The sequence below is a fragment of the Vigna umbellata genome, chromosome 1, assembly GCF_029865625.1.
Source record: "Vigna umbellata cultivar VRB3 chromosome 1, Vumbellata_1.0, whole genome shotgun sequence".
NCBI lineage: Eukaryota > Viridiplantae > Streptophyta > Magnoliopsida > Fabales > Fabaceae > Vigna > Vigna umbellata.
This window is the reverse complement of record NC_142165.1, coordinates 16,599,646-16,670,096: the sequence shown is the minus strand read 5'-3', so window position 1 is coordinate 16,670,096 and position 70,451 is coordinate 16,599,646. Positions and strand designations below refer to the sequence as shown.

General features: G+C 32.2%; 9 protein-coding genes across 13 annotated transcripts; 5 read left to right on the top strand and 4 right to left on the bottom strand.

Moving 5' to 3' along the window:
- Positions 1-4,525: 4,525 nt before the first annotated feature.
- On the bottom strand, positions 4,526-5,972 carry LOC124844262 (F-box protein PP2-B10-like). Its single transcript, XM_047321183.2, has 3 exons — positions 5,526-5,972; positions 5,224-5,342; positions 4,526-5,061 (listed from the first exon to the last, which is right to left on the bottom strand). Exons 1-3 carry the CDS (start codon positions 5,775-5,777, stop codon positions 4,653-4,655), a joined length of 780 nt encoding a protein of 259 aa, XP_047177139.1. The 5' UTR covers positions 5,778-5,972; the 3' UTR covers positions 4,526-4,652.
- Positions 5,973-10,590: 4,618 nt separating this feature from the next.
- On the top strand, positions 10,591-11,939 carry LOC124844223 (uncharacterized). The gene is made up of 5 exons (XM_088105857.1): positions 10,591-10,753; positions 10,924-11,042; positions 11,192-11,334; positions 11,458-11,610; positions 11,707-11,939. Exons 1-4 carry the CDS (start codon positions 10,702-10,704, stop codon positions 11,591-11,593), a joined length of 450 nt encoding a protein of 149 aa, XP_087961983.1. The 5' UTR covers positions 10,591-10,701; the 3' UTR covers positions 11,594-11,610; positions 11,707-11,939.
- A 14,720-nt stretch (positions 11,940-26,659) lies between these two features.
- On the bottom strand, positions 26,660-29,592 carry LOC124844242 (proteasome subunit alpha type-1-A-like). The gene is made up of 2 exons (XM_047321139.2): positions 29,138-29,592; positions 26,660-27,328 (listed from the first exon to the last, which is right to left on the bottom strand). Exons 1-2 carry the CDS (start codon positions 29,486-29,488, stop codon positions 26,840-26,842), a joined length of 840 nt encoding a protein of 279 aa, XP_047177095.1. The 5' UTR covers positions 29,489-29,592; the 3' UTR covers positions 26,660-26,839.
- Positions 29,593-33,991: 4,399 nt separating this feature from the next.
- Positions 33,992-40,707, top strand: LOC148204820 (auxilin-like protein 1). Its single transcript, XM_088097998.1, has 7 exons — positions 33,992-34,776; positions 35,622-38,821; positions 38,952-39,049; positions 39,131-39,196; positions 39,278-39,367; positions 39,594-39,770; positions 40,339-40,707. Exons 1-7 carry the CDS (start codon positions 34,418-34,420, stop codon positions 40,372-40,374), a joined length of 4,026 nt encoding a protein of 1,341 aa, XP_087954124.1. The 5' UTR covers positions 33,992-34,417; the 3' UTR covers positions 40,375-40,707.
- A 769-nt stretch (positions 40,708-41,476) lies between these two features.
- On the bottom strand, positions 41,477-42,716 carry LOC148204819 (bifunctional dihydroflavonol 4-reductase/flavanone 4-reductase-like). Its single transcript, XM_088098017.1, has 4 exons — positions 42,504-42,716; positions 42,256-42,415; positions 41,873-42,065; positions 41,477-41,748 (listed from the first exon to the last, which is right to left on the bottom strand). The coding sequence occupies exons 1-4, from the start codon at positions 42,702-42,704 to the stop codon at positions 41,565-41,567; spliced, it is 738 nt and encodes a 245-aa protein (XP_087954143.1). The 5' UTR covers positions 42,705-42,716; the 3' UTR covers positions 41,477-41,564.
- Positions 42,717-43,239: 523 nt separating this feature from the next.
- On the top strand, positions 43,240-45,296 carry LOC124843778 (protein RADIALIS-like 4). The gene is made up of 2 exons (XM_047320597.2): positions 43,240-44,608; positions 45,098-45,296. Exons 1-2 carry the CDS (start codon positions 44,337-44,339, stop codon positions 45,120-45,122), a joined length of 297 nt encoding a protein of 98 aa, XP_047176553.1. The 5' UTR covers positions 43,240-44,336; the 3' UTR covers positions 45,123-45,296.
- A 6,122-nt stretch (positions 45,297-51,418) lies between these two features.
- Positions 51,419-56,180, top strand: LOC148204818 (uncharacterized). 5 transcript variants are annotated; one of them, XM_088098030.1, is made up of 11 exons: positions 51,419-51,603; positions 51,717-51,788; positions 51,856-51,930; positions 52,197-52,280; positions 52,984-53,064; positions 53,530-53,599; positions 53,726-53,817; positions 54,776-54,817; positions 54,945-55,025; positions 55,707-55,803; positions 55,902-56,180. In XM_088098030.1, the coding sequence occupies exons 1-10, from the start codon at positions 51,577-51,579 to the stop codon at positions 55,776-55,778; spliced, it is 696 nt and encodes a 231-aa protein (XP_087954156.1). In that variant the 5' UTR covers positions 51,419-51,576; the 3' UTR covers positions 55,779-55,803; positions 55,902-56,180. The 5 variants fall into 5 exon arrangements, with proteins under 5 accessions (XP_087954156.1, XP_087954151.1, XP_087954165.1 ...); XM_088098025.1 differs by having other exon boundaries at positions 55,707-56,180; XM_088098039.1 differs by lacking the exon at positions 52,197-52,280 and having other exon boundaries at positions 55,707-56,180.
- A 4,824-nt stretch (positions 56,181-61,004) lies between these two features.
- Positions 61,005-63,102, top strand: LOC148204817 (3-ketoacyl-CoA synthase 4-like). The gene has a single exon (XM_088098005.1). It carries the CDS (start codon positions 61,351-61,353, stop codon positions 62,896-62,898), a length of 1,548 nt encoding a protein of 515 aa, XP_087954131.1. The 5' UTR covers positions 61,005-61,350; the 3' UTR covers positions 62,899-63,102.
- Positions 63,103-64,900: 1,798 nt separating this feature from the next.
- On the bottom strand, positions 64,901-69,960 carry LOC124843863 (sugar transporter ERD6-like 6). The gene is made up of 18 exons (XM_047320705.2): positions 69,671-69,960; positions 69,525-69,587; positions 69,334-69,423; positions 69,190-69,249; positions 68,976-69,041; positions 68,823-68,888; positions 68,671-68,746; positions 67,853-67,917; positions 67,243-67,335; positions 67,049-67,129; positions 66,881-66,965; positions 66,495-66,541; positions 66,346-66,408; positions 66,194-66,253; positions 66,013-66,078; positions 65,859-65,918; positions 65,530-65,644; positions 64,901-65,454 (listed from the first exon to the last, which is right to left on the bottom strand). Exons 1-18 carry the CDS (start codon positions 69,860-69,862, stop codon positions 65,342-65,344), a joined length of 1,461 nt encoding a protein of 486 aa, XP_047176661.1. The 5' UTR covers positions 69,863-69,960; the 3' UTR covers positions 64,901-65,341.
- Positions 69,961-70,451: the final 491 nt, after the last annotated feature.

Below are 70,451 nucleotides of genomic sequence, written 5' to 3'. Positions count from 1 at the left end.
TGTAAGGAAAATGAAGAAGAAAGAATCGTATGAGGAGAAGTGAAACGGAGAAGACAAATGGAGTTGTAAAGTAAAACAGAAGACAAATTGTTAAACGAAATTGAGAGATGGAAAGATTGAGTGCAGGGAGTAAAGTAGGAGAACTAGGTTTGGAATAAATTAAAATAATAAAAATAAAAAATTTTAATTTGAGGATATAATTGGAATTAAAAAAAATTGGGGAGGTGAAGGGAGAAAGGTGTGGTGGTGGAGGGAGCAACACCCAAGTTTTGATATTATTGAAAAGGAAGTTCACATAACATCAATTAAATTTTACTCCAATCATATAAAAGATTTATATAACATTTTATCTAAAACTTTAACACAACAGGTAAATAAATCTTAACTTTATTTGATACTCTATTTTTTTTTTAATTTTGTTTAAGTTTTGTTCACTTGAATAAATTTAGAAGAATAAATGAATTTAAGAAGATTTGAAAATAAATTTTTTGTTGTTTATTTGAGTGGATTTGGAAGTAAGTGAGCGTGAATTTGAAAGTAAAATTTGTGAAAATTAGTGTAGGATTTGATTGATATGACAAATTAAAAAAATTTATTTCTAAATTTATTCTTATTTGTCTCCAAATCCACTCAAATAAACAACAAAAAATTTATCTTCAAATCTTATCAAATTCATTCAATCATTTTTTTCCAAATCCATTTAACAAACAAAGTGTTAATATAAAACTTAGACTCGTACTTAATATTTTAATAAAAAAGATGCTAATTTCTGATGAAGGTAAGCTTTAAGAATGTTTTGGGGATGAAATGTTCCTTTCTGGAAATAGAAAATGAAAGAGGAAGAACACTTTACATCTTTTTCCGGTTCTCCGTATATATAGTGTCTGTTCCATCGTTTTTTCTTTCAAAAGAAATACATGTTTTTACTCTCGTTTAATTATTAACTCATAAACGGTTGAATTTTTTTTTATGTAATGTAAAAGTTAAACTTAGGTTTATTATTCTTAACAAGTTTAATATATTCAATCAATATATTATATATCAATGTACCTATCTAAAATATTAGAAATCGTGACTAGATTTTTTTAAATTGAAAAAATACACTTTTAATTATCACATACTTTAGTACTGGTTTTGGAACTTTCCAGCCCTTGGAAGGAGACTTTTAAAGAAGACAAAATAAGAAGTTTCAGTAAGATACAAAAGATCATTGAAGGAAGAAATTTCAAAACGTTCTCATATAGTTTGTGTCATATTGTTGTTATGTCATTATATGTAGTTAAACTCTTTTTTGTTAGATTAAATGAAATCATTCAACATTAAGTATTATTATTTTTGCTATATTTGCTAATATAAGTATATCTTATCTTTTTTATTTTTGTTAGGGATTTTATTTTTACGTTTTATGTTTTTTGTGGCTGGTACATTCGGTGTGGAACAGTGATTCCATTTTCTTTTGTAACAAATAGGATTGTATTAATTATTTTATGTTTTTCCATACGATAACTCTAATGAAATACTCGATATATTTCTTAAAAACTTCTTCAAGTTCTTACAATAATGTCATTCTTTTCTCCAAAAAAAAAAAATCAAGAATAAACCTTTCTAGAGTGGATTCTTGCTTTAAGAATAATATCCTTCTAGGATGGATGTCTTCATTTTCTGCCGGCAGAAATGATATTTTTAACACACACAATTTTTTTTATATTTATTTAATATTTTTATTTTTTGAAAGTATAAAATTTTACTTCTTTTTATTATTATTTCATTCTTATAGGTATGTGACATTCAATTTTGAAGTTAGAAAAAAGTACTGAAATTCATTGTGTGAAGGAGAGTGGTGACAGTGCAGGACAGAGTAAATTCATTCATGGCTTGAGTAGGAGAGTCATCCATCAACCACACAGTTAACAATAGAATAACGATATTTGAAAATATTTTTTAGCGATATTTTAAAATCATTGTATTATTATATAATTAGTCTAAAATTATTTCACGACCAATAATAATAATTATAAATATTAACATTAATTAATATAATGATAATATATTAAAATATTATAAAAAAATATTATCAAATTATATTGTCCTCGGTAATAATAATAATGTTAAATTGCGCTTTTATATTAAAATGTACTATTTGTTTACTTTTCCTTTTTTTTTCATTAAGGTGTGCTTTTATAAATAAAAAAAAAGTTATTAAAATAGGAAGATTTAGATAAAAACGTTATAATGATAGATATTTATTTTCTTATAATAAAATATAGATATTTAATAAAGTATAATAATAACTAAGTATATAAACTAATAATCAATTGTACAGGTTTGACGAAATCGATTATACATTTTTGTAATCAATTAGATTTTGTTATAATCAATTATATACAAATTTATTTAAAGATAATGAAGGAAATAAAAGATAAAAAAGTTTAATTTTCTTTTAATATATTTGTTTCTATCAACAATATTTATAAATATTTATTAAATTATGACGAAACGAATATTTTAAAGAGGTTGAAATAAAGGATAATTGATTTGAATAATATCATTTACGAAATTTAAGATCGAAACATTAATGTTATTAGTAGGTTTAATAAAATGTTTTAAAACAAATTATAGGTTTTTTTAAGCTTTTCATTAGAATTTATATTAATATTTATTTTTAAAATTTCAAGTTAAAAAATATTAGAATTTGAAACACAACCTAATTCTATAAACATATTTTATCTTTATTTTTTAATAGGATAAATATGTTTTTAGTTTTTAATATTTAACATAAAATTTGAATTTATTTGTCTTAAATTTTAATACAGTTTAGCCTTTAATTTAAAAATAAATAAATATAATTTTTTAATCAATTTGTGTTAGACATTTTTAATTTAATTTGTCAAAATATATTTCAGATTCATATTTAATTTATTTACATTTACTATTTAACATGTTTTAATCTAAATATTAACTTAAAATGTTATTTAATTATGAAAACTAAAAATAATTTAACATTATTATACTAAAATATGAAGTCTAAATTTAGAAACTACAAACATATTTAATTTTTTTATTCTTCATTATTTTTTCCGTTTTATAATATCACTTAAATCCTTTATTTAAACAAACATATGCTTCTTATACTTCCAAAATATTTTTCATAGTGATACTTTCATAATATTTTTTTAATAATATTTTAATATTATTCATGTATTATTCTATTATTGGTCTATATTGATATTTGTAGTTATTATTATTGATTATAAAATAATTTTAGATTAATTATATAATGACATGTAAATAATATTAAAATGTTAAAAAAAATATTTTCAAAATATATCATTATGCTTTTCATTAAGATGCCTTTTTCTTTACGTCCCATTCATACCTCCTTTCTTTATTTGTAGCTTTCTCATTCGTTGTATTCAGCATGCTAGTGTACCTGATATTGCCATTTTGCAAATTTTCAACAATAACATCAAGGAACTTGGCTCGAACTTACCTCTATTTCGAATTTAATGCTTTCTTAAAATTTTCAATTATTTATTTAATTACCTTTTATTTTTCTATTAATTATTTTAAATATTATTGTTGTCATAAAAAAACGTGTTAATTGATTATATATAGGGAAATAGTTGTCAAATCATTGTTTTTCAACTTTTTTTTATAAATAGACCTTTTGTATTTGTATATTTGGTTTTCTTGCTTGCTATGATGCTTCACTTTTCCAATTTAGAAAGATGAATTTTCTTTTTCAACAGTCAGATTCAGACTTTAGAAATTTTCTTTTTCTTATGTTGTCGCAATTGCTTGGTTGGAAAAACAAGAAACATTATTTTTTTTATCATCCCACCGACGTCGAAATCCAAACCAATCAATGATGCTAGGAATTTGGATTTTCTATTTTGTTCTTTAGTATCTTTATTGTAACTTTAAAATACATAATTTAATATTTAAAAATGTATTAAATTCTTTTAATGTGTAAGAATTAGAGTGTTCTAGAAAAGCACATTTACTATTTCGGATTTTGGTAAATAAGAGAACAAATTAAATATATACTTTTAGAATGTTTTTATTGGATTGTATATAGATTTTATTTTCTAGAATGTTCTTCCAACTTCCAGAAATACCAATCTGGAAGCATATTAATCTAAACTTTACCATTTTGAAACATTCTCATGAGCTCCAACACCCCTTGTCGGATAACTCTCTTCCAAGTTCCAGCCACCAGCACAACATAATGTCTTCAAATAAAAATTGAAATTCCAAATCTTGTTTGGTGCAGATAGAAATTGAAGGGGTGCAGAAAGTAACCTCCTTGATTCTATGCATTTGATCGTGCTGCTGTACGGCCCAATCAATGGCCCAATCATCGCAACACACCAAACCCATTTGATGGAAATAAACCATTTAATTGTGGCAAAGATTAACCACTTGGTGACTTCGCTAGTTTCGTTGAAACACATTAGTTTTTTCTTTAACAAACATCTACTTTACAACTACTTTTGAAACATTATATTAAGCTAATAACAATAAATATTAAATAAAATGTTACAATAAAATAAAACTTTGCATATTTGTACAATGCTTATGGGAAAAAAGATGTCAAAACAAAGAATAAACTGAGAATTCTGCATTCTTTTGAAGTTTTCATCCTTCACATATCAGACATGTTTAGGCCTAATTTCTATTCCTTCAAGAACAAAACCACACTTCCATATATGGCTTGTTGTCTCCATGACTTTCACATGCAATTGCTCTTCTTTTAGGCCTGAATTGAAGAACTCTCCCATCTCAATCTCCAACCAACCATCATTTCTCACTTTAGGACATGGTAGTTTTATTAAGCGATTATCTTTCAAGTTCAGATCCAAACAAACATATTTGGAGTTGGTACTGCCTCCAGAAACACCAACTGATATCACTGTCGGATGGTAGTGAAACCCACTTGCATTGATCATCTTGAACACCAGAAATACTGCATAATGAGTGTCTGATGACAGACCAACCGTGCTTATCTTCCCACTGATGTCAAACCAGCACACAGCACGAAGAACAGCAACCACTTCGAACCTGCTAACACAACAATTGCTCAATGTCCTGAATTCATATCAAAGTTGTGTTTTTTCATACCACAATCAAACATAGCTGAGCTAGTTACAACAAACACTTGTAAAACCTTAAAATTAAGGTGTCAAACAAAATGTTTCTCGAAACCTTAATCAATCAATTTACCTGGACTCCGGCAGGCTTGTCCACTCCCAATGGTGAACATCATCACCCCATTCAATGTCCAGATTTCTGGCAGAAAGCATGTAACACTTCTTCCCTGTCCTTTTGTCCAGCTGAACACTCTGCATTAATTTCGGAGACAACACATTTCATTCAGTTTGAAACCAGAAATGCTTGGTTTTGTTAAAACCACCAAAACCAAATTCATGAGAAATTATTACATGAGCCCAGATCACCAAATTATGTTTGATCAAAATCATGAACAAGGATTACTCAAAGAATATAATAAAGTGTTATGTACTGACCTTTTTGCCCTGATCAATGATGGTGGGGTGGTTGCAGAGATTGAAATAGAGACCCTTCTTAGAACTGGATGAGGGAATGGAAGAAGGAGGAATGATTGAGGTCAAGTTGAGGAGAAAAGCAGACCACACAAAATCAGATTCAGCTGCAGAACAAAAGGCTCTTGAAACCAAGGAGAGCTTGCATGCATCCATGGGAGACGTGTGTGACAGTATCTCTGCAATGCATCCCTCTGCTAAATCTTCAAACTCCATTGATAAAGCTTCTGCTTTTTCCTTCCAGTAATGGATATATGTATATATATCAACTAAGAATGATGATGGTGATGCTTGTACCTCTATTGCTTATATCAGTTGCCGTTTTCTTCTTTGTTTGAGTACTTCACTTGGTCAGCTATTCAATTGCTTGAACAAATCGGGTGTTGTACAGCTTTGACAATTATGTTAATGAGTTGAGCATTTATGTACTTGAATTTATAGATTAGGAAAAAGTTTCTTTCATCCATTTCACCAGCATTTTCAAAATCTTTATAAAGATAAAATGATTTTAATAAAATGTATTTTTTATATTAAAAAAAAGTAAAAAAAATGGTGAAAAATGATATCAAATAGATATAAAAAAGTATGATATTAAAGTGCCATATTCCTATATCCTATAGATAAATGGATAAATTCTTTGTAAAACTCTTCCCGGTGCATGTTTTGAGCTTTCTTTGTCAAAATTCAATTTGAGAATTAAAAAATAGTTATTCCAATTTTTAACTTGAAAGAAACTGTGGGTAGGTTAGCATCTTGGATAAGGCATTCCATATTACGTTATGGCAGAAATCGGTGGGCCCGGCCTGTTTTTAGGAAACATATGAGTAAAATAAGATAAACATGTAAAGTAATAAAAACATAAAATAATAGTCAATTTTGTACTTTTAAATTGCTCTCTCTCTTATTTATTTCTTTATTAAACATTTTCAAAGAGTTTCCCATTTATTTTTTTACTTTATTTCTTCTTCCCAAAGGAAGAAAGGTATCGTGAGCCTCCACTCAGAATCCATTTTTAAATGCTTTGAAGATTTAATGGCGATTTTTATTTTATTTATAGTCGGAAGACGAAAAAAAAATCATTAAGTAAGAATATGGATAAGGAGGAATTCCTCTAACAACTAAATTTTCAATTAAGAAATAATACTCATTAAATACAAAATTAAACGCATAAAACTATTTTAAAGTATCAAAAGTTTCACCTTAAATTGCAATTTAGTCTAAAGTATACATCAAAAGTCAATGAATTTGTTTGGTGAACTTTAATTTTGAGAATCACGGATCTTGGGAATTATTTAACTGTTTTGGTTGCATAAAATTCTTATATTTTGGAAAAATATATTTTTGAATCGAAAAGAATATTCTTAAGAGTTATTATTATTTTTAAAATCAATTATTTTTCATGTTTGATTTTAATAGAACGTTTTTGGATATAAGTTTTTTTAATGAATATTATTGTGCATAAATAAATTCGACAATAATTGTTAATGAATTTCATTATATATATACACCAATCTAATCACTTTTCTCTTAAAGTATTTTCTAATTCTAATTCTTAATTTTTCATCTCTAATGGTATTTTTTATATATATTATCTCTATACATATATTTTCATTTACTCACACCCATAAAATAATTATTATAAAATTAAAAAATAAACATAAACAAGACAAACGAAACAAAGAAGCTAAACTAGTTTACATAAAAGTATCATATATTAATAACACGTATTGTACCACAATTTCATGTACTTCAAAACAATTATATACATACAAATCATATAATCAAAGACTTTATTTCACATTCGGATACATGTATTTAATGTTAGAATAATTAGAGACATGTACTTATAGTGGTTTTTACTGCTCTACAGAATAATTGTTAATGAATTTCATTATATATATATATAAGTTATGAGGTTAATTCCTTTTTGCATATCAGATGATTATCCTGCCTTTAGATTAGTATTTCCTATGACTTTCACCATATAAATCATTATACTTTATATAAGCGTGAATAATTATTAAAATACTAGAATATCTCTTTACTTGAATCCTTACATCAATGATGCATACACTAAAGGAATGCTACCATAGAATCTCCTTACAAGATTTTGTGAATTACATCAAACTCAAACTTTCATCCGTAAACATGATTTCGCATCAAATTTCATATACCAAACAATCACCCATATTTGTATTCATCTATATTATGTAGTATCATGTCCATGATTAATTATAACCATCATATATTTTCATACATGCTCATATATGATGTGTTCAAAGTTATCCTCTTTCTTTTCAAAAACGGTTTACCTTAGTCCTTTTTGCTTACGGCGTTAAAAATGCTAACGACAGACTTGCTCTCCTCGCAAAAACTTGATGACCTGTTTAGTTATTATTGACGTGGCATTGTGAGGTCATTTAAGGTGTTCATTACGTTTAGGGTTAAAATGACGTGGAAAATCTAAAACACCTTTCAAGCCGTCGTGAGGACAGCATCAACATCTTCTTCTTCCTCGCGATTCAGACACAACAAAACTCAAAAAAATTCCCAATTTTTGAACTCCCAAATCGCATAGCAGAGCAACCGAATCGTGCCGCTGCCATGAACCCTAGCTCGCGAGTGTTGTAGCCATGAACCCTAGCGTTGCAACCATGCCAACCACACCGCAAGCTCCTCCACCAATCTCCACTACCTGCAAATCAAACACAAAAATTCAGAAACAGAAACCCTAGCATCTTCTTCCTCGCGAGTTCATCATTCTCGCGCAACCTGCAAATGCACGAAACCCATTCTCCTCGCAAGTGTCGCCAACAAACCTGCATCCAAAGTAGAAACTCATTTACATCTCGAGGACCAAATCGTAGTGTCATGACGTTCTCCTTTGCGTAGCAATCACACCGCCGTTGTGAATACTTGAATTGCGCTTCCATGGCAATTCGTTATAGAACCTCTAGTTTTCATGACGACGCAGAGAAAGCACTTGCCCATTCTGCAATTGTGAAACCCTAACTTTGGGTGAAAAGGGATCTGTCACGTGGCATCTTCTCATTGGTCAAATAGGGGCTAAACACCTCACAGTGCCACGTCAACAATAATTGTACAAGTCATCAAGTTTTTTACAATGGACAAGTCTGCCGTTAGCTTTTTTAAAGTCGTAAGCAAAAAGGACTAACGTGAACCGTTTTTTCAAAATATAAGACGTTAGTGAACTTTTGAAAAAAAGGAAGACAACTTTGAACACACCCTAGAAACCGAAGGACCAAAATAAGTATTAAATAAAATAATTAAATGAACTCATTTATAAGCTTTTTAATTTAATTAATAAAATATTTAGACTTTACTTCCTTTTAAACTACTTTTTTTTTATAAATTTAAATTTATTATTTTTTATAGTAACTTTTAAGTTTGATTAAAATAAAAGAGGGTTTAAGTGTGTGATTTGGTGACAATATGGTTTTACCAAAGATGAATGGAATCACCTAGTATTATTAAATTATCTTCATCTTCTCTTTTACATTAATTTGTAAAGAATTATATGAATGGTTTATGCAATTTAAAAAATATATATGCTATAATTCAAAATTTTCTATAAAATTATATATATATATATATATATATATATATATATATATATATATATATATATATATATATTAGTTAAATTAAAAAAAAATGCCCTTAATCCCATATGAGAAATTTCAAAATATTTAAATTAAAGCTTTTTTAGAATAAAATTAAAATTTATCTTTTATATTTTCAAAAGATATACAATCTAAGAAAATTTACATTCATCTTTCTCACAAATAAAAGCACAATTAAGCAAATTCCCCCTTTCCCAACTTAACTAATTGATAGTTTACTTTCCTCCTTTGACTATTTAATGATAATTACTTCCAATTAATACTTTGTATTTAAATGTTATGAAAAAATGAATAAATTCAGAACATTGAACTCATTTCTTTATAAAAAAAACAAAAAAGTTAATTTACAAAATTTTTCTCATATAATCATTTTATTTTTTATCTTTTAATCAATAAAAAATTAATCTAATTTTGTCTTCTTCTTTTTCTTTTGCAAATAATCTTAACTTTTTATTATTATTATTTCATAAATTCTATTATATGAATTTTTTTTGGTTCACTATATTTTGTTATCTGTTAAATTTTTAAGTGAATAATAACCTCTTACACAACTTTATTTCAAAATATATTTTAGATAATAGATCAAGTTGATAATTATACATTTAAAACTAAGTAAAAACGAAAATAAGAAAAAAAGAAAGGGAGGTGGGGACTGCCCCTAAGGATATTTTCTTGAAGATAAGATTTTTTATTCAAGTGGGTTCCATTTGCATATACCCTCAATTATCATAGGTCATATTGCACCAACATAGTTCCTTTTAATGAAACTTTAAACAATTACAATAATAATACATTTTGAAATATTTTAACCTATTCTTTATTTTTAATATATAGCTTATATTTATTAAGATACTTTGTGAATTAATTAAGGTGGGACCTAAATCTTTTTATAGATCTTAATTTATTGAAAAACATTAAAATGTTTTATTATCTTATCGATAAAGAAATGTTATTATTAATGTTTGTTTGTCGTATGTGCAGATTCAGATATCCAATGACAAAGCCTTATCAGATAATGTTATTATTTATATTTTTTTCTCAAAAGTATGACATTTATTTATCTATTTTATTGTGAAAATAAAATATAATCACAATATACACTTCAGATGTGTCTCCATGACCAGTTCCAAACGAGAAAAAAACAGTTAAAAAATAGAACATTCAGTTTAAGGTTGATCAAAACAAAAACATTAGCGTTAATATCGCCACCTTGTATTCTATTCTATGGGCGACATTAATTGAAGTCCAGAACATTCATTTACTCTATTCATCAAAATCATAGGATGAAAAGTATTATATAAGATGTGGGACCCACTTCATCTTTTCTCATCACGCTTGAAAAAATCAAGAAGAGATAAGAACAAAGGAAAAAGAAACATATCATCACTGTCATCAGGAACAATATAAAAATATTAGAAAGCCGTGATGACGAGCAAGTAGATTAATTATCCTTTTAGATATATTACTCACAGTTTCACTCACAGTTTCACAACACAATGGGTTCTCTCATGGCAGGATGGGACTCTACCCATGTGGATCCTAAGTCAGGTAATTAACTTATAAATCAATTTTTGATTTCGTGTCGTGTCGGATTAACTTAAACAAAGATCCATAATTTATATTAATATCTGATAAATTTGATGCTTTGTGTTTAAGCCTGTTTAATAATGGTAAAAGATGGTGATTTTTGATGAGGTTAACGTTGTTGAATGTTTCAGCCACACTTAAGAGGAACCGTTCACTGACCAAAGATGAAATTAACGCTTTCTGGAAATCGAAGAAGAAGATAGAGGAAGAACACCTCACTGCTATTTCAACTTCACCACACACTGTTCAGGTTTCAAACTTCTGCATAACTTTTTGTTAAATGCATTTATCAGTAAAGAAACTTTTTATGATTCTTCATCTCTGCATATAAACTTTAAGCTGCATGATCATATCAGTTTATGGTAGTATTTATACATATATGTGATTTTTCTGATGCAGAATGGACAGGGCAGGAAGAACAACACAGAGACTGAGAGGAAGTTTCAGAAATCAGTGAGCATGCCAGTGACACGTGTACGTGAAAACTTAAATAAGGAGATTTTTGATACAAGTTTGGAGCAGCTTATCGAGAAAAATGGCTGGTAATGATATGAACTTTTTCTCTTGCAATATTAATTGTAGAACTAATCCAGTTTTATACTGTTATTAGTTAATTAATTATGGTTTTAATATGTGGATGTATATATATGCATGCATGCATGCAGGTGGACCAGGAGTAGCTGGGCATTTCTGAATGAACCTCCAGTGAATGAAGCTGCATCATACAAGTACACATCACAGTTTCATGTTGCCAACATGGAATCATCAAAATTTAACCCTCAAAATGGAATTAGTGCTTGATATATATATATATATATATATATATATATATATATATATATATATATATATATATATATATATATATATATATATATATATATATATATATATATATATATATATATATATATTGTTATCATGACGTTGGTGTTGGTGTCTGCATAAAAAACTATATAATATATATAACATGATGTTATTAGTGGGTTTAGTTGGTGTTTTTCGTGTTGACTGAATTATATGTTAAGAGAGATTTGGTGTGTTTTTGGTTTGGAAGAATTGAAGGCACAAATGGAGAAAGAACTTCTGAAGTTGAAATGTTTGGTTTGTTTGAGATGGTAATGGAATGATCTGAACAATTAATGAATGACTTTGATCTGCTAACTATTTACTGCTATATATAACTTCTTTGTTATACTTCTGGAAATTTTATGTTACTTTCCTTTTCATTCTTTTGAGAAAAAAAATAAAAATTGTTGGCTTATTTATCATTTTCGAAGTTATATTTAATGTTTTAATAAATTTAAATATCATGTATGAATAAAATAATTATTTAGGATGAAAGAGTATTAATAAAATAATTTCTATTATAGCTTATTAATTAAGTTTGTTTTCATGATGACGCCTGTTCACTCGTTTAATTAAATGATTGGGCTTGGGCTTGGGCTGTCCGTGTATACGAAAGGTGGATGGTTCCCACATTTGATTCAAGTTGTTTATGGGCTAAGCCCATTTTAGATTGCTTTCTCATTTTCAAACACAGTGAATCACATTAAGATGTCGACTTGTTTTTCATTTCAAATAAATTAGTAAACACGTTAAAAACATTTTGCTATAGATATCAAGCACAACCCATATTAGTAAGTAATAATAAATCATAAATTCAAATATATTATTCAAATAAGAATTCACGTGATGTGCATTATATTCGTCAAGCTATGTGCCAAGCTTTAATTTTAAGAATAATAATAATAATAATAATACTGTAAAATGAATTAATATTTCATAACTAAATATTATAACTCAATAAATATTAATAGATACAATATTTAATTTATCGTGACATATTTTAATTTGAACTTTCAATGCACACGTTATGATTTGATTTATTTTAAAAGGTATTGCAATAATTATGCCAATAAAAATAAATGTTGTAATTTTTATTTAAAATGTTGTAATTATGCCAATAGAAATAAACTTACAATCGAAATATATCTACTGTATTGAATCGAAACACATTTAATGTATCGAATCGAAACAATAGGTAGGATTAGTTAATTCATTTATAATTTATGTAACGCTAATATTTGCATGAAACAGAAATTATTAATTTTATAATTAAATTATATATATTTCTAAATTTTATATTTGTTATTATTTTGATTTTCTTTTTTGTTATCATTTTTATAGTTAGTTTATATATATATATATATATATATATATGGGGTTTGCTAACGCGCGTACGCCTGTTTTTCAGTTGGTACATTTTAGCAATGTGTACCGGATTTTAGTAGACAAAAATACCCTTATATATCATGGATTCTAAGTTTTAAGGTTAAGGGTATTTTAATAATTTTCATTCTCAAAACTTAAAAAAAAAAAAAAGAAACCCCCAAACCCTTGCTCACCTCTCTCATTCCTCTCAATCCTTTCTCTTTCATCTCTCTCACTCCAACCTTTTCTCTGTCATCCCTACTGTAGTCCCAATTGAAAATATCATAAACACTTGACTTTAAACAATTTGCTTTTGTAAAGAGTTGAGTCATTGACATATTCACCTTCAGGCAAAGGTTCATTCAAGATCTCTTCAATTTCACCATCTTCACTAATTTCTCTAATTTCATCATCTGCATATGTTGAATCATCATCTCTAAAAAAAACCCTCCAGGCCAATTACCAATTCTTTCGGATGTCAATTATGCTTGTGAAAATTAGATAAAATTATATAGGACAAAAATTATAAAATGAAAACTCATTATAAAGTCATTTTTTGTAAGAAATTGTTTAACAACGAGCGTTTCTGATTTTTTCCAGGCCAATTACCAATTCTAGATAAAATTAGATAAGACAAAAATTATAAAATAAAAACTCATTATAAAATCATTTTTTGTAAGAAATTGTTTAACAAGTATTTCTGATTTTTTCTAGGTCAATTACCAATTCCTTCATGCTTGTGAAAATTGGATAAAATTAGATGAGACAAAAATTATAAGATCAAAACTCATTATAAAATCATTTTTTTGTAAGATTGTTTAACGGCAAGTGTTTCTGATTTTTTCAATTGGGGCTACAGCAGGGTGTTTCTGATTTTTTCAATTGAGACTCCAGTAGGGATGACAGAGACAGGAGGGTGTTTCTGATTTTTTCAATTGGCACTACAATAGGGATGACAGAGAAAAGGTTAGAGTGAGAGAGATGAAAGAGAAATGATTGAGAGGAATGAGAGAGGTCCCTTAACCTTAAAACTTAGAATCGATGATATATTAGGATATTTTTGTCTAATAAAACCCGGTACACATTGCTAAAATGTACCAACTGAAAAACAGGCGTACGCGCGTTAGCAAACCCCTATATATATATATATATATATATATATATATATATATATATATATATATATATATATATATATATATATATAAATATATATCCCAAAAGGCTTGTGATCCAAAATGTAACGAGAGGTTAGGTTATGATGCCATTTGTAACGTCCCCGTAACTTACAAGAAATATTGACTGTCTCCACACATCAACACGAGCCTTCCAATGTGTTTTGTTCCCACTCGCACATTTTCCGAAAAAACTTTCCATAAGGAAGGTCATTTTTGTGTAATGAGTAACCAAATCAATTCCTTTAAGTTATCCTTCAACTGTATAGTCCCATACCTATACAGTCTCTAGATCTCTCTCATTCCGGTGTATGTTCGATTCATCCATGTGCCCTTCCACTGGAAGCCTGCTAGGAGCGGTTCCTTGTTTGTGCTCCTTGCACTTCGTGCCTCTTGTACCGGCGATCACTCCCCGCCCTCGTCAGTGCCCGGGTGTCACATGCCCACCAGCTTCCGTTTGGTTCGTCCTCAAATCACATCGTACTGGGAGAGGCTAGGCTCTGATACTACTTGTAACGTCCCAACAACTTACAAAGAATATTAACTGCCCCCACACATCAACACGAGGCTTTCCAATGTGCTTTGTCTTCACTCGCACACTTTCCGAGAAAACTTCCCATAAGGTCATTTTGGTGATATGAGTAGCCAAATCAATTCCTTTAAGTTATCCTGTATAGTCTCATACCTATACAGTCTCTAGATCCCTTTCATTCTGGTGTATATTCGATTCATTCATGTGCCCCTTCCACTGGAAGCCTGCCAGGAGCAGCTCCTTGTTTGTGCCCCTTGCACTTCGTGCCTCTTGCACCGACCATTACTCTCCGTCCTCGTCAGTGTCCGGGTGTCACATAAAAGAATCAATTTTCCCAAACCCCCTTATATCATTTAGGTTTAATTGCCTAAGTGAAAATTTTCTTCATTAAGAATGGAAGTTAACTTTTTTTAATAAACAAGCATAATAATTATTAAATATCATACATTTCTTCAATTACTTTAACGAATTTAAAAAATTAAGAAAAAGTCAAATTTATATACTAAAATTAACAAAATATATGTATGGAAGTAGCTATTAATCGTAAAATAAAATAATAATTTGTTTTCGGCGCAGCAGTGGTACGTTTCTGTCTCAGTCTCTTATTTGTTTACTTTTTTGACTAAAGTACTGTGGAAGAATCCAAAAGGTAGGTTTAAGTGACGTGGCACGAATCTTAAGTAGAATCATTGAGATCCATTTCGGCCTATTAATCATTCATCGTGCTTCTCTCAAACACACCACTCACCACCCCATATCCATAAAGAGATTCCACTTTCAAATTCTTTCAATTTTTTCTACAGAAATTTTCATCACATTTTGTTTAGGTGAAAAAATCGACAAATATTCAGAGTTCATTTGTCATAAACAAATATTCCAACAAGCATCGAGCCAAATTCTCATAAACAAATATAAGGTAATTTGAATCTCAAATTTTTTTTTCAAAAACACTAATATAGTTTGGTGAAATTATTTCGTAGTCTCACTCGTAAATTATCCTATGATTGTGCGATCAATTACGAATCCAATAATTAATCATAGTTTGAATTATCTGATAAGTCAGGAGTGAATCTAGTTGATCATCACACTGAATTAAAATATAATATTGATCAACATAAAATATAATTATTCGTAATTGGATCGTGATTAGCTAATATTAATAAAAAATCAATCTCAAAATTTATGAGTAATTAAAGACTTAGAGATAAAAGAGATATATGATTTTGTATTTACTACATTATTAATTGTTATAATATATAAGTGAGATACAAACCTCACTTAATAGATCTATCCTAACAATATTTTTTATTTATTAAGCATTTCAATTTCACTCGCTATCGGATCACTCAATTTTTACTGTGTATATATATTTTTTCAATGTTCATTTGATTTTAAATGTGATTAATAGGAGTCATGTGCCAAATTCCTATAGTCAAATGCTAAAAGGAATTATTGATCACTTTCCAGAAAATGATAAAGCTTCATCATCATCGTCATGAAAGTGTATAATAATAATATCCAATAATAAAATACGCTCCTTAGTTAAAATTAAATAAAATTATCTAAATGTGTATACAAAATTATTGTGTTATTATAGGGCACAATTTGATGGGAATCTAAAAAGGTTGGACAAAAGCACAAAAAGTTGGTCCTTGATTTCTGCTGGTTTATTTTATTATATTACCACACAGAAAACAATGTTTTTTCAAATAATCACAATGGTATCAATGTTATTGTTTACTTGCGTTAAAGGGTGTAATCAAATATGATCACGTGTGACAAATTGATACTTTCTTATATTTCACCATAAATATTTTTTTTATACATAATACAATCACTTTTAAAAAGTAATGTAATACTTAAAAAACAAACTTTAAACTTAAATCTAATTCAATTCTTAAAAAAATCACCACTTGATTTGTATCTATTTATTTATTATAAATAAGTTTTGATATTTAATTATGGAACTTCCACACAACTTAATTAATAAATAAGAAAATTTACAAAATTATATTTTAACTTATGATTTTCCATATTAAAAAATAAATTTAAAGTCAAACTCAAATAGACTTAACTTATAATATAAAATTTACATTTACTTATATATTATAAATTAATATTATTTTTAATTAATGTGAATATTTTAATAATAATTATTAAAAAGTAAATTTTTATATTTATAAAAATAATTAATTAATATAAAGTATGTATACATTTTTTTTAGTATAAAAATAATAAAATCTTAAATATTAAGACCTCTAAAATATTTTTATCTAATGGAATTACATAACAAATATATTTATATTAAATTAGTGTAGAAACAACGTCACTTCACAATTGAAAAGAGAAAAAAAAATGTTTCTTTATAATATAAAATGATAAATACTTTCTTTAAAGACATTTCATTCTATCTGCTATATTCCTCCTCATATATCTATGTCAAATTTTCATAAAATGATTTATAGTGAATTATTAACAATATATTAACAATATCGTAAAGTGAATTATTAACAATATATTAACAATATCATAAAAAAGACATTATCTCAGATAAAATATGTAAAGTGAATTATTAACAATAATAGTTTTTAAAAAATAAAATAAAATAATCAAATAGCATATCGTATTTTGTATAAATACTTAAAACTTTTTATCTTTATTATGAAATATAAATATAATATTCAAATAGCATAAATTTAACATACATAAAATTCAAAACGACTAATTCCATGCCGATAATTTTTATCTTTATTCTTGTAAAGATTTGACATTTAACTATATTTTGAGGATTATTGTTTCTATAAATCCACTATCAATAGCAAAATCACTTTAGTTTCTCTAAGATGCCTTTATTGGAAATAAATTTTCTATAATAGATTTATTTTTAAATATACTTTGTTTTATTTTTATGTTTATTTTATTGTTCTTTAAAAAATTGAAATTCTTTTTGAGATTTATAATTTTTGAAAAAAAGTCAAAATTCTCTTTCGATTTTTCTTATACATATGAAAATTTTAGTTTAGTCTTAAAATTTAAATAAAAACCTGAAATTAATTTTCATTCTCACATTCATATTTTATTTCATGCAGACTGTGCTTAATAATATATTACCAAAATACAATCTACTATACATATAAGAAAATAATATATTATGAAAATTACTCCTGTACCCATTCTTATTTTGATGACAGCTGTCCTTTTTTATGCTCTTTTTGTCATTTCCGTTTTTCTCTTTTTTCGTAGTTCACTTTTTTAACTCTGTCCATGAAAAAACTGATTTAGCTGTAGAGAAATGATAACATGAGTTAATTTAACAACGGTGAAATGGTTTTAAAAATATAAAGTTTTGTATTTTTTTAAGAAAAAAAGAAAGTAAAAAGTAAAAAGTAAAAAGTAAAAAGTAAGTAAGAATATTATAAATATAAAAGATTTATGTGTGTTAAACGAATGATTTTTAACATTTTTTTATTTTTTTTCTCCCAAATTTTCAATCAAATATAGAAGAACTTGTGTGTTCTGCATCCTCGCTAAAATTCCTTGAAGAGGAAGAACCCTGGTTAAAGCATATAAGATACACTATTTTTTTTTACAATGTACACAAGTTCATGCTGAATTCTTAAGAGTTTTGCATGCTCCTCAACTGCCTTAGATTCAAATATATGCTCCATTATTTTTTATGTAAGAAAGATAACTTATGTGTAGATAAATTTATGTTTATTTTATATTTTATCAGATGTGTAATTTTGTTTGTATCTAAGGTTTTAGCAAAAAGGCTTTGTGTCTGCTCAATAAGTTTTATTCGAGGAGCATGAAGTGGAGATCCTTTGCTTGCCATCGGATTTTTCCCGAGTTCCCAATAAGGCATCAGGAATTGCCAATGAAGCAGTTATCTTTGAGCATGCCCAGTGCATTATCACCACCTCTTGATTCATTCCAAGATGTTCTGATATTTTTAGAGCAAGCAGATGTTGGTGAACATTAATCAGGCGACCGATCAGAACAAATTTTCACCAGTCCGCTGGCGTGAAATGTCAAATTCATGACCTGCAGCATCAACACAAGCTTCAACTGCCTCAGGAAGAGACGATCTTATCAATCTCAAATTTTCATCAGCCTTGGCACTTCGCCTATCAAAATGATACAGGGCATCAACCTTAACATTTTGTACTAATTTTGTATAAATTATTTTGGGATTGAATCATATGTGTGTACTTTCTTCCTTGATCGTTATTAATATTATTATTATTATTACAATTCATATTACAATTAACATTGTTATTATCAATATCACCAGTATGATTATTATTATTATTATCATCATGGCTTAATACCTCTTTTGGTCCCTCAGAAATAGGGGTTGTGTTCAAAATAGTTTTAGCTTTTTTAAAAAGTAACAAATGATTCAAACTTTTGAAAAAAAAGGTTAAGTTAATCCTTTTTGCTAACGGCATCAAAAATTAAATGGTATTACGTGGCAGTGAGGTTAAAATTGTAAAAAAAAAAATAGATTGGATGTTGTTAAGGCTTCCAAGGAGTTTTGAGACTGTATTCAGCGGTAAACAACTCTCCACTCAATCTGCTTCTTTGTCTCAGATTCTCTATTATGCATTCCAAATAAAAATTCCTCATACATTTCGAGCTGTTCATTTCTGTAATATTAATTTCATTTCTTTAGAAGATTATTAATTATTAATCTATATATGGAGTTACTTTTCACAAGATCTTCAATCATCCTCCAAATTTTGAAATATCACAAATCTGTCAAAATATTTCATTTATTTGAGAAGTGGAGGAGTTCAATTTTCGTGTTAGAAAAAAGTGGTCAAGATACAACTCGCCTATGCGAAGAAACAACCCGCCTCTGCCATGACCATTGCGCTGCGAAGAGGTCGTGTCTGCGCTTCCTGCGAAACAACCCAAAACAGAGAAGAAGAGGGTTTTCCTTGCGCCACAAAGGGCCTCGCGATTCCGTCACAGTACTTGCCAGATCGTGTCACCGCGAGCCACCACGACCTTCTTCGACATGATCTCCTCCCACGGTCCCTTGCGAACTCACCGTCAGCCACTACACTACATAAGACAAAAACGCCGCCTGCGTCGCGCTCCCACATCTCTGTCGTCTTTGCCGCCATAAGGCTTCTGCTCGAGACAAGGATAACTCTCAGAGTAGAGTTGTCTGCAAAAAAGAAGAACTCAGGATTAAGTTGTTAGCGTGAAAGAAACAAAAGAAAATTGGGAAGAAGAAGACAAGTTCTTGACTAGGTTTCTGACAGTGAATTAGCTTTTAAAAATTTAATTAGAGTCAGAGTGATTTTAATTAAATTACCTATTAAGATTAGAGGTAATTAGAAATTGTTATTTACATTGGTTAATGAAACTCTTACTCTTCATAAATTTTTTAATTATAAATTAAAAGGAATCTTTGTCCAATTCAACATTTTTTAGTAATTATTTAATTTTTTAATAGTTATTTATTTTCTTTTAAAGAATTATTCAATTTTTTATTTTATATTTCTGACAGTATCACACAATTATTAAAACTGGACATCTCATGTTATTTTTTAAAAATTTAAGACCATTTCGAACACAATCCTTTTTTCGGAACAAAAAAAGTATTAAGCCTGTTATTATTTATAATTGTTATTTTTTAATATTATTATTATTATTATTATCAGTATAGTTATTATTATTATTATTATTATGCGTACGCACGGCTCACAGGCTACAGGCTAGTTTAGTATATTTTATAGATTGCATCAACTCAACAAAATTTACAAAGTGAACGCCGCGATATCCGGAAAATGCTGCGGCGTCATCGTGCTGTTACTATATATATAGGTGTGTGTGTGAGAATCCAGAAAAGGGTGAGAAGAGAAGAAAGGATGAGAGAGAGAAGCAAAGAAGAAGAGTGTGAGATGGGAGTAGGAGCGTTGTTGAAGAAGGATGTTGCAGTTGCAGAGGCACCCATTGTTCTGGGACTGCAACCCTCAGCCATGATTGACCACGTGGCAAGAGTGGATTGGTCTTTGCTTCATCAAATTTCCGGTGAACATGGAGGCTCCATACCTGTACTACTACTCACACCCCCCCATCACCAATTTACTTCCTTTTCATTTCCTCACTCTCACTCTTAACTTTTTTTCGCTTTTATTATCACTTCCGCTAGGTGGGTTCTTACAATCTTCTCTTTTTTTTTATGCTTACATTTTCAAAGCATAGCTTTTCTGTTAAATTATTCTGCTGTGATCCTTCATCACATGACATGACATGAAAATCTGTTTCACGATGGTAGGTTGAGCTTGTAGAGCTTGAAAATATACTGAGGGAGGTGAAAATCCATGTTCTCTCATGCCATGATGATGACCCTTCTGCTGCAAATGTCAAGACCTTGGCTGGAGGTAGTGTTGCAAACACGGTTCGAGGGCTGAGAAGTGGGTTTGGGATTTCTAGTGGAATTATTGGGGCTTGTGGAGATGATGACCAAGGAGAGTTCTTTGTCCATAACATGAATTTCAATGGAGTTGACCTCTCTAGACTCAGGAAGAAGAAAGGACATACAGCACAGGTTTCCTCAACATCACACATATTTGCTTAAAACTTACAAACATTTTCTTAAATGCTTTTGGTATTGTTGAGTTGTTTTTCAGTCCAAGTAAGAGTTTAACCTCGGTTATCGGTAACAGAATACCGATTACAAGATCAATATCAAAGTTTTGTCAAATAGTTTATTGTATCAGTAAATGTTTTGTTCAAAAGTAGAAATGTAACGGCTTAACTATCTGATACAGTGTGTTTGTTTGGTTGATGACTTGGGAAACCGAACCATGCGACCCTGTCTCTCTAATGCTGTGAAAGTTCAGGTACATGACTTCATTGTGTGTGTCTCAAATATACATGCATTTAGTTCGAGTTGAAACAACATCAACTAAATTGTGTTATGTTTGACAATTATTCTGCTTTCTTTTTGCAGGCGGACGAGTTGACCAAAGAAGATTTTAAGGGCTCCAAGGTTGTTGTATTTGTCAATTGATTGAAATATTATGGATGCTTAACATTTTGGTGTTATCATGTTATCATGTATATTTCATTTGTCACTGTAATATTGATCTGATTCTTGTTGTCATGATAGGAATTACATTCATCAGTTTCTTTTAGGACTGAATTAATTGTTCATGCAATGTAAATTCCAGCATAATAGATCATAGGATAAGAGTGAATTTGTTTTTGATACTCTGCATTCACTTTAACTTAGTTTTCGATATATTGACATTTCAGTGGTTGGTGTTAAGATATGGTATATTTAATTTGGAAGTGATTCAAGCAGCCATTCTTTTAGCAAAGCAGGAAGGTCTTCTAGTTTCTTTGGATTTGGCCAGTTTTGAGGTATTCTACTGCAACTATCTGCATAAACAATTATGAAATGTGATATCATGTTTCATGTTTGTGTAAACAAGTCATTAGGTAGAAAATATCAAAATTCATGGGAAAATTTAAAAAAATGGGTAGTTTACCCTGTAAATTTCAAAAATTGGATAATTAACTTAAAATTCACACATCAAGATTAAGTCATCATGAATCGTGATGATTTTTTCAGAAAATTTTGAAAAAGTGAAATCGTTATAACTCATGACACCTTCTTTGTAAATATTATGAACCAAAGTCGCTAACAATCATGATGACTTTCAATTTATTAGATGTTGTTCACAATGATAACAACTTTTAATTGAACCAAAGTCGGTGTAATTCACAACTGCATCACATTTTCAAAATCTTATGAAAAAGTTGTCACGACTCATAACGACTTATCTTAAACATGTAAATTTTAAGTTAATTAACTCATTTTTGTAATTTACGGAATAAACTATTCCAATTTTATTTTTAATTTTCCAAACTCATGAAAAGAAAATGGAAAGTTGTGGTTTCCTTAGCATCAGCTATGTAAATTTAATCTTATGTAGCCTCTTTATTTTGGGTAGATGGTCAGGAATTTCAAAGAACCACTTCTGAAGCTACTGGAGTCAGGGAACATTGACCTTTGTTTTGCCAATGAGGATGAGGCAACAGAGCTTCTAAGGTAAATGTCAATTTTACTTAACCCAGCTTTGTTCCAAGATGTTCATTTTCCATGTTATTCATTGTCTTAGTTTCACTTAAGTAATCTGCATTTTTTCTTCTTTTTTTTATATAAATTGTCACTTTACACAATGGATTAATTCAGGGGTGGTGAACAGAATGCTGATCCAGAAACTGCAGTAGAATTTCTTGCCAAGTACTGCCAATGGGCAGTAGTAACACTTGGCTCTAACGGATGCATTGCTAAACATGGAAACGAGGTTTGTAAATTATGTTGTAAAGTTATTCTGATCTGCACATTAGCCAAGTGGCACCATTGAAAATTGTAAACTTTTACATAGGGAAATTAAACAATAGGTGTATGTAAGTGAAGAAAGCTAACTAAAATTTAGAAAACTTCACTTTATTCCTTACTATGTCTTTATTAGGCTGATTAAATTAGTATGAGACTAAGAATGGAACAAGTATAGTGCTGGAAAGTGTTTGATAATATCTGTTGAAGGAAAAGTTAGGAAGAAAGGAAGGAAGCAAGCATGAGAAATCGGTGTTGTAGGAAAAGTGGTGGAATGATGAAGTCTTAATGAAAGGAAGGGAAAAAAAATACTTTAATACAATACATATGTTGTCTCCTCCATCAATACTCTACTCTGCCTTCCCAGCTAACATGAATGTGAATGTATAGAACATCAACTTCTGTTTTTCAATATTGTCCATTGTTAAGAAGTGGATTTTAAGCCTAACTCAATCCCACGAAACCGACTTGTAAGGTGAGGTTTGTTTTCACTTATATACTCGGCCTTATCTCTAGTCGATGTGGGATTTTCAACATCTATCACTCTCAAGATCTTTTCATTGTTGTAGTTCGAGTCATCTGTCTAGTCAAGAGTAGTCTTCCCATTGTGGAAGTCATTCTTCAATCATGATACATTACATTTTGCAATACTTACTCTAATACCTATAAATTGCACATATTATGCACTATGATACCATGAATTGTCTATCATTCGTGAAAATGTTGCTAAACAATCTGTGTTAAGATATGATTATTATCCTAATAAAAGTTAAGGTTGTGTTTGAATGTGTCAGATTGCACGTGTTCCAGTGATAGGAGAAGCAAAAGCAAAAGATGCAACAGGAGCAGGGGATCTGTTTGCAAGTGGGTTTTTGTATGGAGTGATAAAAGGAATGTCACTTGAAGAGTGCTGCCAAGTGGGAGCATGCAGTGGTGGGTCTGTTGTACGTTCTCTTGGGGGTGAACTCACATTGGACAATCTTCATTGGATGTACAAACACATGCAGATCATGAATCTTCTCACGCCAAATACTGCCAAATGAACACTAACTTCTTCCTTTACTTTTCCTTTTTTCCTTTACATTTCATCTCTTGTCAGAAAATGGCAGCAATTGTATTCTTCTAAATGTGAAATGCTTTCATTAATGGATGAAGCAAGCCTATGCAAGTTCTACACAAATGGATTCAAATTTTCATATATATATATATATATATATATATATATATATATATATATATATATCACATACTCACAAGTCATTTCATATCCACTTTAAATTAAAACCATATATATGCAATATCTATTTTACCTTACTATAATGTCCAACTTAACCATGTAAACATCCACCATCACATCTTAACAAACATACGTTAAAGAGTGTATCAAGAACAATTAAATAAAACTTATACACCACAACAAAGAATTGAAAGACCCTAAAAGCAAGAGGAATGTCAAAAAGAGAAAACCAGTCAAAGTACATGGCGCTGAGCAACACATTCCTGCTCTGTTGAGTGTCATTCTTCTCACAAATTTAGCATCTGAGTGTCACCTCCATTCTGCTGATAGTTATGCATGATCAGTATATAAACTCTGTTATCAATTAATTACAATAAGGTATTGTTGATATTAATTGTAAAATTGAAATAATTATTGTTATAAAATTCAACTAATACATGATTATTTGTACTGCTATGTGCCAAAGGGCCATAAAACCCGATTTTTACAACACCATTATGGTTTCGCAGGAAATGAATTTTAAAAAAAATTTTGGTGAATGCGATTTAGTAAAGATATGGTGGAATGAAATAATATTAATTGTTTTTAATAGTTAGAAAAATAAATAAATAAATAAATATTGCACATTATTGATAAAAGAAAAATTAGCTTTTTGTAAACATGTCTTTGAATATTGATTAATAGCCTTATATAATTATATATTTGTAGTCTTTTTGCCTACAAGAAGAGAAAAAAATTGGATTTCAAAATTAATATATAGGAAACACCAACTTTAATGTATAATTCTCTGGTCACTTTAGAATTGAATGATTTTATTAGTCAAGAACATCTATTGAACCGGTCGGTCGAATGACAATCAAACGATCAATCTTATATAACAATTATGATTGATGATGATTAATTTAAACTAAAATACGATTATTATTAATTGAGTCATAATTAGACTAATATTAATCTAAAGTCCATCCTGAAATCTATAAATACAAGTTTTAAGGTATTATGGTAGGTTAGTTATATTTAACACAGATTTATTGCTAAACCAGTTGAATCTTTACTGACTTTGACATAAGAGTGTCTTATGCAGATTTCACTACGAACCAACAGAATGAAGATGATCAGTGATAAGAATAAGGAGTTGGACAAACGAAACTTGAAAGATTGTTAACCTCGACCTCGCAAACCGAAACACCAACTTTGTTTGTAATATGCATTGGTTTCTTATTCAATGTATAAAGTAAATAAATAAATAATACTAATTTTATATCCGTTTTTGTCTTCTTCTTTTCTTTTCTTTCTAAGTTATGCATGTTAACGCTACAGTGATCCATTACTATAATATAACACTTCACCTCCTTCGTTTCTTTATCACACACTCACCTTCATACATTATCATCTTTCTTACCTTCATCATTATCATATTCCTCACCTCTATTATCATTTCCATAATCAAATCATTCATCATCTCCCGCTATCATTCTATTCATCTCTATTATCCTCTTCCTTGCATACTCTTTCTTATTTTTTCTTAATCACTTATCTACTTTCATCCTTTCAAATACCTCTCATCCAACCATTCATCATCTCTTTCATTTTTTTCTATTTTTAATCAATTCATCAGATAACTCTAATGAATAAGTAAGTGATTTATAGATTGAATATGAAAATATAAATACATACAAAGTTGCTTCCTCTTAAGCAAAAATCTACACATTTATTGTGTTTTTAAGTAATTTTCCCAATTTCGTCCTCCTCTGTTATGAAAATTGTGAAAATGAATAAGGTTTCAATAATAAAGACGAGGAAGACGAAGAAAAAGTTGAGAAAGACAATAATACATGAAAATGAGGCGTGATAAAGAAATAAAAAAGTATAATATCATATATTATCATAGACCACGTTTACAGTTAACTATTTAAACAATATTAATAAAAATATTAAATCAAATAAAATTAACAAAAATTAAAATTTGATTAAACACGAAATAAAATACGAAAATAAAATGAAAATCAAATTAAACAATCCAAACCAAATTAATATTTAAACAAACATTAAAAAACCAACTAACTGAACACAGAAAACTTTTAGTTCAACTATTTGAAATGTAATGTTCTTAAAATAATTAAATGAGGGATAACACCACATTTTTTAATTCATTTTCTAATTTCACAATCAATAAAATTTATTTTAAAAAATACAAACATTGGAAAGTGTCCTTAAATAAAAAATTGTGGAAAAATAATGATTTTTAACAAATTTTAACCATTAAAAAGAACCTAAAAGGGTTATAAAACACTTCTTAAATAATTAAGTTTGAACAGTTTTATCCAACATTTTTCAGCCAGACTTTCAGAAAATTGTTGCAAATTGTCATGAAACAGCAATTAAATCGTTTACAGTGATCACTAAGGGATGAATTGCAGAAGCAAACAGATTAACGAAAGATTATCCCATGACACAAACAATATGAAACCTACTCATTTTTAAATATTGGTATTCAAGACCTCTAGAAATTGATTTTAAATTATCAAATTTCCATTGGAGAACCACCTTGGTCTCCAGCAGCACCTTGATCTGCACCAGATGCCTGGTCGGTGGGAGCATCCTGCTCGGTTGCTGGCTGAGCTTCTTCAGCTGGAGGTTCATCCTCCTTCACAATCTCAAAAGTATCAATCAGCTGTTGAACAGTTTCTTGATCTAAAATGTGGAATGGTTCACCAACTCCAACCACAGCAATAGTGCATACAGAACTCCTCAGTTTTTCACCTTGCAAGGACTCCCTAGTTGCGATAAGTGCATCTTTGATCAGATCTTCTCGAGAAGAGCCCATGAAGTTATCAAACCTGCGTTCCAAATATGTCTTTGCAGCTTGAGAGCGAGATCCAATGGCAAAAGCCTGATATTCAAAATAGTTTCCACTGGGACAGTTGTAATAGAGGTGAGCTCCTGATTCATCTAATCCAGCTACCAGGAGGCCAACCCCATAAGGACGTTTCCATGATCGCTGCGTGCAAACCTGCAACTCAAAATTGCATCACGAACACTGATTAAAAAGATATCTTTTCAGTTCGAACCCATACCTTATTTATTCAACTTCTTATGACTAAAGCACAAATTACACAAGTATAACTGCATATAATAGAAATAATGTTTGGATAAACTTCCCTCGAACACTTTTAAGAGGAAAAAAAATAAGTTAAAAGGAATTTTGCTTCTTTATAAGTTAAAATTAATTTACACATGGAACTAATTTGTAGAATTTGTTTCCAATTAACTTTTCCAAATTTTGATTTTTAACCAATGCATAAGCTAATTTAAGCTTATGGGGAAACTACTTTTTTTTCCTTCTTAACTTTTCTCCACTATAAGCGCTTATGGAAAAGTTTTCTCCAAACAAAATGTAGATTAGCTAATCCAATTCCAATATTTTGTTGATTGTGAACTAAACAGGCTAGATTCCAATAATGCAGCTACATTCAAGAGCCTGAAAAAAAGAGGGGAAGGGTTACTTCTCCTAAAAAATTTGTTCAACAGATTTTCTATCTCTATGTACAGAAAGATCCTTCAACCACAGTAAGTAAAATCCAAGTTCTTTTTTTACATACGACAGCTTGAACCTAATTCAACTAGGTCTTTTACGTGCCAGTTATGACAACTTGACCATCACAATAATTTGTTTTCTACTTCACTTCATAAAACAGCCTTCTCAACATAGATTTTGCATAACAGAATACCTATGACACGGCTGCATAACTTGCAATGATGTAAACATGAATATTATCATCCTTCACACAGCAAACAGAAACCTTAGTGGTACTGTGTGCTACTTAAATTTCAAACACTAATAGAACCCAAAGCCTCTACCACACAAAAAATCTGAAATACAATGACTGGATGTGTCCTGTGGGAGCGAATCAGCATTAAGATGGGAACCAGCCTTGGTACCTCGGTGTGCTCGGGTACCACATTATGTGGGTTAGATTCACAACCTCTCGGGGCTGAGCTCTGGGTGTTAAACCGAGAGTACCCTGAGCTTAAAGAGGATGAGGAGGGGAGGGGGTGGGGAGGGAGGGACGGTTATGACTAGAGGCAGACACACCTATACATAGGGAAGGATCTAACCTTTGAGAGATAGACAGAGAAGAGAGCAATCTTTGAGGGATAGTGTTCTGAAGTTAAGCAGAGTTTATAAACATGAATAACTATGACACGACTGCATAATTTGCAATGATGTAAACAGGAATACCATCATCCTTCACACTGCAAGCAGAAACCTCCGTGGTACTGTGTGCTACTTAAGTTTCCGACAGAAATAGAATCCAAAGCCTCTACCACACAAATTTCAAATACAGTAAGAATCTGAAAGAGCAGCACACACAAAAAAATTTCAAGAGGCTATAGCAAGATAGCAGGATGTCGACTATTTTAAATATTATTATTATAACAGAAATCAGATAATTTATACTACACACCATAAAACATAAGAAAAGAAACTCGCTGTAAACAGTAAGTTATAGTTTACACAACGAATCACCATCAATTTAGGAACAATAGAAACAAAAACAGCAATGAAAAAAAAATGACGATGAAACTAACAGACATTTACAGTTTAATCGAATTCAACAAACGCAATTCACCAGTTTAATCCCATGACCTAAAATCGAAATTCAACAACGAAACTCTAGAATAGCCGTTTCAATTCTCACATACATAGTAATTATTGAAGAAAAGCAAACCCTAGAAGTGTAGTTTCAATTCTCGCAGAGATAGTAATTATTGAAGAAAACAAAACCCTAAGTGGAAGGGAAGGGAAGGGAATGAGGACCTGTGCCTTGTCGGCGAGTTGAACAACAAGTCTGCCTACAGGAAGAGGAGACTCGTAGGTGTAGTTATAGTTGATGCACTCGGATCGCATGTATCGGGATAGGACGCGGCCGTCGGCAGTGAGGCCGGCGATGGCGACGCCGATGTGGTTGTCGACCTTGAAGATCTTCTTCTGATGCGAGGAGAGTTCGGAGTTGGCCTTGTTGACGCATGCGAGAACCACGTGCGTCTTGGATCGGAGACCGATCGCCGCCGAGCCCTGCTTCACCGCCTCCATCGCGTACTCCACCTGGAACAGTCGCCCCGCCGGGCTCCATGTAGTCACGTCCGTGTCGTACTGATTTCTGAACATTGTCGATTCAAAATCAAAACCAAAACCAAAACCAAAACCTCTTCTTCTTCACTCTCTTTATTACATCACCTTTCTTCTTTCTCAAGAACTCTTACTCTCTCTCTCTTCTGCCTTCATTGTTGGACAAGAAAACCCACCTTTTACTGTTTAGCCCACAAACCCATTGGGTTACCACACATTAGGCCGGCCCAAAATAAAGATTGAGATTTGGCCATTTCTTCCCACACCTCCAAAATTATTGTTTTTCTCATTTCAGGTTGTAGAATGAAAAATTGAAAATAATATATAAATTGCTTCAAATCTATTCTAAATCATTTATATTTAGCCAATTTTGATTTTGTATTTTTCTAAAGGCTACAAGATATATTATGATGACAACATAGTGCAATGAAATAGAGTATCTTAATAATAGGGTGTAAAAAGAAAAAGGCCGAATATTTTTAGTATTGGGCCTTACGGACTTTGGATTAAGGATATATTTTGAATGAATTTTTTAGGAGAAAAATATAAAAGTATAAACTATGATTAGTTTCTTTTTATCATTTCATGAAGTATTTTTTAAAAAATTTATTTTTATAAATTATTGATTAAAGCATTTGACACACACACGCATGTGGAACATTATTTTATTTATGTTATTTTGATTAAAAGAAAAGTGAAAGTGGCATTGAGCTTTGCTGCTTTAGACATTGGACACGACCAATGTTATCATTAATTCCAGATTCTCAAATACTCTTTTCTTGTATCTTCTTCATTCATTAGCTTTTTGATGTTGATTCATCATTATTGTGTATCCACTTTCTCAAATGTTTAGAATTACAGGAAAACAAAATTCACTTTACAATTACATCTAACTAGTTGGTTGGAATTTCCTTTGTTTTTGTTGTTGTCTTGTTTATTTTTATTTTTTATTTAGGTGGCTGTCTGTTATGTTCTTTGGAATTGCATTATTCATGTGGAATGGTAGTTGTGCTTTCCTTTATTGATTTCTGTGTTTTTTGAAAACTATCTTTAAATATAATTTATAAGGCAAAATGGTAAAAAAATGGAATTTAGATTCTTTGTTTAGTTTTTCTTCCTCTATCTGGACATTGATTTTAATGTTTTAAAATATATTGACTTTTTTTAATATATCAATATAAATGTAATTTAAAGATAAAATAAAGAACAACATCATAAAAACTAGTAGAAAATTTTTACTAAATTTTTTTTCAAAAGTTTAGTTGTATCAAAACAAATATCCATTATATTGAAATAAGTGATTTTGCGTACATTTAAGTTGTGGTGATATATTTGTGTATAAAAATTAAGGAAAAATAAATTAAACAAAAGGTAGCTTTAATTTTAGGCAAAATTGCAACATCATTTTCATCAAGCTTGTCTAACCAACTAATCGATAGGTAACATATCACATTGTTTATTGACATACCAAGAAAATTAGTACAAACAAACTTATTATATTTTAAATATATTTAACATGAACTTTAGTTTTATGAATATAAATAAATATATATATTTTTTAAAATAAATTACAAAGTATTAATATTTTTTTTATCAATACCTTTATTCGTGGTATAGTTTTTGTTCCTAATTGGGTGCCAATAATTACACTTTTGATAAGGTATTGCAGACTTTGTGACTGTTATAAATGTTTTCCAAAAAAGAAAAATAATTCTTACCAATATCTTTTTAATATACATTTCTATAATTTATTAGTACTTAAATGTTTGCATCCAAAACTACCCTGAAATAAAGACGTAACATTTAGATAACTCACTTATGAATAGATTAGCATAAGTAAACTGAAATATAATATTAATTATAAACTGATCGATTTATATGTTTGTAACTTCAGTCTTATATATCTATAAGTTATATAAAAATGAAAGCACATTAAATATTTATTAATTATACTGTATGATTTATTGATTATTGGTCAACGTTTCTAAAAGAACTATACAGAAAAAAGTTATTTTAAATTCTGAGTTTCTACAAATTGAACAATTTTTCAATAATCTAATCAGTTATTTTATTATTAGATATTAATATTATAAATTTAACGTATTCAAAAGTAAAATATATTTATTAATTTTTAAATTGTGATTAGATTAATTTTAATTAAAAATCTATATTAAATTATAAATATATAAGTTATTATATTTACTGTGAATTTAAAATTCGTCTATATAATTAATTTAAGTATAGTATCGAAAGAAAAATATAAAGAAGTGTTAATTCAATCCAACATCCCAAACCATAATTATTTTCATTATATAAACTTTTATTAATGCGTATTCATTTAATTGTTTGTGAATTTAAATGTATTATGTATTAAGAGGTTAAGTGGTTATGCATGAAGTCTTTTTCAAAATAATGTATTACAAGAATATTTATTCAATAGAGTAATTATTGTATTATTTAAAATAGTAATGGATTATTGAATACCATGTGCATGCAAAACAAGGTATTGTTATAGGACAACCGTGTGTGCACTGTTTACTATGAATTTGAATACTCAACTAAATTAAAAACCCTTTTATAGAATACTTTATGTCCCCTTATAAATTCTTTCTGTAAATCATTAAATCATACAATAAAATTAAACACACAATCAATAAATATTTAATTATCCTCTCATCATATTTATTACTCATCAATGTTATTATAATTATATACTCAATATTTTTGCGTGTATAATTAATATTGCTGTACTGTTTCGCACCGTTACATGGTCATGTATTAAAAAAATACAATCATGAAAAATTCAAATATTTTATGTGTCTTAATTTTGTAATTTTGTTTTTTCATTAGAAAAAAAGGAAAGGTTTTAAATATTATAATTATACAACTTTTTATTTTCGTCAAAGTTCTTTTACATTTTTTCACAATTTCTTTTTAATGATGAGACATTTTTATACAAAATTATAAATCTTAAAATAGTTAAATACATGCTGATGTGATATTTAAATATAAATTAAATATTTTTTGTTTTTAAATGTAATTTTTTTTATTTTTTTATTTTAGTCTTTAAAATAAAAAAATAAAAAAATTTATAACTGAACAACTTTAAATTCTTTTTATATTTAATGTTCTACATTATATTTGAGTTGAAACGTGTTAAAATAAAAACTAATTAAATTGTGTATTAAAATTTTGAAACTTAAAAGATATTTAACCTTCTAAATAATTAGTTAATAAAAGTAACACTAATTAATTTTATCTAAAAAAGAAAAGAAAAAAACAAGGATGTCCGTGTTTGTGTCCATTGACAATGAATAATGGAATGACTAGGTAGCGACAGCTGTATTCAGCAAGCAACCCAAGAAACCATACCAACTCATCTATAAAATCCCGTTCAACCAAGACAGCAACTCTATGTGAAATCTCCAAACTACCCTTTATATGTTAAGGGCATCATTGGAAGGGTTTTATTAAGGGTTCTTGACATAGGTTTTAGATATATTCATATTTACAATTTTTTATTCCAAGTATTGATTAAATATTAAAAACGTAAAAAATTATAATAAAATGAAACGTAATATCATAACAATGTCAAAATAATACATTTTTTAATTATCAAATATTAATACATACATTATAATTGTATATATTTTAAATTAAAATCTTATATATCAATTATATAAAGATTGGAAAAAAATTAGAAGGGATCAAATATATGTTTCAAAAATAAGTTATAAAATTAAAATTAATATAAATTTGATAAATTATTCAATAAACCAAATGTATTTAAAAAATTAAAATAGTAAACCATGAAAAATGAATAAATATTCGTATAGACTTGAACACACATACACTCAAACATTATAGAGATAAGTAAGTGTTTCATTCAGACATTTTAAATTTTCGGTTAATGGGATCAAATCACTCCGTTTGTACTTCAATGTCAAAGTTAGCAAATATTCCGTAGTCTTAATAATAAATACGTTTTAAATATGTAGTTTGATGTAATGTCAAAGTCACTAAAGAATACTTTAAGTGAAAATTGGAATTAGTTTATCTTTAAAATTTGATCCAGTTTAGTCCCTCAATTTTAAAAATATATAGATTTAGGTATTTTAATCAAATTTTTTAAGTTTAATTAACATTTCAAACGCATTTCAGGATAGTATTTAAGTTGTTTACATTGTTTGACATATTTTTTCTTACATGTTAGTTGAGAAATATGTATGAAAAGTCAAATAAATTTAACAAAATTTGGTTAAAAGAATTAAATTCAAATTGTTCTAAAAATGATAACTAAATTAGTCAAACATTTTGAAGAGACTAATTCTAATTTTCATTGAAAATTAAAAAATCAAAAACATTTTTAACCATTTATTAAAAATGATTTTTATATAGTATTCATAAAAAATAAAAATAAAATATTTTATTATTTAGTTTAACATAAAACATAACATTTTACAATAAATTAAGAGAAAAAAAGTTTAACTCCAAACTCAAATTAAGATGCCTTACCTCACTTTTTGCTTGAAGTTCCGAAACTACCCCTTAGTGACGTTATATAGTACTGACTGGACTCTGAACTATTCCACAGCAAAACGACAACACAGGAGACATACCCTTGTTTCCTAAAAATATTTATGACATTTACCTGCTCCTCCAGTCACCCGTGGACCTATCGATAACACCGCCCAGAGTCAGAGGAGAACAGCTCCGAGTTAGAGACCGAAGCAGCCGGTTGCAAGTGCGTGCCCCACACGTTGATCGTGTTTTTTCGACGGTTACACTGCGATTTTTTTTTTCCCTCTCATTCCGTTGGAATAAAAACTCTTCTCACTCATTTTTCTTCCTCTCACAAGTTTTCTTCTTCTTGTGTCTCTGACTCTTACTGAACCAGTTTCGCAAAGTCAGAGAAGCAACGCAAGCAAGAAGAATAAAGAGAAGAACTTCGCCGTCGACGTCTCCGTCATGGAGTTCGGAACTGCCGCCGCGACTCTCACGAAGAAGCTCTCTAACGGCTACGGCGTCTCCGGAAGATCGGCGTACGACGGCGTTTTCGCCGCTCCAATCAAGCTCCGAGCTCCGACTTTCTCCTCTCAATTCGAGGATTACCGCGAGATTTTCGGCGCCGCCGGAGCTTCGCTCGGTTCCTCTATTCCGATTCTGGAACTTCCGGAACTCAACGAGAGCAAGAAAAAGATCGACGACGTTGGGCGCTCGAGGGTCGATTACTCGACGGTCTTCGGTGGGTTTGGGAGTCTAGACGCTGCCGTTCCTTTCGAGGAGATAGTGGCTGAGCCTGTGGAGAAAGATAGCTTCGCTATACGGTGAGTTTGCTTGCTGCGTTTTTTTTTCTTCTAATTTTTTGTTAGGGTTTTAACTTAACGTGACTTGGAATAGTGAATGTGCTTGCGTGTTGGTGTTTTGCTTGGAATCCAGATTCGATTCGAGAATATTTGTTTTTTAAACCTGGCCTTGCTTATGCATCCTTTCCATTTTGACCGCTCTGTCGGTCATGTGAGTTCTTTCTGTGAGAAGAGAAACTGCATTTTCTTTTGCTATTTTTATTTATTTAATTACTTGTCGTGCTCTCGAGCAAGTGAGTGGGCAACAAAGGTAATAATACCTTACTTTTTAGTCACTTAAAAAAAACGAATCAATGGGAATCTAGTGTTTCGCGGAACTGGTTGAGCCCTTTTGGCATTCCTTTTATTCTACTTCACCAGTGGAGGAGAACTTATAGGTTAAGGTTTATGGTAGATTTATAATTTTAAAGTTTGGAATTGAAGCCGGGAATCGGAATCTAGACAACTTTTCAAATACAACTACTTGAAATATACGAATCAGTTTTTAGTTGCAAAGGGAAGCTAGCGTATGGCATCACGATCTTACTAACAGGGTTTTGTACGCGTTAAATGTGAATTTAGGCTTGTATTATACCATATTTGGTGCACATTTATATGATATTTAGAAAAATTCCCAACATCGGGCCTTGGATGTGAATATTAATCAAATTCATATATTGGTATTTGTGGGAGGATGGAGATCTTTGGAAAAATTCCTTTATTGTGCAAATCTATTATGTAGCATCGGTAACTAACCAAGTTCTCAGAGGCTGCTTAGGACGGCGATGTTAACATTAATTGTTTTCCTGGCATTTATTATTCTGTAGGAGTAAGATCAAAGGAGAAAACCAATCTTTCCAGCAAGAGCTTAATACTTGTTCGAAGGAAATTCCAGTGAAATCGTGGTCATCCCATGATGCCAAAAAGGTCAATATGTCTTATCATAAAGTTAACCAAGGAAGTGAAAATGGAACAGGTGGGACAACACATATAGCTCAACTCCAGGCTGTCCCTGCTTACACTCGATTAATCGAAGAAGTCAAGCCAATGAAGATAAACAGAGCTAATAAGTCTATACCAATAGCACAAGATACTTATTCTGGTAGCCATGTCGAGGAGGGAATAAAAGAAGCTGCACATTCTACCAATTCGTATACTAGTGCTTCACCTGATAATTCTAAGCAACAGTCTTCCACCAACAATGGCGTAAAAGTTAAAAATAGATCTGGTTCTATTGATCTGTTTTTTGATGCATGTGAGATCAGTAATGGAAATAATGGAACAAATAATGTCAAAGTTCCTCGATCAGAGACTACTGAATCTAACTTAAATAAACAAAAAGGTGATGCTCTGAAATCAACGCCAATCAAATTCCAGGCATCTAAGAGTAGCTCATCCGAAGGTGTAGCTGGTGCTGATTCGCCACCATACTCAGATGAGGTAGCTGCTTCTGTAGCTGCTTTAAGAAAGGCAATGGAAGAGGCTCAAGCAAGAATGAAGGTTGCAAAAGAATTGATGAGAAGAAAGAAAGAAGGTTTTCCTGATCGTGTGAAACGTAAGTCTAACATTGAAGTGAAAGCTGATGGAAAAAGAGACGCTAAAGTCACTCTTAGAACAACGAAACTTGATGCAAAGCTAACATTAAGAGAAAAGGATACTTCTCTAAATTCTTCTTCTGAGGTAGGGAGGTCAACTATGAGAATAGAGAAAGCGAGGCCAGATCTGGGGACAAAAGAAACCTCTGGTGCTGAAGAAGTTGTACGCGAAACACAGAAGAAGATGAAATCAGATCAAGCAAAACATGAGAAAGAGGTTGAACAAAAAGAATCAAATCATAAGGGAAAAATACTTGAGCAGAAAGAGGCAGAAAATAACAAGAAAGAGCAGTACTTTAATAAAACAGATAGGAATACCCCTGAAAAACCTGAAGAATCTGATGAAAAAATAGAAATGGTTAGGGAATATTGGGGGCTGGAGAATAATGAAGAGAAGGTTCATGCAGACCATGAAGCAAGTGCATATGTAGAACTTGTACGGGAAACTAAACATAGGAGTCAAACGGTAGTAGATGAGACAAAACTGATTCAGGAGATATTTGAAAATGGTTTAATGGACAATGGTCCGAAGGTTAATGAAAATGGGGAAGTTGAGAATAGGGTTAAATCTTTTTATAATCCGGAAGACTATGGAAGCAATGTCGGTGGGCAAGGGTTAATAGAAGGTAATGGGAAAAAAGTTTCTGGTGAGCCAGAAGATGGCAACAAATGTGCAGGGTCCTTTGAGCTGGAAGAATGCAAAATAAATTTGAGAGCTGTTCTGGAACCGCGAGAGGCTGAGAAGAATATTACTGAAGAGCTAAAAGGAAGTGAGAATAAAGTTGATTTGTTCAGTGAGCTGGAAGAATGTGAACTGGCAGAAATTCTGGAGCCACTTGACAATGAGAGTGTGTGCAGTCATCATGCCATAAATTTGACAAGTATGGAGGAAGCGACAGAGAACTTTGGGTGTTTAGAGGACAGAAAGAAAAGAAATGATTCTGGTTTTCTGGATATCAGTCAAGACACTGAACATTCCTGTCAGAGAGAAGCCAGAGAAGCCAGAGAAGCCACTGGTAATACCTTTGGCAGTATCTATGTGCAGGAGGAAATCGTGGACCATATTCATAGTAAGAATAAGAAAAGTAAATTGGATGGAAATGACATGGTTCTTGATGCCCAAGCAAGTGAGAATGGATTTCAAGAAGCCACTCAACTGATGGATGGAAATACGAGGGAAAGGATAGACAACAAGGAGCCAGTTGAAGTTATTAGAGTAACTCTATCTGATCCTTGTTGCGAGGAGGTAAAAGCAGAGAAAGCTGGCAATACCACAGAAACCAGTTCAAGCTATGAGCCAGATGAAACTGAGAAGTTGAACAAAACTCAGGGAGCTGATATAATCACTGAAAATGAGGAAACTTTGGAAGTGAATCTAAAGGTTCATTCATATGATGAGGTAGATGGTGTATCGGAAGCAAGTAGTGCTTCATTTCAACAAGAGAGATATGAAGAAACAGACCCCGTTCAGGAGACAAGTGATTTCCATGATAAACATACAGATGAGACTCATTCCTTCACTCAAGTTGCCGTTGAACTAAACGAAGCAGACAATCAAATACAAAATATATTTGAAAGAGAGACTTCCGAAGGTGCTGCTACAAATAGTGGTGACACCGACATAAAGGCTAGGCAAAACATAGATCAGTGCTGGGAAAAGTCAGAAAATTACTGCAATCTGGAAATGCCTGTTGAAGACACAACTCCTGAGTCTGTTGAAATCTGCAAGGATGCAAAGGAGACTAGAGATGCATTAAAGGAAGATTTGGATGAGAATAGGTCTAATTCCTCTAATGGGGAAATTTTGTATGACAATGAAGACATTATAGATGAATCGCAGATACCTAGTACATCTGATTGGAAATCGAGTCCCTTCAAAGAAGTAGAGAAGGTTGATTCAAGTCACATCAATATAAGGGAGAGTAATCAAGTATCCGCAATGGAAGAGAAGGGAGCAAATGACAACTTGCATAAGGAAGAGCTGGAAAAGGAACTCCTCAAAAAACTCGATGCAGCAAAAGAGAGGGAAAGAGAAAGAGAAAAGGAGAAATTAGCTGTAGAAAGAGCAATTCGTGAAGCACGTGAAAGGGCTTTTGCTGATGCCAGAGAAAGGGCGGCAGTAGAGAGAGCTGCTGCAGAAGCACGTCAGAAAAACATTTCTGATGGACGAGAAAGGCTAGGAAAAACCAATAGTCAGGCAAATGAGAAGACCCCAGCTGAGAAGGCTGCTTTGGAGGCAAAACTTAAAGCTGAGCGTGCTGCTGTGGAGAGAGCAACTGCAGAGGCACGGGCTCGGGCCCTAGAAAGGGCACTTTCTGAGAGAGCTGCTTCTGATGCAAGAAATAAGTCTGATAAACCTGTTGCAGGCTTTGTGGCTTCCCGTGATAATGCAATGAAGCAAAACTTCCAATCAAAATCTTTCAGCCATGGTGGTATGTAATGTTAACATGTTCTGATTGCGCTGTAGTTGACCCTATCTTTTATCTTGTATCATATATTCTGTATTTATGTGCTTTCTGTTTAAATTTTTATTGATTCTGTACAAATTGTATTTTCCTGAAGTTCGTGATTCTACTGATGTATTTGATGGAGCTAATGGCGATTCTGCTCAGAGATGTAAGGCCAGGTTTGAGAGGCATCAGAGAATAGGGGAACGCGTGGTATGTTTCCTGGTTTTGCCAAATATCTCTTGTACAAATTAAGTTGTCAAATTGTTTGTTCATTCTTTGTTTCGGATGCAGGCACATGCTCTTGCAGAAAAGAATATGCGTGACAGGCTTGTGCAGAAGGAGCAAGAGGAGAGAAATGTAATTTTTCTATCAAGGTTTTGCGATTCACATGTTTCCAATTATGCCTTACAAAATCTTTTTTTTTTTGTTTTTTTGCAGAGGGTAGCAGAAATTCTTGATGCAGATGTTAAAAGATGGTCAAGTGGAAAAACAGGAAACTTGAGGGCATTGCTTTCTACATTACAATATGTATGTGTAAACATCCTAACTTTGTTTAAGCTCTGTGCATATTTTGTGACTGTTATCCAATGATAGATAAGAACTTCCCATTTATATATTTCTTTTCCTATACTCAACTAATCACTTTAAACTAGGGAAATAAAGACATAAAAATATATCGTTTTTGAAAGCACTCAGTTGTTTCAAGACCTGGAGGAAATTTTTGCTTACTCGTTATCAAATTTGTCTTATGCAGATTCTTGGCCCCGACAGTGGTTGGCAACCGATTCCTCTGACAGATGTAGTAACCACCCCTGCAGTAAAGAAAGCTTATCGTAAAGCTACACTTTTTGTGCATCCTGACAAGCTGCAGCAGCGGGGAGCAAGCATTCAACAAAAGTACATCTGCGAGAAGGTTTTTGATCTTCTAAAGGTTTGGCTTCATTTGTTCTTTTTAGTTCTTAACAATTCTGCTGATACCATGGTTTCAACCTACAATCTTTTTAGTTCCCTTGCACCTTTTTTATTGCATAATATATGTAGTTGTAAGTGGGATTTTGAATCTTTCCATGGTACTTTTACTAACATGAGACCTGAGTTTGTAAATAACATTTAATATATGATATCGTTTCCATGTAATATAAAATAAATTTTCTTGAAGCAAAACTATTATTTTAATTTATGTTTTCTAAGAAGTATACAATTATATTCATGTGCAAAATCTAATTTTATACTGTACATAACTTGGCTACCATAATCAGTCTAAAACATTAATTACATCAGACATTCCTTTTATCGTTTAAATTGTAATAAAATCATCTCACAAAATAAATTCACAGGCTAAAACAAAGTATATTTTTCCCGTGTTTCCTGGGTTGAGCTAAGACACGTTGTCACTGTTAGGAATCAGACGACCAGTTTTGTAAACGATATCTTTCTTACTGGAGCAGGATTCAAATCTATGAATGCATGTTTCTGAGTTTTTGTTTAATTGTCCCCAGGAAGCTTGGAACAGATTTAACATGGAAGAACGATAAACAGTGCTTAGTGCTGGGTTGTCTGATGATTGAAGTGCATTATTACTATATGTATGAAAAGTAGTCTCAGAAATCAGCAAATATGCATGGTCTGCAAGTGGAACTTTATTGTATAGCTCAACATCTATTGTACTACATTTTTATTTTTTAGTTCCACCAATTCCAGGCCTTTAATTAATTATAGAATAATTTATCCAGAAGATAGCTGGCTGATTAGCAAAGTAACAGTAGTCTTGGCTGAATCAGTCTTAACCCCATTTTCATATATCAAATTTGAAAAATGTTGACAGTATAAACATGCTAGAAACTATTCTGGATTTTGTTAGAACATAATTCTTCGCCAACCATCTGTTTCTCTCAATTTAGAAGTCACAGAACATGTCTACCCAAATTGACAGAAAAATTTCTCGGGAGAGCTGCTTATAAAAGTGTGTTGGATGGAATAAATTATTGTGTTTGGAGGAAATAAATGGTTATCAGAAAGTTAATATTATAAATCGGTGTAAAGGTAATTTATCGAATAATTGTGATGTATTGAAAAATAGGTAACATTAAAAACTGACGAAGTTTGTTATATAGCTACTTTTATGAAAGCAAGTAAATGAAATTAAATCTTGAAAAAGAAGTATATCAAATTAGGCACAGAAAAAGTTGTTTGGTTATTGGTAGTTTGATAAAGACATTCTAAGAGAATTTGGAATAGTTGCAAATACAAGTGTTTAATAAGATATTTTTAAGAGTTATAATCAACAATTGATGATACTAATATTTATTATAGATCAATACACATTTTTTGTATGTGATGTGTCTTTATATGTTGTTGTATTTGTGTTTTTCTTTTCTTTTATCATCGTATTTTGGTTTTTCTTATTCAGAATAAATTTTATATATGAAAAATGTCCTTGTTGGATTGTTGTATTATCTCTTCTGTTGCATTGTTTAAGCGTCAAAGTGTTGATGCTTAAACTTAGTAAAAAGGTTTGAATACATAGTTTTCAACATGTTTCTTAGCTTATAAAGCAGAATTTTAATTAATATTTTACAATATGATTGCTAACTACCATGACCTTGTTGAATTAACTTTTTACTAAAACAGTAAATATAACAGCAAATAACTTTATTAAAATTATGACAAAAGATGGAATCTTGAAAATACATATTTATTCCGAACAACACAGATGAAAGCATAATTATTTGTGAATGGTGCCATTAACTGGGGTTTGAGCAGGTTCAGGAAGAAGCCCTTTTTCTCTGCAGCTCTCAACAGCTCCTGTGAACATATCCTCTAAGTTGTACTCAAATTTGAAGCCCATGTCAGTGATCTTCTTAGAAGAAAATCTAATAATTTCCAATTCATCTGGAATATCCTTGAACCTGCATCAGAATCAGCACAACATGATCCATAGATATGAATCAATTATCACCTTAAGCAAAAGACAGTATTATCACTACTACTATAACATTCTCTGATGAAATGAGAAAAATTACAAAGTCTTACTTTGTGGGGATATTATACTGAGGGTATTTTTGATTTAGCAGTTTTGCAATGTCATGAATGGTTGCCTCATGTGAACAGCATATGTACCTCCCTTCTGCTTTTGGATTCTCAAACAAAAATATATGAGCAAGACAAAGGTCATCTAAGTGCACGAACTGCCCTTGTTTTATGATATGGTAATGCCCTTCATTTCCTGCTAATTAAAAACTATGAATCATTCCAATACAGTGTACATTGAAATCATTCTGTTGATTATATATTAACAAACGTATCAAAGTTCAAGACGATGACGAATTTCAATCTTGCATCTAAGTTTAGAAACTAAAAATATATTTAACTTTGTGTTATTAATTCTAAATATGAATTAGTTTTGGTGGTTTGACCTGTGATGAGTGAAAGAGCAGTGATTAGGCTTGGTGGCATTGTTGGCATAAGAAAGGGACCAACGACAAGAGGTGGAATGATGGAGACAAAGTCTATGTTATGTTCTTTGGCGAATTTCCAAGCTTCTTTCTCCGCCAGGGTCTTTGAAACAAAATACATCTACAGAGAAACATGGTGTAGAGTAGAATCATTCTTCTTCATGGTGTATGAACAAAGAAAACATGTAAGATAGATACAAAGAACTAACCCAACCAGTCATTTTGACCCTTCTGCAGAACTCAACATCACTCCAACAGTTCTCATCATAAACAGGCTTTGGTTGCTCAGCAACATCAACAGTTCCAGCTGAGGATGTGAAGACAATTCTTCGCACACTTTTGGCCTTCACGCATGCTTTCATGATATCGAGTAACCCCTTTATTGTCGGCTTTATCACTTCGTTCTGCATTTCCACTCAATTTTTTTAACCATGTTACAACAACTTAATTCAACATTTTCACAACTATGGTAAGAATTTATGTATAGATAATGGCTCTTTCGAGAGAAGTTCATATGAAAGATTCAACAATAACGTACCTAAACCAAAGTACATAAGAAATTCATAAGAATTATTGCTGTCACATTGGGTAATCTATTAGTCAATTCGGTCCACTACATGTTTGAGTTGGTTTGAGTCGGAATAGGTTGAAAAAAAAGTGAAATTTTTATCTAAACCAATTTTGATGTGGCTCACTAAGAATTAGTGATGTGTTGGGTTAGCTCACCAACCCACCTTTTTTTATTTTTTTTAATGAAATGAAATGAATTAATTATTCAATGAAACAAAAAAATATTACCCCTTGACCTATCTAAAACCTTTTTTTTATATCGATTGGTCTAATTATTATTGTTTCAATTTGATCGATCANCTGAAAGAGAAATTTGAAAACATCCAAATGTAAAAAGGTGCTTTTGTGTTTTTGCTGTATGATCCATACACAGAAGATCTTGGCATGAAATTTTCTACACTGCTGCATGATACCTGCGCCCGTGAACGTTTAATGGACCCATCTTGTCCTCTGTAACAGTACCATTTCAATACAGCACAAGAGACAATAGAAATCTCATGATAAGAACAACTTCAAAAAAAACAAATATACTGATTTTTCATTTTATATATTATTACAAGTCTCACGACTACAGATAAAATTATCATATAAAAGTGTCATCAGATTGGAAGTCTCGTATCAACTACAGACAGAGATGAGGTCATTTTTTTCTTTCACTTGGTAATTTTCAAACCATGAGAGATTTACAAAGAAACAAGCTTTTAACTATTAGCAAAAGTGATTTTTGAAGGAAATTAGTGTAGGTAAAAATTGATTTTGCATGCTGTGACAGATTTCAAACTTTTCTTATTTCAATTTCAAAGACACTTGGTATGGTAGATTAGGGGTGATGTCAATTTTAGTTTATTATTACTAGAATTCTGTGTACAGTCCAAATGCCTCTAACTTCCAACAAATGCCAAGTATGCATGTGAAAAATAATTAGAAGAAATAGTGAAACTTACTGTATGCAATAACTTTATTGGTTACTGAAATTCAGTAAGAGTACTATTTCTTAGAGACTTTTTAAATGCTAGATTTCTTAAACTGGTGTAAGTTACCCAAAATGTGGTCTGATTTTTCACAACTTGTCTTACCATTAAGTTAATAAATCAAAGGGTATTTCTGGTTTCTGCAGACTAACTTGAAGATTATTCCTTAAACAGACATAGAAATCACTAAAGTAAACACCTTTTTATGCATTGAAGACTTTTTCATGCATATAAAAATGAAAGGAATTAACTGAGATTAGCATGTTCAAGTGAAAATTTTGAAAATATTAGTTGGTAGAAAGCAACAGCTAGCATAAAGTACACAACCCACAACTCACACACTTTCTCCCAAGGCCATCCATCATCCACCAGTATATAAAGGGTATCACCAATGACAGTTTCCTCATCCTCATAGCTTTGCCATAACAACATTGAACTTTCATTACCATTATTTATCTTTTGATTATTATTGTTATCATTTCGATTGCTACACTTGTGACAATGGCCTCAAGCTCAGTTTGGACAACAAAGCAGAACAAGAAGTTTGAGAATGCTTTGGCCATCTATGACAAGGACACCCCAGATCGGTGGCAGAACTTGGCCAGGGCAGTGGGAGGAAAAACAGTGGAAGAAGTGAAAAGGCACTATGAGATGCTTGTTGATGATTTGAAGCAGATTGAAGAAGGTCGTGTGCCCTTGCCCAATTACAGAAAAGTTGCTGCAACAGAAGCAGGCAGCATCAGAGGTTACAGTTACATGAATGAAGAACAAAGGTTAAAATCAAACCTTATCAACCTCTTGCATATAAATTTTGCTTCAGCTATGCTGCAGAATGAGTCATGCACAGTTAGACTTTTTCTGCTTCACCATTGATGTTTGGTTACCTTGTTTCACACCACCTAAAACTCTCACATAGGAGTAGAAATCACTGACAGATTTATAAATATCTTTACTTTCAAGCAATCAAGACATTATTTTTAACAGAAATTGTTAAAAAAAGTGAATCTTTAAGCCTGATTTAATCTCACTGAACCTTTAAGCCTAGTTTAATCTTACCGGGTCTATAAGATAAGGTCTGTATCTATTTATATACTATGAACTTGTTTTAACTCTAAATTAGTTTATAAACTACACTTATACTTGATTTAAAATCGTATGAGATATGAGACCGACTTTTCTGCAGAACATTTTCCAATACAGAAAAATTTTCTTTGTTAACTAATTTGGGTTGAGTCTAATTCTGTGTTTTCATTGCCATGCAGGATGAAAGTCCTAAGCCTCAGGTGAAGTGTAAGAAAGAGACATATTAGCTTATTACCAACCAATCAAGCTAGGTGAAACTTTTTAGTATATTTTTTTTCTACAAATGTCATGTATCTGTGCCTTTAAATGTAAAAGCTATCAAGTTAACCTTTTGAAGGTAAATCATATATATTGATATGGAGCAGTGGTTTGTGTGAAGTTCTTTTTGATTTCTGTTTTGGGTGAAGATAAATGATGGAAACGACCTTCAAAACTGAGATGAAAAAGTGCTTAAAGATGAGTTTAAGAGAAAGAAGAAAGTGCTTATTAAAAAATGGTAGTACATGCAAGTTTCTAACTCTATCCACCGACCATAACTTGGATTCATCATTAGTGTCAGGAAGGTTTGGAACCACATGAAAAGGTTGTCTAAGTCAAAAAATACGCTACTTTCGAAATGCTGATGCAAGAACAGTGCACCTTACATTCTGCACTATCATTACTCTCAACTTTAAGCACTCTGACATTTTAGTGTAAATCAATGAAAAATCAGTATGCCTTTTTACACTGTATATATGCACCACTTAACAATCTATTTTTAAGAGAATTTTGGTTATTAAAATTTTGTATTTATAAAAAAATAAATTAAAGAATAAAATATGTATAAAAATTTGTTAGGTGTCCAAACAATAATACTCAAATCAGTATCAACATCTCAAATGGTAAATCACATATAATATATATGTGAAAAAGAATATAAATATTATAAGTATATGTGATATGATAAAAAAAATATAAGAAAGAATTTATAAAAGTTGACTACTTTTGCAAAAGGTTAGGGTTAAATATGTTTTTAGTCCCTAAACTATTGGTTGTTTTTGGTTTTCGTCCCTCTTCCAAAGTAAGGTACAATTTGGTCCTCATTCTTTAGAAAAACGTTCGTTTTAGTCCTCAAAATTTTGTTTTTAGTCCTCGTTTTAGTCCTCAAAACGTTCGTTTCTTCGACTAAAACGAACGTTTTTTAAAGATTGAGGACTAAATTGTACCTTACTTTGGAAGAGGGACGAAAACCAGAAACGGTCAATAGTTTAGGGACTAAAAACATATTTAACCCAAAAGGTTATTCATGTATATATGTATAACTACATTTTAAACTCTCCAAGTGCCATGTTCATTTAAACTATTTATTTTAAATTTTTTAATATATATATTAATGAAATTATTAATTTTAGTATTTAGTAGTGTATTAAATGCAATTACATTTAAGATTTCAAAAATATTAAGTGTATTATTAATTTTAGTATTTAGTAGTATATTAAAAAATATTAAGATTTCAAAAATATATAAATTTGATGTTTCATGAGTTGGAAAAATATTTCTAGAAGCTCGTGTAAGACCTAGAAAATATAGTACTAGAGCAGATATATGTATTAAAATAATGAGACAAATTATTTTACTTTAAAATAATCTTATAATATAAATAACATTTTTATAAACACGTCTCATTATTCTAAGAACACTTCATCTCTCTAGAACACTATTCCTCAGAGTTCTCTGACTTTTCTCTACCATCTCTCACTATTGAGTTGTGTGATTGACGATCAGGAGGTGCCCAGATGTCCACGACGTAGAGGGCTTCGATCTTGATCGATCAATTTCGTGTTTCTCAGCTGGTAAGTCATTTTCCCTTTTATCCGTGTATTCTTGGACTGTGAGCATGCAACGTTTCTGTCTTGCATGTGGTTAGCCGTTCTTCCTTCAATTTCTAGCTCGATTTAGGTTCTAAGAGCTGTTTTATATCACCAATTGGTGAGTTGTAGGTTTTTGTTGAGTTTCCTTGCGTTGCAAGGCATTGTCGATGTATCTCTGTGAGCTGGGTTGTTTGTCTCTGAGGTAAGGGGAGCTAGCTACTGTTTTAATTTATTGGATGATCTGTATATATGTTGAATGTGGTGGTATTTTACTGATTAAGTCACAAATTTGAGATTTTAGGGTGAGGTGAATTGAATGTATTGAAAGGGTTGATCTGTGAAACTGTAGTGTGATAATTATGAACTGGTTTGGATGAATTTAAATGTTGTGATTGTGCATGTTGGAGGTATTTGATGTGAGTAATCTGTTGTGGTAGTGATGAGGTAGGAAGTGAGGTGAATTGTGCTTGTTTAAAGTCAATTTGGAGGAAGTGAGGTAGTGAATTTGAGTATTAAAGGTCAAGTGCTGATAGGGTCTGTTGGGGCAGTCTAGATAAGTCATATGTGACTTGTTTGAGTCATCAAAATGGTCAAAAATAGGTTCAAAGTGGTAAATTGGAATTTGAGTCTCTAAGTTGATGAAATTGATGTTTTAGAGTAGGAATTGGTGCATAAACACTTTAGATTGATGTTAGGAAGGTTTAGAATCACTTAGTCAGGTCTAATTAAGTATGTACAACAATCTAGGGGTGTTAGAAGTTGGGAATAATGTTTAGAATTGGTAAGTTGTGGTTGAGTTGCATAATTCTACAGAATTTCGTTCTGCAGATTATGCAGACTCGCTGTGCGAATGGATTCGCATAGCGAGTCACCTTGGCGAGATGCTCTATGCCAAGGCATTCACAAAGCGAATGGGTGCGCTGTGTGAATGAATTGAGAGGGTTGCTCTCTGTTTGATGATTCACATAGCGAATCAGGTCGCTATGCGACTGGTTGGGGTCTGAAACTATTATTCTTTTTATTCGAACAACGAATGGGCTTCGCTTTGCGAGTGCTTAAGAAGCATGAGCCACTGTCTGAGGTTCTAGCATAGGGAGCTGGGACGCTATGCGAGGGGTCTGGGGTCTGATTCAAGTCGCAGTTTATTCGCATAGCGAGTCTAACCGCTATGTGAATGGTTTAGAGGGTTGGGTCTCTGTCTGAGGATTCGCACAACGAGCTGTGTCGCTGTGTGAGAAGCCTCTAGTTTCGCTATGCGAATGTGTGCACTGTGCGAGGGGTTTAGTTCTATTTCACTTTTCTTTTGATCTTAAGTTGTTTTACATGAAACATTTAGTGCTATATGAAGTATGTTGGAGTTGTATTATGTAATATCATTGGTTAGTGATGTAAGTTGGTGATTTCAAAGTGTAAAGTTCAAAGTATGGTTAATGGACGTAATTCCATGATCCTCAAGGAGAGGATACATGGTGATGCCCTGTGTTGTGATTCAAAGTGTAATCTCTTGTTGAGATTCAAGTAAGTTTAGAATAATGCAGGAACTTAGTCCTGGGAGTTATCCTGAAACTCCAATGGTCTTTCATTCTCAAGTAGAGAGAATGGATCCATGTCGTGAGGAGTAGCAGGAAGTCCTAGTCTTGGGTGCTTCCAATATGGCCCAAGGTAAGTGATAACGGACTAACCTTGTGAGTGTGGTAGGGTGAAACTCATTGACAATGGCTTTGCAAAGCAGTAGAAGCCACCACGAGTGCACGACCCGCCATAGCTCGACAATCATTCTAAGTCCGGACAGTCAAAGTCAGTGTGGTGTTTGTTAAACTTTTGGCAAGCGTACCAATAGTCAACTGTAGTATAATGATTTTTTAAGTAAGAGTGTCGAACCCACGAGGAACAGTTTCGATTAAATAGATAAATTGTTATCTCAAACAGTATATATACAAGGATGTTCAATTTGATTCATGATGGATGTTGATAAATAAAACTACGTTGCGTGAAAGTAAAATAATAACAACAAATAACTTAACGAAGGTTAATATGAGAAGTTGGGATTGAATTCATCTATCTCACTCGTCTGCAATCTGGATGAATACAAACATATAGCAACTGAAATTACCAATATCGATGCAACACACAAAAGTCATTTATATCGATTCCTCGCATATAAAATTCATAAGATCAGTTCCTTGAATATTGATTCCTCACATATCCAACAAACTGTCCAGCATTATATTCAAGTGTTATAAGCAATTGATAAACTAAAATCTATCCCTAGCATAACAAAATATCAAGTATTCTTGCTCAAATCAGGGTTTTAGAAATACTTTCCAGTCAAGTCTAAAATCCACATTCATGAAACTATTGATCAGGTAGAGTTAAGCATTAAGAGCAGAACAAAAATACCAATGTTGAATAAAAACAGAAATGCTATATATAAATATCACTAGATTACATCCGAGTTCGAATCGATTACATTCAATCCCAAGAGAAGAGATCAACCACTCATAGTAGCCATTAGCATTCTAAGAGGAAGAAGAAGATCCTACAACTAAAGTGGAAGAAGAACTCTTTGGGTACTCCTTTCTCCGTAGCTCTCCATCTTTTTCTTTCTTTCTGCTTCGTAAGTATATAAACTGCCCGAATTCTCGCTTAAGCTAAATTATTCTCGCTTAAGCGAAAAGAAACTTCTTGGAGAAGACAATCATTCTCGCTTAAGCTAAAATATTCTCGCTTAAGCGAGAATGACTTTTAGGATAATGGCTTCGTGGATAAGTCTAGCTTAAGCGAAATCATTTTAGCTTGGGCGAAATGTTGCAGGATTTGCTTTTCTCTCTTAGTTTACCTGAAATGTATACAAACTAGGGATCAAATGATTTCCTTTTACTCAACAACTCAGAAACATGTGATTACATTTCATCTTTCTTAGATTGGGGAAAATTGATACAAGTGTACTCAATTCAAAACATAAGTGCTAAAATTCCATATGAAAATTAACTACTTTTTTGCACTTATCAGTGTTATGTGTGAAGAGTTTGTGTGATGTGAATGAATAGTATGATTGTATGAAGCTAATTAAATTAGTGTATGATTAATCTTGGTATAAACTAGCTTACCGTGTTGTGTGCTTGTATTTTGTATGTTCTGGTGTTCTTCTTCTGTAGTGATCATCCTTTAGGTGTGAGCAGCGGAAGAAGAGGTGTCTCTAGAACAAGCATTGGATGGAGGTGATGTTGCGGAGTAGTGAGTATAGTAGACACTTGTGTATAGTTTTGGAGTATCCTATAGTATGTATATAAAGTTTTAAATTTATAGTTGTTTTTGATGACTGTAAAGTAACACTTTATATTTTAGATAAATAACTGTAATACTTTATCATGCACATGACTTCTCTTTAATATAATTTATACTATATATTTTGGAATGTTATATTGAACATTCCCTTTTAAATATACTCCATTTATACAGTGAAATATATATTACGTATTTTTCTATAATGTAATATACAGACAATTCAAAACTTTAGTTATGTAAAATTTTATCTTTCTTTTTAGTTTAAAAATGTTTAGAGTAATTAAATTTTAAAAGAATATGAGATAAAATGCAATCATCTTGATTTTCCGTTTAAGTATAAAAGATTGTGATTATCATTAATTTTCGTTTTCATGTTGAACAAATATATGTATATATATATTTGAAATAATATTAAGTTTTACCAACTAAATATCTGAATATTGATAATAAATGAATAATAGATAATATACTATGGTCTCAATATAGTTTATTAACATTTTTTATTTTAATAATTAAAATTCATTTTATTATTTAAAATTTATCATAATATGTAAAATTATTATTATATTGTATAATCATATATCAATTACGAATGAAACGATCAACAATTAAGTTAGTGACAAATCACGAGTTTAGACAGTCAATCAAAGATTAATACTATAAGTCTTTAAATTCAAACCATAATGATAACTTATTAAATCGAATTGTTTGAGTAGAACGATAACATAACTCAGGTGTATCTGACAAACTGAAGAATAATTCATTAAATTGAATCATCTTAACAATAGTAAAATAGATCAACTCTAAAACTGATTAAAAAATATAATTATTTATGTTTGTGCCATGATTAGATCAACTTTAATTAATTTTTTTTAAAAAAATTATAAATTAAATTTTAGAATAAAAGAATAAATTACATATTATTTACATCCTAACATAACCTTCAGACAAAGAAGGGACAATTGATCTTCAGCCACCAACTCTAAACAAAGCATAATAATATTTAGATTTTGATAACACATGTTTCCTTTGATAAAGGAAACAAAATTCTTACATTGTCATCTTACTTTTCTTAATGTGAACATTTACCGAAACATTGAAAGAAAGAAAAGTAAAGGGAATATCAAAACATTGTGTCCAAGATTGGCGAATAGTAAAAAATAAATAATTACCAAAAATGAATAATAATTTAATCAAAAAATTACCAAAAAGATGGAATATAATAATTCAATTACCAAAAGAACAAATAGTAAAAATTTAATTAAAAATATAAAAATTTAAAGTAATGAATATTTTTTTTAGAAGTCAATTAAAAACGAAACTTAATTAAGATTTATTATAAATTACTATAAAGAAAGCACTTACATACTAGAAAAAAGAAACGAGCGCAGGGAAAAAAAGTTGTAATTTGCATTTCCGAAATTCCAAACAGAATTTGAATTTGGTTAGCGTGTTTGAGTAGTTCTAATCCGTTTTGCATAATTTCCCGCCATCCATTTGATTCCATCGGAGAGGTTGCGATGGAAGCTTCCACTTCTTCCTACAAGGTACTCTTTGCGTTCGACCTAGGGTTTCACTTCAATTTTCTCCACTTACATTTGTTTCTTCAGTAATCAGTCGTTCTCCTTGTTGATTAACTCGCGCTAATGGTTAATTGCAGATTATATTGGGTTCGTCTTCCGTCGCACGCCGCAAGATATTATCCGAAATGGGATACCAATTCACATTAATGGTTCGTTCATGTTTGTTTCATCGTGCTTTCAGGTTTAGCTCTAATCTTCGGTTTCTGTTTCGTGTAGACTGCGGATATTGATGAGAAGAGCATCCGAAAGGAAACTCCAGAAGAGTTGGTTATGGCTCTGGCCGAAGCCAAGGTCTGTGTGGGATTGGATTGTGCTTGTGTTCCATTTTTTGTGCTCTCAATTTAAATCTTAAACTTTTATGATTTTAGTTAGATAAAATGAGTTAATTCTGTACTAAACACTTTTTGTAGATGGTGGTTTACTATTGAGCTGTATTTTTTCTTGAGTGTAGAGACACCTCAGAAAGATATCCAATAACTGCTTTCTGTTGTGAATTGTCTTGGTGCCTTTTCTTTGTGGAAGACTGTGTTTTAATGAATGCGAATTATATGTATCAGGCCAATGCCATTATATCCAAACTGCAATCTACCAGTAATCAAGAGAGGGTTGTTGAACCAACTATTTTAATTGCAGCAGACACAGTATGTTGCGTTCCCCTTAGCTAAGTGTTGGTTGTTATTCGGTTCTATGTCACCTGGGCCATTTATTGAGGATATACAGTTTGTTAAGGATGAAGTGTACTCCAGTTTTTAGATTACAGATCCGGCTTCTTTGATCATTCTTAGGAAGAAATCGCAAAATACAAAACTTGCCCATTTCTTAAGTCCAGGCCGAATGCTGTCATAGTGAAATTGCCATAGAACCTTCAGTTTTTATCTTCTTCCTTGTTTTCAGTTCTTATCTGACTATTTGAGGGAACTACCAAACTCTTGATAGTATCATTGAGCAACTATCTTTCTAACATTTTAACAAATATTGGAATGTTAAAATTGAATACAAAAGCGGAGGTTTTATGCTCTATATTGTTAATATTTGGGTTCTGATTCCATGTGCTTCTATTTTTGTGTAAGATGTGTTTGTATTATTGTCTACTCCTCTTATAAAATAAAGTGTGAACAATACGTAATTGGAGTAATTTGTTGGGTATCATGTGGCTCATAGTTTTGACAATCATGTCAGTGGTTCCTATTTTTTCAAAAAAGTGATAACATGGTTTAAGTTTGTCATCCTCTGTTTGAAGTTGTTGCCTGGTTAGGTCATGTAATTATTAGTGCTACTGTTCTCTTATAGTTGTGCAGCTGACACTCTGGCCCTTATATTAGTTGCTCTCAATCTTTTCCTTAGGCAGAAGCCATCTTTCAAAGGCTCCCTGTTGATGACTACTTAAAGGATGCGGAGCCAACACTATTAATTACCTCTGACCAAGTATACATCATATTCTTCTGAATATTTCGTTTCTAGTTTACTATTGTAAATCTTCAAATATCGCCATGCATAAGAAACATGATTAAGAAAAAAAATTGAAGGTGAATTCCATAAAAATTCAGTAAGGCTATGTGTGCTTCTTTCCAAACAATTTCCTCCTCTCCCATGCTTCATGTGAATGTTAATAGTAAAGTTTTTCTTTTTGGTTCATGGACTGTTCTAGACTAGTGTTTAATGTTTATTAAACCTCTAAAATATGTCCTGTCCAAACAATTTGATTCCTTGTAAGAAAGCCTAAATGAGTTCCATTCTCTCTAATGCTCAAATTGGCAAGTTTGTGCTTGTTACCTGAAATAAATGGCCTTACGGTGACTAGACTAGTTTGTAGCAGAAACTGTCAAGTTTCTTTTCTTCTGAGTGAAAGTTTGCTTTTGTCTTACATTCATTGTCAAATGTGATTTGGAGGTGGTGGTGTACGAAGGTGTGATTAGGGAAAAGCCAACAAGCAAAGAAGAAGCTCGACAATTCTTGAAAGGTCTGCTTAATGTTATAGTCCTACCATCTTTCAACTAGTAAATAATTTTCTCTCTCACCTCTCATGTGATTATGAACTTCTAAACACCTATATATTCATATTTACTGGACTTTTGTACAATTTTAGATTATTCTGGAAGGCATGCTGCAACTGTGGGATCTGTGCTAGTTACTAACCTCAAAACAGGATTTAGAAAAGGAGATTCAGATCGTGTGGAGGTATATTTCTTCCCTACCTTTGATTTTCTTGATGATTATTATTTTAGTCGGTCTCCTGTTTTGTCTGACCAAAGTCCAAAATCGAATGTGATACCTATAAATGTCCAAAAAAAATCAGGGAATTCTTACTTCATGATCTTTACTCTCAACTATGCTAATTATTAGGTAAAAAGTTTCCCCCATTTTCCAGTAAAACAGTGACATCAAAACTCAAAAGTGGTTCTAACCTTTTATTTGTATTTAAAATATCCATTTCCAAATAACTAGCTCTGAATAATTCTTGGTTAGGATACACATTTGCCTTGTATTACCTACATTACATTAATTTAATCTAAGATGAGCTTTGCACTACACTTTTTTCATTTTTTGGGGGATAAAACTTGCTAAGGATTGGCTACCATGACAAGTCATTAGTAGTGAAGCATGGAAGGATGGCATTAGTTGGTAGTCCATTGCTAAAACCTTAGAAGGATTATGAGTTGAGTCAGTTTCTTAATTGGTGCAAAAAATTGACAACTAGTTTATGAAGCCTGAGTGGCAAGAGTACAATATCAATTATCAACAATTTTCAAGTATTGCTGTATGCCAGATGACTATCCAATTGATACCATGAATACCCCATGTGAAAGTTTTCCTGGGCTCCAACTATGAGGTTTCGATTACAATAGTACAACTTGTGCTGCTTAATGATTTTAACAATTACCAATCACATTGAAAGAAGTACTACCTTATAAGATATGCTTCCTGCTGATTTTTTTCCATGACACTTTCAAAACTTGTTTTATTATTCTTGATTATTCTGACATTTTATCAATACCAGTGAGGAACCTGTTTTTTTCAAACTTGGACCTGAACCTTCATTTTTTTGTTTCTTGGCACAGTGATGTTCATGGTCACATGAGTGTGCATTCTCTACTGTTTATTGTGTAAAATGATTTTGTCTTGTGATGTTTTACAGATATATTTCAATGAAATACCTGATGAAATCATTGAGAAGCTGGTATGCATTGTTTCTTGCAATTTGTTTTTTTTTGTGGATGTTTCTTATACAGACAGTGCTTCAGCGCGGAGCTATCTTCTGTTGCTGAGTAGCTAATCTGCCTTTAATCCTTATTCATTGTGTTTAGGTTGACGAGGGAATTACTCTCAATGTTGCTGGTGGGCTGATAATAGAGCATCCTTCAATACTGCCATTTGTCAAAGAAGTGGTTGGTTGACTCCTCTTTCATACTTAGGAATATCAGTGCATCTTAATAATAGCTATAGATTGGTGGACATGCTGGGTTGGTCTTGGGGGACAAGGACAAGGACAAGTCAGACTCATGTCCCTGTCTAGTTTAGTTTATAGATATTGCCATCGTATATCTGGTCTGGTCTATTAGTTACGTTTAGCTGTTCTTCAGTATGAAGTGGCAGCATTCCATTATTCAATGTTCACCACTTAGAACTATTCATTTATTGTCACGAAAAGAGAATCTGTAATTCACTTATGTTTCGCTGGTTAGAGATTTGTGTTTGGACTTGACCAAAAGCTAGAAAACCGATTTAGAAATCTGTAGACCATATCTAGTTTTGTTTAGAATTTCCTTACTGCTCAAACTAAAGCAAAACTACAACAATGACAACGACCAATGGTTTTCCCACTAGCTGGGATTGACTGCACGGATGAATTTGCATGCTGATTATCCTCAAATCTTGGTGAAAACTTCCATGTTTACCTAAATTAGCAGTTTAAGTTAATTGGTATATGTATACTACTACTGATGGCATGCGGAAGTCTAATGCTGGTGATGTGGCTAGCTGATTTCCTGTTGGGACACGATTGCTGGCATTTTACTTTCTAGTTCCTATCGACCGTAAATGAATCCTAAATGATTGTATATTTGCAGGTGGGAACAACCGACAGTGTGATGGGACTCCCCAAAAGTCTGACCGAAAAACTGTTGAAGGAGGCTCTGTAGCTTACTTTTCCTACCCTTCCACCTTGTAAGATTGTCAGGGGCTAAGTAATAGCTTAAACTGTGAATCTTAACCTTTAATCGTAACATTTTCTCTAAACTCAGTTCTGTCTTTTCTGGTGTTAGTTATGTGTAAGCTGGGATGTACGGTGTGGCAGCTATGTCTGAACTTTTATTGGGTATTCTGATCCAAGTTAATCGATTGGCCCATCTTTTATCAGCAACATGTCTGTATGATGACTATGCATTGTTTCCTTAGAATAATAATCGCATTTTGACGTTGAATTTATTCAGATTCTAATACATAGTGAAAACATGGTGTCCCGGGTTGTTGAAAATTTCATTCTGAAATTAAGGGTGACGTCTGCTGTAATATTTTTCTTCATGGACACTTTTGGCTGCGAAGTTGTTAGTGGCTTATCTTATGTCATTTACTGTGAAAATGCAAAGCATGATTTAATTATAGAAAATTCAAGAATAACTTATGTATTTAAAGATCCACTGACGGCATGTAAATAACCCAAATCTTTGATTTTGGGTTCTGTATATTAATCACGATCCCTTTTTAATCATTTTACATTGTTTCTTTATGCATTTGAATTATGAAGGTATTGCCAACATTGCCGCCAGTTGTTGGCTTTCCCCTGGACTGACTTGTAAAGCATGGCTTGTTCGTTGTCAGGAATCCTCCGTAATTTAATGAGGTGACCTGTATTTTATTTCCTGCACTTGTAAAATATCCTTGCTTTTTAGTCAGTAATTTATTTTCAGTCCTTATCAAATTAAAATATGTTTTTATGACATTTATTACTCTCACATCATTTAGGAAATTGAGACTAAAGACACTTTAAATATTGTCTTCATTCCATTTTTGAAAATATCTTTTAACGACAAAATTGTGACAGAGTATAAACTTTAAAATTGACAATATCTCGAATGAGGAGTAATTGATCTTAACTATATCACTTGACATATTTGAGATTGAAATATTGACGTTCACTGTGGGTTGATAACGAGGTTCTAAGACAAATCATCGGTCTCTTAGTCCTCCACTGGAGATGAACAATCATTCTCCTTAGATTTCAACTTAAGAGAACTTATGTTCCTACTACATCCAATAATTTTCACGATAACAAGGTTCTAACACAAACCATGAGTCTCTTATGCTATCTATAAACCATGAGTCTCTTATGCTATCTATTGGGGATGAACAATCATTTCTCTTATACCTTGACTAGGATCTTATGTTCCTACCACGTCTAATAGTCTCACATCGTTTAGGAGTCGAGGCCAAAGATAATTTACATACTCTTTTCATCCTTTGAGACGTCTTTTAAGGACAAAATCCTGATAGAGCACATGTTTCAAAGTAGACAATTAAATGACAAGTGATTGACTCTAACGATATTACTTGGCAAACTTGAGATCCTAACATTGACGTCCATCGTGAATCAGGTAAGGTGTCACATTATTGATATTATTTCATTAATTATCATATATACAACACTAGATCTTGATAAGAACATTTGGTATCCACCGTAGGCCCTAGTAAAACTTTGTCCCGAACTTGCTTTTTTATGGTCACCACCCATAGCTAAGCCCAATTATCTCACGAAATGGAGTCTAACCCAGTGGCAGCCCTTCAAAATCAAATGTAGGCGCTAATCTAGCAAAATAAGGAGCAACACAAATGCTACGACTTTGAGCTTGAAGCCTTACTCGCTCAACATTAGGTGGACTTCTAAGTGCTGAACTAGAAGCTAATCGGCCTGGAAAATGGGAAGTCCCCTCCACATCCTTGATAAAGGACCCTTCTATTGACACTCGTTGACTAGTAGGGAGGTCCCACAATGAGGGCATTACGGAAAAGGTTGGACCTTTACACATAAGGAAAACCTTTAAGAGGAAGGCTCATGTAGCCACCATCTCAGCGGGATTCTCGTGAAAGTCGTGCCCAGTCAACTTGGCACATATCCTCAAAGAGATTGAAGTAAGTAAACCTGATACAAAATTGGAGAGACTTGCAGTCGATCCTACTAATCAAAGCAAAATAACGATAAACGAAGGCATCGCAGCCCTTGCCAAGATGGGGAGTCAAGGAAGTCTCAAAATTCTACTGGACATCCCAATTGGTGGGTAAATCGGGAAAAATGTCAGACTTCCTAGGTACACCCTCAAAATATATAAGATAAGATCAACTTCAAATGGCCACCTAACGTTAAGAATTTTCATCTTTTCACAACAGATGTAGCCTGGGCCAACATCCTAAAGGGGATTCTCATTAATATCTGCAAGTACCATGGAACAATAGACCTGACCTCCCATTTGAAAGCTTATTTGATCTAGGTTAGTAATCACACTCAGGATAAAAGTGTTTTTTGTAAGTTGTTACCTACCACCTTGGACGAATCAACTTTAGACTGATATTATATGTTGTCCCCATACTCGGTGGACTCTATTGACATGTTAATTGCCATGTTTAAAGCTCTTGTGAATGGCAAAATGGTGCCTACCACATTGATTGCCTGGAATACATAGAGTAAGGGGAAAACAAGACCCTCAAACACTTCATAGAAAGGTTCATCGTTGGAACAACCACGATTCTGGACCTTACTCTATCAGTGATCATGCATTCCTTGATATGTGTTCTCGAATCCGAACCTTTCTTTGATTCCCTATTCACAGAAAAGCCAAATAACATATAGATAACTTGAGGGAAAGAGCTGCCAAACACATGATACATTTAATGCGACAAGATGCTTTGCAGAGCGACACAATCATCACAAGGTTTCAAAAGAAACTTTTCATTCATGCCTTGTAGTTACCTATAAAGTTATTAATAGTCTGCCTAAGCCGACAACACAAAACTAAGTCTTCATAAGTTGACAACACATAACGAAGTCTTCATAAGTTGGCAACACAAAACCAAGCTTGCCTAGGTCGACAATGACAACACAGAGAAAAGTCTACCAAAACTGACAACATAGAACAAAGTCTGCTTATGTTGATAACATATAACAAAACTTACCTAAGTTGGAAACACTAAGCTTGATAAGTAGCATCAAATCCTGCTCAAGTCAATAATTCAAAGTGCACAAAATAACGTCCATGGTCAAAGACAACCTCTTACAACTTGACTTAATGACCAACCTACTTACAAAACCTTAAAAGTCGGCCACAACTCGACTAGAGGGTCAGTCATAATCACAACAACACCTTTCACACGATAATTAAACTTTCAAAACTAGAAAGACTTATATACATATTTAGTCCAATAAATTTGTTGAATAATGCAACTCAACTAGGCTTAATATACTTCATTAACCTAACATGATTAAAAAATATTTTAAATATATTTATTTGTGTAAATATTTATATATTAATTGTATATAACTAATCTCAATAATCTGAATTACACCAACAAATATATATCATGATATATTCAGTATAACTATTATTAGGTCGTGTATGTATAAAATAATTATGTTACTATTATTGTTTATATAATATTGTATTCAATTGTGCACATGTTTAATTTTGTAATTATGTATCTATTGAATCCTAATATTATATTTGTGATAGTCCTTGTTAGTTGTGATTTAATCAATATAAATAGGCACATACAAAGTTGACGGCTTATTAAAATGATTTAAAAATAGAAAAATAAATAGAATATTAGAAATTGAAGGGACAAAACTTATAACAATTAGTTTAATTAATTTCTCATAAATGTTTCGAGTAGTTCAGAAAAACCTAGCCTGTGAAGAGTTTTATGAACCTAAACGAATGTGCAAATACCATTTTTCAGTAAAAATAGATATCCCCAAAAAAGGTGTGGTGCATGCATTAATCAGATAATACTTATTGAAAATGACATGAATGACGTAACGTCGATAACTTGCCATCCAATGGATTGAAAAAATCAATTTGTCCTTTGAATCAAGAATTTAATTTTTCTCGTTTGGCCATTTGATTTGAATCACCCATTTCTGCTGGTCAGGGTTTAACGCCCTCCCATCATCCCATCCAATGCTTTCAATTTCAAAATTTATTTCTACGCTCTTCAATTTTCTTACACCCTCTAATACTTAAAAAAATATTATCCTTTTATATTCGATTCATCTCTATCTATTTCTTATTTTTTTTAAAATGTCATATCATTGATTTTTGTGAGTTTGTATTGGAAAGTGAAGTGTTTTTTTATCATCGCCTTTCTTTAATAATAAAAATCAGGGTTGGCTCAGTGGAATTATATGACATAATAATCAGGTTGTCTCTGACTCGGTCATTAATTGTCATACACATTTTTTGACCACTGATTTAAATATATAGGGTTGGCTCAGTTGAGTTCCTATGACATACTAATCATTTTGCCTCTGACTTATCATTAATTAGCCTACATATTATTTACCTCTGATTTCATTATTTGTGGTGAGAAAAAGAAGAACGGAAAAGTAAAAAAAAAACTTGAATGTTTAGTTAATTAGTATAGTAAAATTAGAAATAGAGTGAAAAAATGTTTTAGTGGTTATGTAAATTAATTTGATAAAATGTAAAGTATATGGACAAGTTAACTGTAGTATCCCTGTCATTGACATACAAAATTTGAAACTTGCTTTGTATTAACCTATTAAATTGATTGTCATTGCACAATTCTGGTAATAAACTAATTTAGAATATAATGCTATTTTTGCATGTTAAGTTTAATAGATGCTGATTGCACATAATTACTTAAATTTATAAAAATTAGGTCACAGGAAAACAACTTATTTGATTATTCAATTCAAATAATTGATCAAAGTGAATTACTTGAAGGGTTAAAATGAGGAGTTTAGTTTCTTAGCAAAAGCATGTGTTTTTCCACATGTTAATGCCCGCTACCAACCAGTCTCTAAGCCAACATTTCTGCATTTTCTGAAATTGTATCACTAATCAATAGTAATGAGTGTTAAAAACGTGTCTCTGACATATTTTTGTTCTTTTTACACAAATAACATCCATCTTCCATAGGAGAAAATTATATTAAGAAGGAACCAATCATCATGGAGCGTAAATTTTTTACTCAAAATATAATATGAATTTGCCACCATTAATAAAGTTAAAATATAATTTAAAAAACAAAATAATAATAGTAAAAAATAAAAAATAACAGTGAGGTTTGTTTAACGAGTTGTCTAAATTAATGAACGTTATAATATTGAGATTGAAATATGAAGCGAATAGACGGGACATAGAATAATAATGTATGAAAGTTTTGTCTTTTATTTAAAGGTGTGAGAAAGAAGAGATGAATTGCGTTCAGCAGCAGCAGAGGTGCACATTGGTAGCTCTCTCCTTGTGTTGAGTCCCAGTCCCAGGTGTTGGTGCTCAGTGTACGGAACACTGAAATAACCGTTTTCCCAACACTCTAAACTCCGAACCTTCCCAACGCATAACATTACAACGTAACCCTCTTTCGACTCACCACACTATCCATATATATAACAAACAACACAAACCAACGTTCCTTCATTTCTTCGTCTCTTCATTTCTTCATTACTTCATTCACTCACACCGCATCCACATTCACATTCCGATGACCACCGGAGGAGGAGAAGGAGGAGGAGCTGGCGCCGGCGACTCCGCAGTGGGAGTTCAGATCCAGCAGCAGAGCCGAATGGCGCTCCCAGATTTCCTTCAGAGCGTGAATCTCAAGTACGTGAAATTAGGTTACCACTACTTGATCTCCAACCTCTTAACCCTATTTCTAGTTCCTTTGATCCTCATCACGCTAATCCAGGTCTCCCAGACCACCGACCTCCACCACCTCTGGCTCCACCTCCAGTACAACCTCCTCACCATCCTTACCTGCTCCGGCGTCCTCGTCTTCGGCCTCACGCTTTACGCCGTCACGCGCCCACGCGCTGTCTATCTTGTAGACTCTGCCTGCTTCCGCCCCGCCGACCACCTCAAAGCGCCCTTCCGGAGTTTCATGGACCACTCCCGCCTCACGGGAGACTTCGAGGAGTCGTCCCTGGATTTCCAGCGCAAGATCCTGGAACGCTCTGGGCTCGGGGAGGAGACCTACGTCCCCGAGGCCATGCACTCTATTCCGCCGCAGCCGTCGATGGCTGCGGCCAGAGCGGAGGCGGAACAAGTCATGTTTGGTGCCTTGGATAATCTCTTCCAAAACACCAGCCTTAAGCCTAAGGATATTGGTATTCTTATTGTGAATTGTAGCTTGTTTAACCCTACGCCCTCGCTCTCGGCGATGATTGTTAATAAGTACAAATTGAGAGGGAACATTAGGAGCTTTAATTTGGGAGGGATGGGGTGCAGTGCTGGGGTTATTGCGGTTGATCTTGCAAAGGACCTTTTGCAGATTCATAGGAACACTTATGCGGTGGTTGTTAGCACTGAGAACATTACTCAGAATTGGTACTTTGGGAACAAGAAGTCCATGCTCATCCCCAATTGCCTCTTCCGGGTGGGCTGCTCCGCACTGCTGCTGTCGAACAAGCTGGCCGATCGGAGGCGGGCGAAGTACCGGCTTGTCCATGTTGTGAGAACTCATCGCGGTGCCGATGACAAGGCGTTCCGGTGTGTTTACCAGGAGCAGGATGATGCTGGCAAGACTGGAGTTTCTTTGTCAAAGGATTTGATGGCAATTGCTGGTGGAGCATTGAAAACCAACATCACCACACTCGGTCCTTTGGTGCTACCAATTAGTGAGCAGCTTCTGTTTTTTGTGACTTTGCTGATGAAGAAGTTATTCAAGGCTGATGTGAAGCCTTACATACCGGATTTCAAGCTTGCTTTTGATCACTTTTGCATACATGCTGGAGGCAGGGCTGTGATTGATGAGCTGGAGAAGAACCTGCAGCTGCGTCCTGAGCATGTGGAGGCTTCTAGGATGACCCTGCACCGATTTGGGAACACTTCCTCTAGCTCCATTTGGTATGAGTTGGCTTACATTGAAGCCAAAGGGAGGGTGAGGAAGGGCAACAGGGTTTGGCAAATTGCATTTGGAAGTGGTTTCAAATGTAACAGTGCTGTTTGGCAGGCATTGAGAAATATTAAGCCTTCTCCTAATGGACCATGGGAAGATTGCATCGATAAGTATCCTGTGGAAATTGTCACATAGTTCAGTTCAGTTACATACTCTGGTTGTTACAATTGAATTCAGGGTACCCTTCATTAGTTTCCAGATCCACTGTCTATCTATGTTGTAGATTTCATAGTGTATTTCACTGCCTCTTTTGTGTTTGATGATTGTGGATTTTCCATTTGGTCAAATTCATGTATCTGGAGTAATTATTATATGGGAATACCTGAATTTTTTTATTCCTGTTGATGCTCTTTATATCTAAAGAAATATATACATACACACGTGTATATATATATATATATATATATATATATATATGTATGTATGTATGTATGTATATATGTATGTTTGTAGGTATGTATATATTCTTTTCTTAAATTTCTTAGCCTTCAAACGTCGTGGTTCTCGCTGGATCATTTCTGCAAGTGCATGATAATCTTGTAAAAGATGTCTCGTACCTGGTTTCTTGAAGGGTTTTCCAATCCTAAAAATGTGCAGCAATGCTGGTAATTTCTTGTTCAGTTCTTTAGAATTTTCTTGCATTCAATATTGCACTTTCATCTGCAATTTTCTGAAACATTTTGGCCAAATCAGTTTGTCTTTGCCACACAGATTTAAGTGCTTAAATATCATATTAACATCAAAGTAGCAGTATAGTTATATGTTACATAAGCCTCCATTATATAAGAGTATTTTTTGTAAACTGAACAAAATGCTTGATCTTTGATCAATTTCTTTGATGAAGTACACAATTTCTTTTGAAAGTTGGTCTCTATCTATATAGTTTATTCAAACTTTCAATTAATTTTCAGCAGCCAAGTGGAGCATGCACTGCCCCAAAAACTATAGGAACTAGCATTTTGGCATACCAATGGAATATTGAGTGAAAAGAAGCATAGTCATTGGAAATGAGGATGAGATTTACGTTGTGAGAAGGACGTGGTGATCCTCGTTTGAGGGTACGTTGCATGTCCTTTAAAAGAAGTTGCAACTCGTATTTCTAGTTCTCGTCTTTGACTACGCATTAAGCAACTGTGACGTACATTTCACGTGAACTCTAGCTGAAAGCAATGTAAACACACATCCCAATCACATTTAACTATTGTAGCGTCTTCTTTCTTTTTCGATCCTGTTGATTGTTGAAACAATTGTATACCAAACCCATGCTCAAAGCCCATTTGTTTTATTTTTTACTTGCTGAACCCATAAATGAAGGACATACACGTTGTGATTGTACTTGCCACAATCATCAATAAAAAAATATATTGAAACATACTTCAAAATAATTTCTTTAAACATATTGTCAAAGTTTGTTGAGAACACAGCTTGTGAATTTGATGGCTCTCATTCTTTTTTTAACAAGTTTCATTGGTGATTTTTGTATTTTTTTAATAAGTTTTATTTATTTCTAATAAATTGTATCCATTACAAAAGAAATATTGATTGCTTGATCAGTCATTGAGCATCAAGAGTAGTATTGTATGTGCTAGAGTGTGAAGGCAACATGGAGCAATGAAAAAGGAAAGTAAGATTCACTACAGTAGAAAGGAGGTTTACTACGTAATAGAAGCCTTTCTGTTATTTATCATTTATAAAACAATCACAAATTTATACATTCTTCCTATTTCTTTTCTATTATAGCTGTCTCTGTCCTACAAAAGAGAGTGTACGTTTCTATTTCTCTCCCATTCCTTTCCTTTCTTGCTATCTATCTTACCAAATTGTACGTGTAGAATTTCATTCTCTTCCTTTCTTGCTATCTCCATCCTACCAAATTGTACGTGTAGAATAGCATGGGTTGGTGGTCCATCAGCATTTTCCTTTTTCACTCGTCACAACCACCCAAAAATCACAACCCAAAACTAGTCATGACACAAGAAAGTACTGAAAAGATTCTTTTTTGCATTATTTATATTTATATATATGATACATGTATGTATATATACATGATATATGTATGTATGCATGAATTACATGGAAATCCATGTAAATACTACAATTAACAATTTCCCTGCTTATAATCTGTCAGGTTTTGAGCTTCACCAGAACTGTGGCTAACTAGTGTCTGCAGCTCCATTTTTAAAAACAATAATCAATTCCTTTGGCAATCTGTGATCTTGGTAGATGAAAATAATTGAACTGAAACTGCTAATAAGTTGACATTTATAATGAATAGCAACACAATTGCAAAGGGGCCATAAATAGTTATACTAATTTGGCTTACATTTTCCACAAACCAAAAGAACATAATGAATAATTAATAAGGAACAATTACAGGGTGCATACAGGATGGACTAGTCTAATTGAATGTCTAAGGAAGGAGCCAATTCACACAAAAACCTCCAAGAACTTGCGAGAGGATTCCCAATTTCAAGGGATGGAATCAAATGAATAACACGATAATGTCAAATCCCTTGAAATGAGAAACTCTGAAATCAACTTGTGAAGAAGGGGAAAGAAAACTGCTAGAGGAGAAACTTCATCTGAAAGACATTTGGATTTCTTCAATGGATCTTCCCTTGGTCTCAGGGACCCAAATGGTAACAAATCCTACAGTGAAGGCACATACTAATGCATATATGGTGAAGGTACCTGAGAAGAACAAAGGTGGCTTCAGGTTAACAAATGACAAATTTTCAGAGGAAAATATAGGCAATGCATACAAACCTCCAGAACTCCAATCCAAGAGCATATTAGCTGTTAGTGTAACCAGCCAAGAAATTAACCAATTGGCAAGTGTTGCAACACTCCCCGCTAAGCCTTTGATGTTTAATGGAAGAATCTGTGATATGATTTATTGAACAAATTAACTTTGACAGTGACTTCAAATGCAACCAGTAAAGCACACTACTAATTTTATTTCAACAATTTATGTTACAAGCAAAAGCAATCATGCAATTCTCCATTTCAGAAGTATAATGCTGATCGTTCATAGTTGCAGCATATTCCTTTAGTTATGAAATAAAAGCCTAAAATGTAAAACGACAGAAACGTACCTCAGAAATTATAATCCATGGCATAGCTCCCATTCCCAGAGAGAATGCAATAACCATGGCCTGAAAGAATTGGAAATTTAAAACTCAACAGTCAGATAACAAACAAGCAATCAAAAACATTATTTGAATAATGAATTTACATGTATTCACATACCATAACTCCAACCACTGACAAGGTGCTCAACATCCCATACAAGGAAGAAGTTTCTGATACAATATCCTGGGAGAAAATTTCAGAAAATATATAAATAACAGGTGGCAAATTTCAGACACGTACATACTTTTAATAAAACAGTTCATGATGTGTAGCTAGCAGCAAAATAAAATATTATTACCTTTACATAGAATGAGATTGCAACAAGCAAGAGACTAAAAGTCATTCCAGTTGCAGAGACCTGCAATGCAATGGAAAATTTGACCATTTTTATTCTAATCCTCCAAACAGATAGTCACATTAAACAAACATGATAGAAAAGTTTAGACCCACAATAAGTAGAAGACGACGGCCAGATTTGTCGGCCAACCACAAAGTTAAACTGGTGGCAAGAACCTGGGTGACATTTAAATATTTATCAGGTAATGAATTGAGAATAGTGGACAGGAAAAAGGATATTAAAAATTTCATTTCAGCTGAACCTGAACAGCACCAACTCCTAATGTTGCTGAATCACTTGAACTAATTCCTGTTTAATGTGTGTTGAAATGATGAGAATAAAGGATAACTGCGTATGTAATAGCATGAGAATATTCCAAGAAATAATCAGGAGAAATAAGTTTTTGTCATAACCCCATTCCATAAAAGAAAGTTCTTATATTAAGGTGATTATTCATTGTCATACAATTGACCAACTGTAGGCTTCATTAAATATTTTTCAAAAATTTGAATTCATCACTTCAATGATTTTAGTTCATGGGTTTGGACAGAAAGTAGTGTTATTGAAAGTCATACAAACATGAGATATAAACTTATATTACTCCTGATACAGTACTTCAGACTATTATAAGAAATCAGCATAGCATACCAGCACTTCGAAAGATGGTACTGGAATAAAAAAGAACACCATTAATTCCAGAAAGCTGTTGCAACATAAGTAGTCCAATGCCAATCTGCAAGATTAGTTAGACTCTAATGGTCAATGTTAATTTGTTATGCAACCCAACTCCATAAGGAAGATAGATTTTTGAAATACCATTAAAGGCAGCCAATATCTTCTTTGTTTGAGATCTGCAAATCGAATTGTTGTTCTTCTGTTGCTTGAAGCAACAGCCCTCTGAATAACATGACTCCACACAAATTGTCAATTTTAGGATACATTAAATGGCAATAAAAATATAGGAAATATGAGGGTCATACATTGGAATAAAACTGGTGAATGCTTATTACCTTAATTTCATTCACTTCAGCAGAAATATCAGTGTCAAAGCCTCGGAGTACTTGCAAGGAAGTTTCAAATTCTTCTGTCATTCCCATTTTTGCCTATGTTCAGTAAAGCAACCACACTTTGAATAAACTATCAACACAAATTTGATTACTATCAAGGCAAATTTGATGACTAGGGGAAGACCAAATGCATGAATTAAACTAAATTATTATAAAACTAAACTAATTTTTAAAAGTGATTAAAGCGAACTGAACTAAATTGTATACTGGTTTTAGACGAACTGAATTGAACTGTATCGTAGTTTGAGTGAACCAATGAAATTTAACTACTCTAAATTGTTTTCTATTTGCTTGAGTTGCCTGTTATTACCAATGGACTTCATCCTATTTTAAATTAGATTTATTCATCTCATAAGTTATAGTTCAAATAGTCCTATTTGGGAGCAATTCAATTTTTGAAAGCCAAATTTATATGACAATTCAATACAGTTTTTTTAAACAGTTCAGTTCTTTCATACACTTTGATTCAATTCAGTGTTAATTTAGTTCAATTCAAATATTGTTTTAACAGCCGTATTGATGACACTTATGAATACTGATTCGCAACACTTACCAGCCATCTAGGAGATTCAGGAATGAAAAATAGGCCAGGTATCAATATTGTACATGGTAAAATTCCTGCAAGAGTAAGAACATAGAGGAGTAATTTATGCTTAAATAATGTCTTTCTTTAGTTAATCTGAAACAGTGAATGGGGTTAAACCTTCTCAACACTCCAAGCTTAGAATAAATATATAAGACATGTTCTGATTGTGATATAATCAAACCTGAATTGAATGATCTTAGAATTTGGGATCAAGATGTAATTCAACTTCACAAAACTGTCTTCTAAGATGAGAATTACTCAAACTTTATCATAAGGACTACATTGATCATATCTCTAGTCAATTTAGGGATCTCAAACACGAATTTAGATTCTCTGTTGTATTTTTGGTGTTTGTCTATCTACTATGCCTTCAAAATATACTGATTGAACTTATTTTGATGTTTTAAAACCTATTAAAAAGAATTATAATATACCAACATCAGTGTATTTTTAATACTCAGCAGAGACATTACCAAAAAGCCCAGTTGAGAATCTGGACGCCTAAACACTCCCCTCATACACAGCATGGGCAAATGCATATGCATAAGCCCAGTACCAAAACCCATTCAAGCCTAGTAATAGACATCTAGAGCATAGAAAAACATGGGCCCAATAATAGTCATAGGATACAATCTGAATCCAACTTAAAATTTGAGTTAAGGATCACATTCATCTTCACAAAGTCTCCAAATTTAGTTATTTTATGACATCTGATAACAAGAACCATAAATTCATTCGAAGACAGAGGGTAATTTCCCACTTAGCCAAGTCTCAGAGGTTATTACCTAAAATTGCAAGGATTCTCCATTCAACAAAAATCCCCAGCAGATACGCCACCATAATTCCAAGGGTGACAGAGAGCTACGCAGAAAAGAAACAATAAGGATCACTAATCTAAGAAATGTTAACTATTTGTCATTATATCACATCAGCCAACCTGGTGAACTGCAACCAAACCACCCCTCAAGTTTGGCGGTGATATCTCAGCTATATACACCGGCACCTGTGAATTTGAAGTTTGAACACTTAATAATTGTGCCATACATAACTTAATCCCACATTGGCATAATGAAAAACATTTTATAATTACCGTGTAAGATATTATCCCTACTCCAAACCCTTCCAACAATCTTCCCATATAAAGAAAAGAGGAATCCTGAAAAATGAAGAACATGTCAACAAGGCAGGCTCAAGTTCAAGCTCAAGACCAATTTATTTACTGAACAATTGCGTGTTTGGATTCACATTGAAACATAACTAATGTGATTCTAGGTAAATAAAATATTACAATGATTCAAGCTTACATTTGCAAAAGAGATAGCGAGCCAACCAATAATATTCGGAATGGATGCAATCATCAAAGACTGCAATTACAGACAAGAAACTGAAATTGAAGCAAAAGCTCACACTTTTACACAAGAAAAAGGAGAAAGTAAATAAAAGGGTACCCCTTTACGCCCTATATACTCCGCAATCTGACCACTAGCTATTGCTCCAACCATGGCACCGACATTGGACAAAGAACCAAACAAAGAAAACTGCCCAACGAACACAAAGTGAAGTTGTGAAACACAAAAATAAGGAACCATGATCAAACAATTCAACACTTGATCATTCTCAAATTCCCATTCACGAATACCTCGGAGACCGAGAGGCCTAGATCAGTGATTATAGCAGCTTGGGTAGGTGAGGTATAACCTGCCTGTCAGAAAATGATCAAGATCATGTTTTGTGAGTTACCCTTTTGTTTATGCCATTGGTTTTGCAAGAAAAATAGATTCTTACAGTGAAACCAAACTGAAGAGGACCCAAAGCAACGATCAGAACACAAGCAATGACTGAGATGGAGGAATCACGAATGGCCTGTGTGGAACCAAACACACTGGATTGTCTCCCACTCATACGATACCAACTTCCTGTGTGAAGAAATGGCTTCTTCAGATCCCTTCCCTCTTCATTTTCCTCTCTCAAACTCATCTTTTCTTTCTGTCTCTTTTTCTGTTTCTGCTGTTACTTCTTAAAGGTCAAACTCTTTCTTCTATCCAACACACACCTGCATAAGATGAAAATTAGATATCAGAAACAAACACAATGTTTTTTAAACGTGCTTTTTTAGAATACTTCTAATTTTCATCTTTTGTATTTTCAGATATACTAATTTATTTTTTTTATTTAAGATTTTATATTTAAAATTATAAGAAATTTTAATTTTTAATTTATATTATTTTACTTTTATTTAACGTCATTATTTACTTAATGGTTATCCATTTTGTAGATTTTTCAACACCTTATATGGAAACACGTCATGTCCATACATATCTCAAAAATAGTCAAAAGTATAAGAGATTATTATGCAATCCTTTTATTAATTAATGCATACTTTACAAAGGTTTTGCCTTAAAGATGCATTTGCATAAAATTTTATGTACCCTAACTTCATATTAATGATTAAAATATTCGTTAATTGTTACTTCATCAACATGTTACACATATTGTTTTATTTATTATTATACAATTTTCAATATTATCTTTACTTCTTTTTACAATACAATTAAGATACTTAATA

What these genes read in the sequence shown, in the direction of transcription:
- LOC148204819 (XM_088098017.1), bottom strand. Translation starts at nt 42,704, where the DNA reads ATGCAGAACGAAGTGATAAAGCCGACAATAAAGGGGTTACTCGATATC. An exon ending in GGGTCAAAATGACTGGTTGG is followed by an intron (nt 42,416 to 42,503) that starts GTTAGTTCTTTG and finishes GTTTCTCTGTAG; the next exon opens with ATGTATTTTGTTTCAAAGAC. An exon ending in CAGTATAATATCCCCACAAA is followed by an intron (nt 41,749 to 41,872) that starts GTAAGACTTTGT and finishes ATTCTGATGCAG; the next exon opens with GTTCAAGGATATTCCAGATG.
- LOC148204820 (XM_088097998.1), top strand. Translation starts at nt 34,418, where the DNA reads ATGGAGTTCGGAACTGCCGCCGCGACTCTCACGAAGAAGCTCTCTAAC. An exon ending in AAAATCTTTCAGCCATGGTG is followed by an intron (nt 38,822 to 38,951) that starts GTATGTAATGTT and finishes ATTTTCCTGAAG; the next exon opens with TTCGTGATTCTACTGATGTA. An exon ending in TGCTTTCTACATTACAATAT is followed by an intron (nt 39,368 to 39,593) that starts GTATGTGTAAAC and finishes TGTCTTATGCAG; the next exon opens with ATTCTTGGCCCCGACAGTGG.
- LOC148204818 (XM_088098030.1), top strand. Translation starts at nt 51,577, where the DNA reads ATGGAAGCTTCCACTTCTTCCTACAAG. An exon ending in TTTTAATTGCAGCAGACACA is followed by an intron (nt 52,281 to 52,983) that starts GTATGTTGCGTT and finishes TCTTTTCCTTAG; the next exon opens with GCAGAAGCCATCTTTCAAAG. An exon ending in TATTAATTACCTCTGACCAA is followed by an intron (nt 53,065 to 53,529) that starts GTATACATCATA and finishes TGTGATTTGGAG; the next exon opens with GTGGTGGTGTACGAAGGTGT.
- LOC124843778 (XM_047320597.2), top strand. Translation starts at nt 44,337, where the DNA reads ATGGCCTCAAGCTCAGTTTGGACAACAAAGCAGAACAAGAAGTTTGAG. An exon ending in TACATGAATGAAGAACAAAG is followed by an intron (nt 44,609 to 45,097) that starts GTTAAAATCAAA and finishes ATTGCCATGCAG; the next exon opens with GATGAAAGTCCTAAGCCTCA.
- LOC124844223 (XM_088105857.1), top strand. Translation starts at nt 10,702, where the DNA reads ATGGGTTCTCTCATGGCAGGATGGGACTCTACCCATGTGGATCCTAAG. An exon ending in CCATGTGGATCCTAAGTCAG is followed by an intron (nt 10,754 to 10,923) that starts GTAATTAACTTA and finishes TGAATGTTTCAG; the next exon opens with CCACACTTAAGAGGAACCGT. An exon ending in CTTATCGAGAAAAATGGCTG is followed by an intron (nt 11,335 to 11,457) that starts GTAATGATATGA and finishes GCATGCATGCAG; the next exon opens with GTGGACCAGGAGTAGCTGGG.
- LOC124844262 (XM_047321183.2), bottom strand. Translation starts at nt 5,777, where the DNA reads ATGGAGTTTGAAGATTTAGCAGAGGGATGCATTGCAGAGATACTGTCA. An exon ending in TCATTGATCAGGGCAAAAAG is followed by an intron (nt 5,343 to 5,525) that starts GTCAGTACATAA and finishes AAATTAATGCAG; the next exon opens with AGTGTTCAGCTGGACAAAAG. An exon ending in ACAAGCCTGCCGGAGTCCAG is followed by an intron (nt 5,062 to 5,223) that starts GTAAATTGATTG and finishes TTGTGTTAGCAG; the next exon opens with GTTCGAAGTGGTTGCTGTTC.
- LOC124844242 (XM_047321139.2), bottom strand. Translation starts at nt 29,488, where the DNA reads ATGTTCAGAAATCAGTACGACACGGACGTGACTACATGGAGCCCGGCG. An exon ending in AACTCGCCGACAAGGCACAG is followed by an intron (nt 27,329 to 29,137) that starts GTCCTCATTCCC and finishes TTTGAGTTGCAG; the next exon opens with GTTTGCACGCAGCGATCATG.
- LOC148204817 (XM_088098005.1), top strand. Translation starts at nt 61,351, where the DNA reads ATGACCACCGGAGGAGGAGAAGGAGGAGGAGCTGGCGCCGGCGACTCC.
- LOC124843863 (XM_047320705.2), bottom strand. Translation starts at nt 69,862, where the DNA reads ATGAGTTTGAGAGAGGAAAATGAAGAGGGAAGGGATCTGAAGAAGCCA. An exon ending in TAGGCCTCTCGGTCTCCGAG is followed by an intron (nt 69,424 to 69,524) that starts GTATTCGTGAAT and finishes TTCGTTGGGCAG; the next exon opens with TTTTCTTTGTTTGGTTCTTT. An exon ending in GAGAATCCTTGCAATTTTAG is followed by an intron (nt 67,918 to 68,670) that starts GTAATAACCTCT and finishes TTACTCTTGCAG; the next exon opens with GAATTTTACCATGTACAATA.